The 72,089-nt window shown below is 42.3% G+C and overlaps 2 protein-coding genes across 6 annotated transcripts in view; one reads left to right on the forward strand and one right to left on the reverse strand.

Annotated features, from left to right (window-relative positions):
- Positions 1-13,517: 13,517 nt before the first annotated feature.
- On the reverse strand, positions 13,518-56,427 carry LOC142139676 (V-set domain containing T-cell activation inhibitor 1-like). 3 transcript variants are annotated; one of them, XM_075197492.1, is made up of 7 exons: positions 56,336-56,427; positions 53,779-53,842; positions 46,621-46,666; positions 45,984-46,307; positions 42,575-42,853; positions 40,765-40,841; positions 13,518-13,609 (listed from the first exon to the last, which is right to left on the reverse strand). In XM_075197492.1, the coding sequence occupies exons 2-6, from the start codon at positions 53,788-53,790 to the stop codon at positions 40,807-40,809; spliced, it is 696 nt and encodes a 231-aa protein (XP_075053593.1). In that variant the 5' UTR covers positions 53,791-53,842; positions 56,336-56,427; the 3' UTR covers positions 13,518-13,609; positions 40,765-40,806. The 3 variants fall into 3 exon arrangements, with proteins under 3 accessions (XP_075053593.1, XP_075053594.1, XP_075053591.1); XM_075197493.1 differs by lacking the exon at positions 13,518-13,609 and adding an exon at positions 35,007-37,068; XM_075197490.1 differs by lacking the exon at positions 13,518-13,609 and adding an exon at positions 35,008-37,071 and having other exon boundaries at positions 56,336-56,426.
- A 5,432-nt stretch (positions 56,428-61,859) lies between these two features.
- LOC142139677 (signal-regulatory protein beta-1-like) overlaps positions 61,860-72,089 on the forward strand; it is a 25,764-nt gene continuing 15,534 nt past the window's right edge. For 2 of the 3 annotated variants that reach the window (XM_075197494.1, XM_075197496.1), the window contains exon 1: positions 68,022-69,741. In XM_075197494.1, coding sequence (XP_075053595.1) covers positions 69,702-69,741 — 40 coding nt within the window. In that variant the 5' untranslated portion in view covers positions 68,022-69,701. Of the gene's footprint in view, positions 62,456-68,021; positions 69,742-72,089 lie in introns of those variants that run through there. The other variant, XM_075197495.1, reaches the window with a different exon arrangement.

Below are 72,089 nucleotides of genomic sequence, written 5' to 3' on the forward strand. Positions count from 1 at the left end.
TGGAGGGAAGGTGCAAATACGCACTATGGTCACACTTATGATCAGCATCCATTCAGGATTATCACCGCTGACTAAAATTGTTGGCTGTGTTACATTTCAGTGCACCTGCATCATTCCAGACCACACAAGTTATGGTGGCAGGGATGTCACAGACTGCATTCTTGTTGTGCTGCACTGAGTTTGTTATTTGCAATTCGATGAGGAATCCCTTTTGCTTATAAAGCAACAATTTTGCAACATTACTTATTTTCCACATGTCATAGGTGGATGCCACTCATGTAGCCCTGGTCCCATTGGGAAAAAATGATTGCAATTGTTGGGATTAGAAACATGTTCCTTCCATCAATGTGCAGGCTATATGTGACACATCTCTCCTCATCTGTAGCATCGTTGCCACACTTCCGGGGTGTGCCCATTACTCCTTTGTTATAAAGAAAGCCGTCATATGGCAGAGATTATCACGGAGGCAAGGTGAACACATATGGCTATTAGGTAATAATAGTATTTTACTAGGGATTCATGAACATGACTGGTAATATAAGTATATTGTAAGTTTATTATTTTAATGCAACTAACCTTTTTAGAATCATGTTCTTTTTAAAATATATTGTATATAATTTTGTCTCTCTCACACACACACACACACACACACACACACACACACACACACACACACACACACACACACACACACACACACACACATAAACACACAGTGCATTTTTTGTCATATAACTCACCGGAACTGAGTTCCGGCACCATTTTTCTACGGATTTTCCAAGTTTTAAAGGTAACTTTTGAACATTTGATGTTTGGTCCATGTGGACTTGAATCGCCCTGTCGAGGCAGGTCAGCGGCAAAATCACTATAACGGTGCATGCGGCTGCTTGTGTTTTGAGTCCGATGCATGCTTACTTCATCCGCAATGGTTGTGATGGCACTGCTAGGCTTGTGGCGCTGCTCAGTTTGGGATTGTCGTGTGAACTGTATATACATATATACATATGTACAAGACACACACACATATATATTGTAAAGTGTGTTTTAGAGAGCGACTACCCTTTCCAACTATGGTTTCTCCCATTTAAATCCAGCCACAGACGAACAAGTTGATTACAATTCCTTACATGCCTCCACAAGGACGACAATTGAACAAATATGTGTACTGAAAGGCCATTTTTGTTGCCTTGTTCGTTCTGCAGGAGGCGGATGTTGTGTGCAACATTCTTGGTCTGTGTGCCATATTTCATAATATCGCAGTTAAGTTTGGGGTGCCTTTTGAGGAAGAAGTAGAGATTTTTGGGGAGCAGTAGGAAGATCTAAATCTGGAACCTTCCACCATTGAAGAAAAATAGATCTGTAAGTATTTATTCCACAAAACTCCTGTTGTACGTTCTAATTAGAAATAAATATTCTGAAACACAAATACTTTATGTTGTCCTATATTATGTTTATGAATATCTATGTCTGCATCAGGCAGACATATTAGTGTGGCCTGAGCTCGTAGGAGCAGAGTCAGGTCTGGAAACTTCTTTTCCATCAGGCTTAGACTCATTGAGGCCAAATGTGGGGCCCAATCCTGTGGCCGCGGGGACCATCCAATCCCCTCTTGATGTATTCTGACACTCATAATGGTATAACTACTGGTCCTGTATCTCTTGGAGGTTTGGATGAATTGCTGACAGTAGTTATTTGGTTTCTCTACACCTTGTTGGATTCCATCCAGTAGGTGCATGAATGGTGACAATGTAGGACCAGCAAGCGGACTGGAGGTTGGTGTCCCGGGTGGCTCATACCCCCACTCCCCTGTGATCTCCAGCACTGAGTGGTTGCTCTGAATCTAGGAAAACGAGGGAAAAAGAAATACAATTTTGTTGGGCTAATTATTGTCAGTTACATTGTCAATCCAAATGTAATAAAAGTATTTTTTGATGTTGAAATTTATTTTTTAGAAATGTCAATAAATTGTCACAATTGACACAAAATAATATTGTTTGATCAAAATATTTTTCCCAACTCCTGACATTTCTGATAATTTATTATAACAACTTGATTTATATGTAGCCAGATACTTAATAAAAAGGAACAAGTTAGATGAAGTAATATAAATTAAAAAAACACTAATAAATGATTATAGCTCATGGTAAAAAATAGTAAATAGTAGGAAATAATGCACTAAATTTAGTTTGGACCAAAAAGATAATCAACATATAATTTCGAACATTCAGAAAACAAAAAATAGAAAAACATTACATAACAGTTTAAAAATGTAAAAATGGGGCTGAGGTGAGAGTGAGCAGTAGTACAGAAAGATACACAATCTGCCCACTCTCTCGACTTCCTGGATATCTATACCGGCCAACGTGCTCTGCTGTATACACGCTCGTTAACGCAATATATAATCGGCCTATCATGTTGCAGCAACTTAATGCATAAAAGCATGCGGATATGGTCAAGAGGTTCAGTTGTTGTTCAGACCAAACATTAGAATGGGGAATAAATGACATCTAAGCTTCATTGACCATGGAATCATTATAATCATCAACATTTATTTATATAACGCCGGCAGATTCCGTAGAGCTTTACAATTGGGAACAAACAGTAATATATACATACAGAGAGGTAAGAAGGCCCTGCTCACAAGCTTACAATCTATGGGACAATGGTTTGATACACAAGGGTAAGTGCTACATCATATTGAATATTTGTCCAGATAGAATTAAAAGATTACAAAGTATTTAGTATGCTGTATGCTCAGTCACACAACTATGTTGGTCAGAGGGTTATTGTCTTGTGTTAGCTGTGTAGAGGATGATAATAGGGTAACCTAGGGAGATAAAGAGGGTAGTAGAGGAATATTCTAAGCTTGTCTGAAGAGGTGGGTTTTCCGAGAACACTTGAAGGTTTGAAGACTAGAGGAAAGTCTTATTGTGCGACGGAGGGAATTTCACAAAGTGGGTGCAGCCCGAAAAAATGCCTGTAACCGAGCATGTGAGGATGTGATGACAGTGGAAGAGATACGAAGATCTTGTGCGGAACGGAGGTGTCGAGTAGGGAGATATTTTGAGACAAGTGAGGAGATATATGTCAGTGCAGTTTTGTTGATGGCCTTGTATGTCAGTTGAAGAATGTTATATTGGATTATTTGAGAAACAGGCAACCAATGTAGCGACTGATAGAGTGACTCAGCAGACGAAAAACGATTTTCAAGGAAAATCAATCTACCCACTGCATGTAAAATAGATTGTAGGAGCTCGAGTCTGATTCAGGAAGACCAGTAAGGAGGGAATTACAATAGTCGATGCAGGAGATGATGAGTGAATGAATTGAAGTTTTTGCAGTGTCTTGTGTGAGATATGTGTGAATTTTGGAAATGTTTTTTAGATGTATGTAACATGATGTAAACATAGAGTTGAAGTAAGGAACAAAGGATAGTTGCGAGTCAAGGATTACACCTCGAAACCGAGCTTGTGGGGTGGGAGAAATAGAAATGTCAGGCAGGAAGCTTCTATTGTTGGGTGGGAATATTATTAATTGTTTTTGAAAGATTGAGTTTGAGTTGGCGAGAAGACATCCAAGATGAAATGGCAGAAAGACAGTCAGTAACGCGAAACAACACAGATGGTGAGAGAGCAGAAGAGGATAGATAAATTTGTGTATCATCCGCATAGAGATTATACTGAAATCCAAAGGAGCTTATTAGTTTTCCAAGAGAAGTGGTGTAGATAGAGAATAGCAGAGGACCTAGGACTGAGCCTTGTGGTCTCCAACTGATAAAGGAAGCGGAGCAGAGGTGGATCCAGAAAAAGTAAGAAAGAAATACTGAAAGAACAATTAGATAGGTAGGATGAGAACCAGGCTAGGACAGTGCCTTCAAGACCTAGGGATTGTAGCATCTGTATGGGAAGAGAGTGGTCAACAGTGTCAAATGCAGCAGAGAGATCCAGGAGAATTAGAAGAGAGTAATGGACTTTGTCTTTGCTGTGATCAAATCTTTGACATCCTTGGTCAGCGCAGTCTCTGTGGAGTTTTGAGAGCGAAAACCTGATTGAAGAGGATCCAGTAGGTTGTTTGCTGTAAGAAAGTGTGTGAGGCGAGTGTAGGCAATTCTCTCTAGAAGCTTGGATGGGGCACGGCAGCTGGAAATGGGGCGGTAATTTGAGAGAGAGTTTGGTTCTGAGGTTTGTTTTTTCAGAATAAGTGTAATCACTGCGTGCTTGTATAATGACGGGTAGATACCAGTAGAGAGAGATAGATTACAGATTTTAGTTAGAGTTGGAATGAGTACAGGAGACAGGGTTCTACTTATCTGTATGGGTATAGGATCAAGAAGACAGGAGGTAGAGGAGGAAGATAAGAATAGAGTAGATACTTCATCTTCATTTGTGAGTTCAAATGAAGGGAAGGTGTCAGAGGATGCTGGGAAGGAATTGAGCTGATTGCTTGTCGAGGGAGATGACACCATTTCTAGTTGGATCTTATCAATCTTGTCCTTGAAGTAGGAAGCAAGATCCTGAGCACCGATGTATTTCTTCCCATTTTTGTATGGGGAAAGGGGGATCCCTCCAGTTACCAGGAGGGATATCACCACACTGAGCTATTATGACTGATGGATGCCATCCCATGGATTATTATTAATTTAGGTGGCAGGAGCTTTAACTAATACAACAGAGACAAGGACAAAAAGAGCACAAATTAAGGTGTTAATAACAGATATTACACAAAATAAATTACAATAAAATGCTTTCACCAAAGGAGGATGGACAATATTAGCTCTACTAATGATAAGATATGTAATGCTGTTTATGCCAGTGATATCATACTGGACCCTCCCCCCCCCTCCATATTTTTGTAGCTTTTGTAGCTTTATATTTACTAGGATGGAATCAGCAGGGAATATAAGATGAGAAAGAGAAGAATGGGAGAGGAAATACAGGGGAGACAGATGGAGGGATATATGAGGGTGAAATGCGTGACAGGTAAGTTATAATCCCCTGAGAACGCGACAATACTGACTAATAATTCTCCTGGTAGTGTTTGGGGGGGGTTTAAAAGACTGTGTTGTTCATTTTAGGCTGGTGATTGATGCTGGAAGAGCTGGAATATGTTTAGCTAGCATTAGGGTCACCAGGAGGTGTAAACAATGTGCATTGTTTACTGGTGTCATCCTAAGTATTGCTCTTTATTGTGATGCAAACAATAAAGCACCATTTGATTAGAAGCTCTCTGTGTTTGATGTCTGCGGGGTGTCAGACATAAGCGGTGTCATAAGTGCTACAAGAAGGCTGTTTGTTACAAGTGGTGTTAGAAGTGGGATCGCCAAGTACAGCCAACGCACAGCTGTCCACCCAACCTCTAGATGCAAAAGGTGGTGTGTGGAAAATATTGACTGCCACTGTCACACACCAAACTGTGTATTAAGCTGTCGGTTACAGAGAAGAAATTGCTGAGAAAGCAAACATTTTTTTTTCTATGTAGAGAAATATATGAGTAATGTTACTTGAACTGGGCAGTGTCTGTTGTTTTTCAAAAGAAACCAAAGTTTTTTAAAATTGCTGGGCATTGTAGTGCCACACCTTGTTTGTTCTTTGAACTGTGAGTTGGGTGTGGTCCTCAGAAGTCTGATGTTGACCTGTGTGTGCAGGATAAAGCACCTGTTTGCCCTTCTGATTACCTGTGGAAAATGCTGAGTGAAAAGTTTGATGTTTAAAAACTGCAAATAGAAATCAAGAGTAATTTGCTGCCAGCATAAATTTTCTTACTCCAGTCAAGATGGACAAGAAAAAGAATAAAATGTGTCAGAAAGAGAGTGTACAAACAGGTGGGACCAAAATTGATTCCCAGCGGAGTGAATGTGAAACAGTGCATGGTAATTTGCAGAATGGAAAAGAAGTTGAAGAATTTTGTGCTCTCTGCCCCAGCCTAGTGTTACCTCGGTCAGACTATGTAGGATGGCAGAGTATGATCGCATGGAGAGAACTTTTAGAGAAGAAATCTCCTGGCTAGAGAAAGAGTTGAAGGAGTCAAAGCAGCATTGTGTTGTAAAGATAAAAATCCAAGAGGCTGTTTCTGATTCCCAGAGAAGAGAATTACAAGAGTTGTGTGAAGCAAAAGAAAAGGCAGTTGCAGCTCTTAAAGAGATAGAAGCAGAGAATGAGGAAAGAGGAAAAGCAGTGGAAGCTCTTAGAGACAGTAGCGGAGAAAGACTGTGTGGGAATTAACTCGTGCAGCTTTCCCTTGCAGAGTTCCCGGAATCTCACCTGTCCCTATGCAGGAGCGCTGTGGCAAATAGGCATCTTTGCTTATATATATATATATATATTAAATGCAAGAACAATTTACATATTAAAGCTCTTTTGATCATTTTGTAATATATTTGTACATTAGTGATGTTTCCCCATTAAGATACGGGCATTATAAATCTATGTATCTATTACCTCAGGGTAATGAGCTGATTTAAGGGAGACAACCCTACCTCATTCTTTCTATAGGGAAAATATAGGAAAAGTTATTTTAGTGAAGACTGAGCAAAATGTTGAGGAATTGAATAGTGATAAGAAAAAAAAAATGTTTTAATGCATGCGTCTCATACAAAAACAGCCAATGGTCAAGTTACACAGGTAACCAGTGTGAATAAAGGTGGGAGGATGTTATAATGTGTCAGTTATTACACATCCAGTGCTAATTTCTCACAACCTTTTTGAACCAGAAATATTATTCTGACACCTGTACAGTATAATAATGTTTGACTCCCATATATAGTAATCAGTCTATATTAATGTGGCCCAATAGGGAGTGATTTCCAATAAAACAACTGAAACATCTTTGTGAAATAAGATGCACAATTTGCTGGATTGAGATTATGGTCAGTAACTGAAGTGATCAAAGTGCAGGTTCCTGTCTTCATCTGGGGCCATGATGGCTCATGTCATTGTCCTGCTGGGAACCATCACAGGTACCGTGCAGTGCGACAGACAATGTATCATGTATAATAAAAATGGGAGACTGGACCGAAGTGTAGCACTGTTATAATATCAATATACTGTATAATAAAATATATTATTGCTGATGCATATAAATCAGATACTGTATTTACTGAACCCAGAGTTGACTATGAAGTGTTTAGTATACAGTGTCCTCAGTCTAATATATAGTGTCCTCAGTCTGAGAACACGTCCTAGATGTTTATCTTAGTGAATTAGAAAAGTTTTGTACTAATCTATTTAAATTCTAAAATAATTTACAGTGCACCAAATCAGTCTAAGAAAATCATTATTAGCTACAACCTGCTGTCAAAATATACTGTTTGTATATGTAATTATGTAATTTGCTTTATTACGTACACCAAAGTTGTACTGCAGTAATTTGTATCATACAATATATATATATATATATATATATATATATATACACACACATAGCACCTTTCTCAGTAGCCCTACATACAGTATACACAAACAATAACTCTAACACATTTTATATGGAATTAGTGCATAGTAACAATACAGATATGTTGTGACCTGAGATAATTGTCTAAGGTTAGCATAGTATAATAAACCCAGCAATGAATAGCAATTGAACTACAAAGAAATACATATAAAACATAATAAAATACAATAAAACAGTTTCTTCTCTATTTTTGCAAAAAATATAACACGTTTCACTCTTACTTAGAATATAAAATATATATTAAATAATGGGAAGAAAAGAAAAAAGCAGATGAGACAGACGTAAAGATCAATAACATGTCCTGGTGCTACTGTCAGCTTATCCTATACTCGTTTCCCAATTGATCGATGTTGGTGGTGAGCAGAAAGGGGCCTTGTAGACAGATGGTCAGGGCATCTGAGTGGTGGCTATGGAGAGGAGCATGAGAGTCAGTGGAGCGCGCACAATGTGCCACCTCTGGTTCTGGAAGTCTGCAAGGCTCAAACATATTAGATGTGAAACTTTTCAATGAGAAACTGATCGTATAATGCAGGAACCAACGCGTTTCATTGGATATCTGACTTTATCACGGGTAAGTGCTAGTACAGGAGTCAGGGAACTTTTTTACCTTTTACTCCAAAATATATTTAGATACGCCGGCGTTACTCCTTTGATTTGAAAGGAAAGAAATCATATGTTACTAATTATTGGAATTCAAAATGTTATTGAATCTATTCAAAAATTCTTTGAAAGCTTCAACTTCAAAACTTCAGGTTATGGAGAAATGATGTTGCTTCATTTTTGATACGAGAGCATCAATATTGGGGCATTTTGATGTCAGAGCAATTTGGATACAGTCTTCAGCGTCCAATCGATTTTTCTGCTTTATTTTTTTGTTCATTAGAGTAGAAAATCCTTGTTTGTAAAGGTAGGTTGTTGCAAAAGGCAGCAACTTTTGACAGCCTCCTCATGTGCAATTTTGATGCCTTTGCAGCTGTTGACATCCAAAAATATGACAGATCTGCTTTGTTTTCAAATGCAATACGTGCTTCATTATTGCATCGAAGCTCAAGAAGTGTCTCTGCCAACCCTTGAGGCTCTTCTGGTACAACAGCAATTTCACATTTAAAGGGGTCTACAATCCAACTGACAGCATGTGAATCGTCAGCATTACCCCCAGGAATTTCATTTTTACCCCATTTGGGGTAATTTACCCCTGTTCCCTGACCCCTGTGCTAGTAGTTAGTGACCCTTCATTTATAGAGTCCATCATTAAAAAAATGTAATTTAAAAAAAGGAAAAGCATGTAAAAAATATTTGCATGGTAATTTATAATAAAGGGCTTCCTATAAAAGCAAATGCTTATTTTGTAACAAATAAAAATATTCTATTTTGGCATTTATTTAAAAATTAAATACTCTTGTGTAGAAAATGGTGACAGAACATAACATTGGCTAAGGTTATAAAAGACCACATACATTATTGTATATAAAAACCATCTTCACACAAATATTGCATAAAGCAGTAACCGAGACACAAAGTAGTGACCCCCTAGAACAATCTGTGATCCAGTATTTGTCGTATAGTTATATAGGAATAAAGAGTCCAGTTAGACAAATAACACACAAACATTGTACCGTTTTTATATCCTTATTGAAAACATTGATCTAACTTGTTTGTTGAAAAACTACATGAATTCTTTAATAACACATGTGAGAGTCTATAATAGGAAACCATAATAATAACTCTGCATATGTGTGATACTTATCAAATCACCGCATGTACAGTTGTTTGTGAAGTTGTATATAAAGAACAGAGAGAATGGGCTTTAAATAAAACCATTACATTCACTTAAAACCATATAATATATTATTTACACACAATATTAAAAACCATTAAAGCGTGTCCAGTATCTGTGGGTTTCCAACACTTAAATTAGTATTTAAAGAAAAAATACACCGAAAACTAAATTTGGAATTATGTGAATGAAATGAAAGAACAAGTCCTTCCGGTGTACCCTCAGCCCTCAGATCCGGGGGCCTCCAGATCCCTGTAAAGATTCTTATTCACACTGATAGATGTACACAACACAGATCACACAATATATAATTATATAGCAAGCAAAATATGTGTGATAAAAATAATCATAGATATCTATATGTTTGGAATAATGAAACACAAGTTTAAGTGTATAAGAGAAATGGCTGCTCCTAGGGGCTCTGCAACCCCAGACACAGATACATACACAATAACAATTAATAGGCGCTCAAAAACTCTTAAACATAAATTCAATAACGATAAGAAAAAATTACATAAAATTTTTAAACTCCAAACTAATTTATTCATAAAGTAACAATTTCGGGGAGATTCAACTGCTGCGTTGTGGCACGCGGACATTGCACTGCGCAAACTACAAGTAGGAATCTCCGCTGCGAAGTGTCCCGAAGACGTTCTTGAGAAACCTCATATCTAATTGAATCTCCCCCATGTCTCACAATAATAATAAAATTATAAAATATACATTTATATATATATGTATATTAAGGGTTTTTGAGTGCCTTCATTTTTAGCATGCAGTTTATAATACATACATTATAATGATACAAAACATTTATCAAGCCATCCCCACAGCCACATTACAACCCCCCCGGGACATGTCATAAGCCCCCCCCCCAGAAATGTCATACGCCCCCCAGACACTACGTATCCCCCAGACACGTCATAAGCCCCCCCATACACTCATATCCCCCCCAGACACATAATAACCCCCTCCCCCAAGCCCAGCATACTTACCTTTGTACCCGCACCACCCCCCTCCCGGCGCCCCTGCATACGATATTATTCTCATGGGTGTTCGTGACCAGGATATCAAGAATGTCAAAGGGTTATAGCTCCTCAGACTGACTGAAGAATTAGACTAGTGAAGGACTATGTCTGGATTTCCTGAGGGTCTGGAGGATTATGTGCCTGCAAAAAAGGTGACATTGAAGCAGGACCGGTGCCGTTCCGGCAGCGTCAGGATGGAATAGCATGAAGCATAGAGAGGATTCCCCACGGTTGGCCACTTAGAGGCCGGTATAGTGTTTTCTCTATATGTCCTTTTATGTTCATTTACTGTAGTCTGAGTGTGTTTTAATCCATTACTTTAATGACTGTTTCTGTACTTTGACTTCATAAATGTAATACATGATTTTATCACATACTTACATACATCTGGGTAGGTAATTTTTTTCCCTGAGGGCGGGCAGAGGATGCAAGTTATCCTATTAAACCCTAATCTGGAGAAGAAGTTATTGCAGAGTTCTTCTTGGTACTCTCTGTCAGTTGGGCAGAGTTGACAGCCTGTGTGTGCCCTGATACTGTCTATCAGAAAGTTACTATCTATTGCTCTAATGATTACTCCAAGGAGCTACAATGATAATTGGCTTACAGGATTATAACTGAGGCAGTGAGTGAGATATTGGCGATCTGGGACTATGTCTGCAACAGAAAAATACATCTACTATATTTCTAATATTCAGAGGGATAATAATGAACTCTCCTATGAATTGCAATAGAAAATATTAACTACAAGACAAAAAAAGTACCTGTAATAAAGCAAATGATTGAAGGTGAATAAAGGAAACAGATATCAAATCATTGTCACCCAGGGTAAAAGTAGAAGCTTTATTGACACCAAAGAAACATACAGTGAAGTAAGAGTGAATGAAAAATACTATTAGATCTTACGTCACAAGAAATAATGTATACATCACAGCCAGTCTCTACAAGTGTGGGGCACTGTGTAATATATATTGGAGGCAGTGTGGTCCCATTAATGCTATCTTGTTCCCCTCACCATCATCATAGCCCCATCACACAGCACAGAAGATCCCTGACACACGCGTTTCTCCAACTTTGAAATGTTATTCATGGTATGAAGATGTTTCCAGCTCTGCTCCAGTAGTATATGTGTCAGGTGTATGTCAGTGAAAGATGCGTCTTTACATGCGTGCAGTATATGATAAAGTCACATTACCCGGTTTGTACACAATATAATAATGTAATGAAGTGTGAGATATGTAACAGAGAGTATTGTCCTCACAGTGTTATTATTAAACGTGAAAGTCGTATTTACCGTATAAAATAAAAATACAAGTTAATTAAATTTAAATGAAATGAAACACAAACATGTTATTTCCCCCTGTAAAAAATGAGAATCTTCATTTCTTCCGCAGTAAAAATATATATCAGTTAAGTAATAGTCAACAGCAACGTCATACAATATGGCAGCTGGAGAGGTCAATCTGCAGTCATCCAAGTGCTCTTCATCACCAGCAGGGGTTGGCTGGGCAGGGGGGCATCTGCCCCAGGGCTGGTCCCATAGTGGGGCTACCTTAGGCTGGGTCGCTGGGCTTCCTGCATTTTTTTCCCTTTAAAATGTTCCTAATAGGTTGCTGAGCCGGCTCTCAACCCCTGGACTAGAATTTGCCAGCCCTCCCCTGATCATCAGAGTGTGTACTTGCACTAGGTGTCCAGAACCCACATGAGATAATAGGCGTTTGTGTGTTTACATGGTACAGTTATAAGAACCGTTACTGTACTCGGCTTATATTTGCTGAGTCCCTCCCTCGCTCTGCATCTTTAATACCAGCTGTACCATAGGGCAGGTTGTGTCACGGGAGCTATTTGGTGTGGGGCCCCTGAAGCATTGGGCCCTCTGAGGGGGCACCTGTGACACCCCTTCCCCTGTATACATTCTTTCTGCTAGAATTATCCTAAAAGATCATCGACTCTGACCTTCCACATCCACTTGGTGGTTACATAACACCACAGAATGGACTTACATATATATCTATACCTGCCTATGTGAAGAACAATACCTCATATTAGATATAGACATTTGCATACAGTTTAGACAAAGTGCATATAATGAAATGGACACTGACTGAGACACATTATACGGTCTAGAATTGTGGTAGAAATAGAGGGTTTTATGATTTTTGCATCTTTGCACCAATTTTTAATCGGCATACAGCATATTTTCCTTAGCTCTTAATTAGTCCCATTAAATTTCTAAGACCTTTCAATAATAGATTATAGAGATCAAAGTTCACCTCAATACCAAAGCTGGAATTGTGCAGAGTGTGTCACGACTATGCGTTGCGTACCTGCTATCGTTGGCACTACTCGGAGGAAGGTGCGGAATCTAACCTGCCCCTGGTATTCACCAGGGACCACCGCAAGGACGTATGGACTTCGCTGCAGGAGACACGCAGGTCGCGGTCCTTCCACGAATCGGATAGCGAGGTACGTGAGAAGAGTTGTCAGACAAACCGGGTCGGTAACGTTCTGGGAGCGTGGTACAACAGGGAGATCCAAAAGGGGTAGTCAAACGGTCAGGGTCAAAAGGGTCACAGGCAGGCAAGAAGAGTCAGGAACAAGCTAAGTACTGGAACACAGGAACGCTGGAGGCAGGTAAGACCTGATACTCTGGCACTGCTGTGCAAACAGGCAACCTTGTGCGTCTGGTTGCCTGGCAACCAGACGCACAAGGAGGAAATTCAGGCGGCCGTCCCGAAGAGGCAGCGGGGCGGCGCCTGAGAGTGGACACATTGTGTGTAGATCTCCTGTGTGTGGACAATGTGTCAGCCTCTCATGAGAGCGGAACTAGTATGAGGATGGTCTTCACCTGCTGAGCACACATCACCCAAGCCTCGGATTCCTCAGTAATCTTATTGTCAGTGACCAGAGAAAGACTGGATGCAAGGACTGATGACACAATGTCTAGTGTGTCTAGTGTTGGACCATCTGTGAGACGACCTTGGACATGGAAATGTAAGGAGACCTGCAGAACAACACATTTATTTTGGAATAGCTGGTCAGACGCTGGGAGTGTTCATTAGGGGGCAGAGTTAATATGAATCAATGGTCATTGAAGTTCCCAATTGTTTCTATGCTTGTCTATTAAGGGTAGAACTTCTTATATTCTGCACTGTGTAGTAACTTACTGTACATCTGAATTATATCCTGAATAAACAGACAGAGAAGACCTCAGCAAGCAGCCACTATTCATATTATAGGCTGTAGAATAATCACACGTCATGTTCCTCAGGATCAGAATATCAGTAGGAGAGGTCAATCCTCAGACAGAGCAGATTACTTCAGATGTGTATGATACAATGTTACTATGTTACTTGTCCTGTTAGTAAGTAATAAGAGATAACCTGCTTTAGTATAATCTATTCCAGTAATACATTTCATAGACTATGTGTCACGGGCACTAGGAGTCTTTACCCAGGGATCACCAGGTGATAGGCTTACCAGAGCAGTATAGGTGGTAATATGGTACTCTGGTAGCAGGGTGATCACGGAACAGGAAATAGCAGATGATGAGATGCTCAGGAAAGTCTATGACTAGCAGCACTGGCAATATGGAGGTAGTAATACACGAGGAACTGTATGGACAAAGGACACGTGAAGGTAGTCAGTGGTCTGCGGTAGCAAGTTGTACCACTGCTATAGTGAGGAGGAATGTCCAACAGAAACGAGGAGGTGATGAGAGTCAGCGGTCTGCGGATAGCAAGTTGTACCGCTGTCTGAGTGAAGGAATGGAATCCAAGTGGAGGTATCCGGGGAGTCAGTGGTCTGCGTTAGCAAGTTGTACCACTGCTATGTGAGAGGATACTGGAACAGGTGAAACTGTAAACAGGGGTCAGTGGTCTGCCACTAGCAAGTTGTACCACTGAATATATATGTGAGGAGGTGCACGGGGAGAGACTGCAACACAATATATACACGGGCACCTTGACTTTGAACCACAGTGATATGCACAATATAAATGTATAGATGACTGAACAATACTGCCAATATAGAAAGTCTCTTGAAGTAGTCCAGCATAAGATAACACAGTCAATGATGGCAATAGACTCAGCGGATAGCACACTCCAGAGGAGAACCAACACAGTCCAGCAAGGTATGCAATACACAGCACAGTCAATGAGAAGTATGCATACCGTGGTTCAGGAGGCAGTCAGACAGGAGTGCAGAGATACCTGAACGGCAGGAGGCCGGCAGGATGCGAAGTCCCTGGATGGGTGAAGCGGTGGTCTAGTAGGTGCAGCGCACGGGTAGGTAGACCAGCAGGGAACACAGGAAAGCGTGGAGAGCGGATCAGCAGTAGATGGATGAGTAGTGCTGAGGAGTAGCAGCAGCGGGTCTCTGCGGGAACACGGAGGTAGCCAATAGCAACCAGCAGGTGCAGTAACGATGGGACACGGGAGAGCAGAGTTGAACAGGCACTGTTGATCACGGAGAATAGCGGGTAGCAATAGTGGAGGCAGACTCAAGGAAACACGGGAGCGTTGACAAGGACTGAAGACTGAAGCGCACAGAGGCAGCGGATAGGAATCAGCCAAACAGTCACGATGAAACACAGACGGGTTGCAGGTTGAAGACTGTAGTGCACGGAGGCAGCGGATAGGAATCAGCTAGCAGTCATGATGATGAAACACAGACGAGTTGCAGGTTGAAGACTGTAGTGCACGGAGGCAGCGGATAGGAATCAGCTAAACAGTCACGATGAAACACAGACGGGTTGCAGGTTGAAGACTGTAGTGCACGGAGGCAGCGGATAGGAATCAGCTGGCAGTCACAATCATGAACAGGTGAGTGGATGTGAATGAAAGACTGTAGTGCACGGAGGCAGCGGATAGGCATCAGCTAACAGTCCCAATGATACATGGTAGAGTTGAAGTGGTTAGAAGACTGTAGTGCACGGAGGCAGCGGATAGGAATCAGCTCACAGTCACGATGATACAGTAGATGGTAGAAGTGGTATGGGAACCACAGTAGCAGAAGTGGTTTGGAAACCACAGAGGTAGAAGTGGTTTGGAAACCACAGGAATCAGCAGGGCTGAATAAACAAGGAAACACAGGAACACCTTCAGAGACTCATGGGGAATGAGACTCCAAGATCAGGCAATGTGGTGATGACCACAGGTGCTTAATATAGGGAGGTTGCCTGATCTGCCAATTAAGTTAAAGGAACATACACTGGAGGTATAGAAAGGGCTGCGCATGCGCAGTCCCTCAGGATGGAGGACGGCCACGGTTCCTAAATGTCCGGGAAGAAGCACTCACAGTCCGGTGAGTGACAGTACCCCCCCTTTTAAAGGTGGGCACAGAACGCCTGGAACCGGGCTTGTCCGGATTTTTGGAATAAAACTTCTTCAGAAGGGCAGGAGCATTAAGATCTTCAGCTTTGATCCATGAACGCTCCTCAGGACCAAAGCCCTTCCAATGAACGAGGAAACGGAGGACTCCTCGCGAAATTTTTGCATCCAATACCTCAGTAATCTCGAAATCCTCCTCCTGATGAACTTGAACTGGCTGCGGTGCTGAGGAAGGAGTCGAGAAACGGTTGATGATGAGAGGTTTGAGCAAGGACACATGGAAGGCATTGGAGATCCGAAGATTCTTAGGAAGAAGAAGTTTAACACATACTGGATTGATAACTTGAATGATCCTATATGGACCAATAAAACGAGGGGCGAATTTCATAGATGGAACCTTCAAACGAATATTTTTGGTAGATAACCAGACACGATCTCCAATTTTTAGTGGTGGAATAGCCCGCCTCTTCTTATCTGCGAAAGACTTATATTTGTTAGATGTCTTCTTTAAACAGGTTTTGACCTGAGACCAGATATTTTTGAAGGTCTGACAAGCAGTCTCCACAGCAGGAACTTGGGTGGGCGGGAGGGCAGGAAATTCCGGAAAAGACGGATGGTGACCGTAGACCACAAAGAATGGAGTTTTGGATGATGACTCATGGTACATGTTGTTATGGGCGAATTCAGCCCAAGGGAGCAATTCTACCCAGTTGTCTTGGTTGGCTGAAGAGAACATCCTAATAAAAGTCTCAAGATCTTGATTGACTCGTTCCGTTTGTCCGTTAGATTGCGGATGGTAAGACGATGAGAGTGCTAATCGTATGCCCAAGGTTTTACAAAGGGCCCGCCAGAATCTGGAAACGAATTGTACTCCTCTATCTGACACAATCTCAGACGGACATCCATGGATGCGGAAGATTTCTTTAATGAAATGTTCAGCCAGAGTAGACGAGGAAGGTAAACCGGACAGAGGGACGAAATGAGCCATCTTCGAAAATCTGTCTACCACTACCCAAATAGTATTGTGATTCTTACTTGGTGGCAAATCAGTAACGAAATCCATACTAATATGGGTCCAAGGCTTGGACGGAATGGGTAGTGGTCGCAGCAACCCTGCTGGAGTTCTGCGGGAGGATTTGAACTGAGAACATAAATCACAGGAAGCAATAAACTCTTTGACGTCTCTCCTCATTGAAGGCCACCAGTAACTACGAGAGAGAATCTCAAAGGTCTTATGTTCACCGGCGTGTCCAGAAAAACGAGAGGCATGGAACCACGAAAGGATTTTCCTCCTCAGAGTAGGAGGCACGAGGGTCTTCCCAAATGGTAGCATTTTGGTGGATGAAGCAGCCAGAGAAATACATTTGGGGTCTAGAATAGCATGGTTGGGAACCTCTTCTACATCAGAGGACGTCACAAAAGCTCGAGATAGAGCGTCAGCTTTCTTGTTCTTAGCAGCTGGTTTGAAGGTTATAATTAATTTAAAACGGGAAAAGAAAAGAGACCATCTTGCTTGACGAGGGTTCAAGCATTGAGCAGATTGCAAATATGACAAGTTCTTATGATCCGTGAAGATCGTCACCGGATGGCGAGCTCCTTCCAACAAGTATCTCCATTCCTCTAATGCAGCTTTGATGGCCAGCAACTCCTTGTCCCCGATAGTATAGTTTTTCTCTGCGGGCAGGAGACCCCGAGAGTAGAAGGCACAAGGATGTAATTTTTGTTGCTCCGAGCGTTGGGAGAGAATAGCTCCTAAGCCCACATTAGAGGCATCTACTTCTAGGAAGAAGGGGAGTGTCACATCAGGTTGTCGCAGAATGGGAGCAGACGAGAAGGACTCTTTGAGGATTTGAAAGGCTTGGAGAGCCTCAGATGACCATTGCTTAGTATTAGCCCCTTTCCGAGTTAAGGCCACAATGGGAGATGCAATGGATGAGAAGTCTTGAATGAAGCGTCTATAGTAATTGGCAAAACCTAAAAAACGCTGGATGGCACGAAGAGTAGTTGGCTGAGGCCAATGTAGTACAGCATTTACTTTGTCTGGATCCATCTTCAGGCCAACTCCGGAAACTATATACCCCAAGAATGGAATCTGGGGTAACTCGAATGAACATTTTTCCAATTTACAGAACAATGAGTTTTTCCGTAGTCTGGAGAGGACCTCTGCCACATGTTGGTGATGAGAAGGCAGGTCCTGTGAGAAGATCAATATGTCGTCCAGGTAGACAACGACACATACATATAATAAGTCCCGAAAGATCTCATTGATGAAACCCTGGAAAACCGCGGGGGCATTACACAGCCCGAAGGGCATTACTAAATATTCGTAATGCCCATCTCTGGTGTTAAACGCGGTCTTCCATTCGTCACCGGAACGGATTCTAATTAAATTGTAGGCACCACGAAGATCCAACTTAGTAAATATCCGAGCTCCCTTGATGCGATCAAATAGCTCAGTGATCAGCGGAATGGGATACCGATTCTTGATAGTAATGGCGTTGAGTCCACGAAAATCTATACAAGGGCGTAATGATCCATCCTTCTTTTTGACGAAGAAGAACCCAGCTCCAGCGGGAGAGGTGGAAGGTCGAATGAACCCACGCTGGAGATTCTCCCGTATGTACTCAGATGTGGCTTGAGTTTCAGGTAACGAGAGAGGATAGACCCGACCCCTGGGAGGAGTCTTGCCAGGTAGAAGGTCGATCGGACAATCCCAAGAACGATGAGGAGGAAGACGTTCAGACTGAGCTTTATCAAACACATCGGCAAATGAAGCATACTGAGGAGGGAGTCCCGGGGAGGAAGATGAGATGGAAGATTGCTGTACTTTAAGAGGAATAACTTGAGAGAGACAACGATGGTGACATTCAGGCCCCCAAGACGTAACTTGAGGGGTGCGCCAGTCAATCTGGGGAGAGTGACATTGAAGCCATGGAAGGCCTAAGACAATCGGACTTGTCGTAACAGGAAGAATTAAAAACGAAATTTCTTCATGGTGTAGTACACCAATCTGAAGGGTTACTGGAGACGTACTCTGGGTGATGAGACCATTGATGAGACGTGATCCATCTATAGCCGTCACAGTAATGGGTGTTTTTAAAGTGATCACTGGTAGGGACCATTGATTCACTAGTGATTTAGAAATGAAATTTCCTGCTGCTCCGGAATCAATCAATGCCTGTGACTCAAAGGATTTAGTAGCAAAGGAAATCGTAACATCGAAAGCGCAGACTTTAGATTTCATAGACAATGGAGAGGACTCCAGGGACCCTAACTTCACCTCTCCAGAACTAGTTAGGGCCTGGCATTTCCCGATTTCTTAGGGCAAGAACTGAGCATATGTGTGGAATCAGCACAATAGATACAGAGTCTATTCTTTACTCTTCGTTTCCTCTCTTCTAAAGATAATTTGGAACGTCCTATCTCCATGGGAATCACAGAAGGTGAAACTGGACGAAATTGAGGGTTTAAACGAAGAGGTGCTTTAGCAGAAGTTGTTTTCTCAGATTCTCTTTCACGAAATCTCATGTCTACACGATGGCAAAGAGAGATCAAATCTTCTAGTGACGAAGGAAGCTCTTGGGTAGTCAGTGCATCTTTAATTTTATCGGAGAGCCCCTGCCAGAAGGCGGCAACTAATGCTTCAGTGTTCCACTGAAGTTCAGAGGCTAAGATCCTAAATTGAATGACATACTGTCCTACTGTATGGGAGCCTTGTCGCAAACGAAGAATGCTGGAAGCAGCGGAGGTCACACGACCTGGTTCATCGAACACACTTCGGAACGTGGAAATGAATTTGGCACTATCTTGTAGAATTGGATCGTTTCTTTCCCACAGAGGGGAGGCCCAAGCCAGGGCTTGTCCAGAAAACAATGAGATAAGATAGGCCACTCTGGAACGATGGGTAGAAAAATTTTGAGGTTGGAGTTCAAAATGGACTGAACATTGGTTAAGGAAACCTCTACAAGTTTTGGGGTCCCCGTCATATTTTGACGGAGTAGGCAGGTGAAGCGTAGGAGCTGTAGACACCTGGGATGGCACTGGGGAAACGGAGGAAAGCACAGGAGCTTCAATACTAGCTGTAACAGTCTGTCCAGATGTTCCTTGGGAGGTTAACGATTGGTAACATTGAAGTAACAGCTGTTGGCGAGCATCCTGTTGCTCCACACGACTGACCAGATGCTGCAGCATCTCTTTAGCAGTAGGTTCCGTATCTGGGTCTGTCATGGCCTGATCTTACTGTCACGGGCACTAGGAGTCTTTACCCAGGGATCACCAGGTGATAGGCTTACCAGAGCAGTATAGGTGGTAATATGGTACTCTGGTAGCAGGGTGATCACGGAACAGGAAATAGCAGATGATGAGATGCTCAGGAAAGTCTATGACTAGCAGCACTGGCAATATGGAGGTAGTAATACACGAGGAACTGTATGGACAAAGGACACGTGAAGGTAGTCAGTGGTCTGCGGTAGCAAGTTGTACCACTGCTATAGTGAGGAGGAATGTCCAACAGAAACGAGGAGGTGATGAGAGTCAGCGGTCTGCGGATAGCAAGTTGTACCGCTGTCTGAGTGAAGGAATGGAATCCAAGTGGAGGTATCCGGGGAGTCAGTGGTCTGCGTTAGCAAGTTGTACCACTGCTATGTGAGAGGATACTGGAACAGGTGAAACTGTAAACAGGGGTCAGTGGTCTGCCACTAGCAAGTTGTACCACTGAATATATATGTGAGGAGGTGCACGGGGAGAGACTGCAACACAATATATACACGGGCACCTTGACTTTGAACCACAGTGATATGCACAATATAAATGTATAGATGACTGAACAATACTGCCAATATAGAAAGTCTCTTGAAGTAGTCCAGCATAAGATAACACAGTCAATGATGGCAATAGACTCAGCGGATAGCACACTCCAGAGGAGAACCAACACAGTCCAGCAAGGTATGCAATACACAGCACAGTCAATGAGAAGTATGCATACCGTGGTTCAGGAGGCAGTCAGACAGGAGTGCAGAGATACCTGAACGGCAGGAGGCCGGCAGGATGCGAAGTCCCTGGATGGGTGAAGCGGTGGTCTAGTAGGTGCAGCGCACGGGTAGGTAGACCAGCAGGGAACACAGGAAAGCGTGGAGAGCGGATCAGCAGTAGATGGATGAGTAGTGCTGAGGAGTAGCAGCAGCGGGTCTCTGCGGGAACACGGAGGTAGCCAATAGCAACCAGCAGGTGCAGTAACGATGGGACACGGGAGAGCAGAGTTGAACAGGCACTGTTGATCACGGAGAATAGCGGGTAGCAATAGTGGAGGCAGACTCAAGGAAACACGGGAGCGTTGACAAGGACTGAAGACTGAAGCGCACAGAGGCAGCGGATAGGAATCAGCCAAACAGTCACGATGAAACACAGACGGGTTGCAGGTTGAAGACTGTAGTGCACGGAGGCAGCGGATAGGAATCAGCTAGCAGTCATGATGATGAAACACAGACGAGTTGCAGGTTGAAGACTGTAGTGCACGGAGGCAGCGGATAGGAATCAGCTAAACAGTCACGATGAAACACAGACGGGTTGCAGGTTGAAGACTGTAGTGCACGGAGGCAGCGGATAGGAATCAGCTGGCAGTCACAATCATGAACAGGTGAGTGGATGTGAATGAAAGACTGTAGTGCACGGAGGCAGCGGATAGGCATCAGCTAACAGTCCCAATGATACATGGTAGAGTTGAAGTGGTTAGAAGACTGTAGTGCACGGAGGCAGCGGATAGGAATCAGCTCACAGTCACGATGATACAGTAGATGGTAGAAGTGGTATGGGAACCACAGTAGCAGAAGTGGTTTGGAAACCACAGAGGTAGAAGTGGTTTGGAAACCACAGGAATCAGCAGGGCTGAATAAACAAGGAAACACAGGAACACCTTCAGAGACTCATGGGGAATGAGACTCCAAGATCAGGCAATGTGGTGATGACCACAGGTGCTTAATATAGGGAGGTTGCCTGATCTGCCAATTAAGTTAAAGGAACATACACTGGAGGTATAGAAAGGGCTGCGCATGCGCAGTCCCTCAGGATGGAGGACGGCCACGGTTCCTAAATGTCCGGGAAGAAGCACTCACAGTCCGGTGAGTGACACTATGTTAAAGAGGACTTGTCCCAAATGTTGCAATAATATAATAATAACATGCTACAATTTGTCATTAGAAAATATTAAACATTGCAGTTTTGATTTTTTCCTTAATATAAAACAGATTTGCACAAAGTAAAGTTACACAGCTTACTATAAATATATATATATATATATGTTGTTAAAGGACCTGTGGTAGCGCCTCACATGCGCACGTTATCCTCTTATTCTGTTCTTAGATACACTCGCTATACAACTCGCACTTTTATGGACTTTTCCTTACACAGTGTTGCCTTACTCAGTCTTTTGACCACACTAAATAACACAAGTTTTACAGAACTATTTATCCAATATTCACTGTATCTCAGCAGTACTTCACAGTATATATTCCTTATAAATAACCAATACTCACAACATATGTATGTATTTAAATCAAAGAATTTTACTGTTAACACAGAAAACCCTGTATACACAGTTCACACATATATCATAACGTTGTTCAACATAACATAGTATATTAATATAACATTAACCCTAGGTTCACCACCGTTCTTCCTTACACTATCCTAGCTTTACATATGTATCCTTGATAAGAATCAGCATTTATAATATTGATTTAACTATCACAGATATCAGACAATAGCTACAGTTATATGTATATAAATAGTTAAATCCACATTACAAATACACATAAAGCTCTATGGATATATATATATTAATGATACTTATCAAGTCCTTTTATCCTGGGTCCGATTCTTTATCTGCAGTGTATGGAATGTTCCTGTAGTATAGAATCCTTTCTTGTAGCTTAGTTTAGGTTTTCGGTAGTATAATGTATATATATTTTCTATAGTGTAATGTATCTTTTCTGTAGTGTAGTGTAATCCTATAGAATAGTATAGTGTATATTTTCTGTAGTGTAGTGTAATCCTATAGAACTGTATAGTGTAATATATATATATATATCTTTTCTGTAGTGTAGTGTGTCCCTATTAGTGTAGTGTTCCTACTGTATTTTCTGTAGTGTAGAGCTCGTTGTTCAGGGGCAGCAGGCAGCAAGAGAGAGAGGGGAATCCCGGGTCTGGACTTTTATAGTTCAGACCTGGAAGCTCCCAGCAGAAGCGTGTGTGGTTATTCCCCACACACACACATGGAGCTCTTGTGTCCAGGGGTGATGATGTCATCACCCCTGTCGGTTCTCCCCACTGTGTATGTGTCCAACAGTAAAGAGAAAGTGACCCTCCCAGTGTCCCAACACCCTCCTCTGTCTATGGTCAGTTTCAGATAACAGCTTTGAAACCTGAGTTGTGTGTGGGGTTTTACAAACACATGCAAAATAGCTAATGTTGCCATGTGGCTGGGAGGATGGGAGATACTTTGAACAATGCATGAAATGGCTTGAGAATCATATCATAGGAGAAGATTCTTTAACAGTCCCCCTGTTGTCGGAAACCCGACACTACAAGTTAGAAGTTACCTGTCCCTAGATTTGGTGGTGAACTAAAAAAAAATAAAGAGAGAGACAGAGAGACCCCGATATTTTCAACTCTCTCTTCCTCTTCCTACTAACTATGGAGGAGATAAAAAAAACCTCTTATGTTATTGGCGTACAACAGGAAAAAACCTCCTAGAGGGGGGAACCATAGTGGAAAAAAAACACCCTTTCCCCGAGGGTGTGAAGAGCAGAAGAGGAAAAGAGAAATGGCACAAAGAAATAAGAAAAAAAAAAACATTCATGTAAAGCAGATTCCATGCCCGCAAACTCCATAATGCCTAATGTCCATACCCTCCCTTTCCTTAATAGTTCATCATTTGTTGTCCTTTAGTCTTCATGTGTTACTAATACCAATATAATGAAAACTAATATGGGATGAATGAGAAGATGATACTTTGGCATCATATTCCAATCTCACGGTTTGGTACACTGGACTCTTGGACCTGCCTAACTTGGCACTACTCCCAGCAGGGCACGGAGTCTAACGGACGGATTGTATTCACCAGTGATCACCGCAAGGTGATTTGGGTTTAGCGGCGTCCTTCCGCAGGTCGCGGTCCCTACCAGGAGTGTCAGGCGTGATCCCAGGGGAGTAGGTGTAAGAGGTATGCAGACATACTGGAGATAAGTGGGATGTAATCTCTACAACCAAGTAGCGAGTGAAGACAGATGCAGGATGAACAATTCAAGTAGCGGTTTAATGATGACTAGAGGTTTGAGCAGAACAGTCTGTAGTATATTGACACAAGGGGAATAATTGCAGCATGTACAGTTTCACTAGCAGAGTAACAGGAGTAAATACAGCTGAGCAGTATAATGACATAAACAGAGTAGTGGTGGCATGAATAGTCCAGCAGCAGAATAGTAGCGACAAGTGCAGCTTAGGTATTTGTGACCACAGTATGGCAGCATGCTAAGAGAGGTGTAGTTAACAGTCCAGCCAGCAGGGTAATAATGATAAGTGCAGCCTAAGTGGAATAGCCAGTAATACAGTAACACAATAGTAACAAATGCAGCATGAACAGTCCAGCCAACAGAGGTAGATGAAATCAAGCAGCTTGAGAGATACAACCTGTAGTACAGCCGGACCACAGGGACGGATGCAGAGTAGATGATCCAGACAGCACGAAAATAGAGATTGGTGCGACTTGAGCAGAATAGCCCGTGGAGCAGCTACTCAACAGAGTCTGGTGTAACTTAAGCGGTATAGCACGTGGAGCAGCGACTGTTATGGACTGTAATAATATCAGGCCTAGTGGGCGGTTCCCACGAAGGCCTGGGCACGTGACTTAGCTTAGTCAGGATCATATGATGCTTAGAGAATAAGAACACAAGGGGCATTGGGTCTGCTTAATAAGTACTTCAATGAATATGAGCATTAGTACATATCAACACACAATAAACAATGCAGCAAATAGTAATGAGATGTAGAGATAAGCAGATTGTCATATATAACATTACAAGGAATGGTTAAGCATTAAACACGGCAGTACTGCTAATGACAAGGAATATATATATATATATATATATATATATGGGACATAAATGCAAGTATCAATAAAACACATAGAATATGTATTGCATCCGCTGAGCACAGAAGGAGTCCACGGCTGACTACTAGCAGGGTTCTATGCATGTCAGAATATGTAAGTTAGTCACGGCAGGACGTGGCAATGGTTTTGTATTTGGCAGTAGTCAGTATGCAGCATGGATGGTGATTAACTGAGATAAGATATGACAAGGATAGAGACCAGCAAAGTTCTGTACACAGTACAGATGGTGGGTAACGATGTTCAGGATACCACAGGGGTCCGGTAATTAGTAGAGATTAGCACTACAACATATAGGCAAGGTAAGAGTCTGATCACCGCAGAGTGTAGAAATAGCAACATCAGCAGAACAGTCCAGAAGGTATCAAATAAGTTCTTGTACAGTAGTATAGGTGAGATGGCAGTTCAGTATATCACAATGATGAGAATCTGCACACTTGGCATAATAAACAAAGTCTTGTAAAATGATGTGTAAAGATACTTGCAAACAGGATAGTCCCAAAGATAGTGCTACCAGCACTTGGTTAATGAAGCAGGTTCACCCACAGGGAATCCAACAGAAGAGTTCAGGAATACACAAGGGTCAGAGAATACACAGGAGTCCATGGAGTCTGGCTAGCAAACAAGTTGCACTGACATTGAGCGGGTGTCAGTGCTGAGTTTAAATAGAGCAGGTTTGAATGACCCGCCCTGAAGGTGAGTCATGTGATCCACAGGAGAACAGAGCAGACAGGGAAAGTAGCAAACCTGGACAGGATTGTTACCGTACCCCCTCTTAAAGGACACCTACGATAATTTTTTAGGGAATCTTTTCCGAAACTGTTTGAGTAACCGAGGGGCATGAATGTCTGAAGCTTTAACCCAGGAAGGTTCCTCAGGCCCATAGCCTTTCCAATCGACAAGAAATTGCAGTGAACCTCTGGATCTACAAAAGTCCAATAGTTGTTTGATCTCATACTCAGTTTGATCTTGAGAAGTAGCCGGAGGCGGGGAAGCTGTGACGTTTGAAAATTCATTTTGTACACCGGTTTTAGCAGAGAGACATGAAACACATTGGGATAGTGAGAATGGAAGTTCTAATCTGAATGCTGCTGGATTGATCATCTCGGAGATTCAGTAGGGACTGATAAAGTTGGGTGCTAGTTTCATACTAGGAACTTTTAAATGGAGATTTTTAGTGGATAACCAGACCTTATCCTCTGGAAGAAGTGGAGGAGCAGGACACCTTTTATTATCGTAAAATCTTTTAGCCCGAGCAGCAGAATTTTCCAGATTACTTTTGGTTTGTGTCCAAATGAGAGAAAACTTGTGTAGCAGGGAATCTACAGCAGGAACGAAGGAGATAGGAGTGTGAGAAAAGGTAGGTGGTCTGGGATGACATCCATACATGACGAAAAAGGATGAATTACAAACACCTTCATGGAAATGATGTTATGGGCAAACTCGGCCCACGGAAAGAGTTCCAGCCAATCTGCTTGGTGGGCAGACACATACATTCGTAGACATTTTTCGAGCTCTTGATTTGTGCGTTCGGTCAGGCCATTAGATTGAGGATGGTATGCCGAGAAAAAGTCCAATTTAATGCCTAACTGAGAAAAAAAGGATCTCCAGAACCTTGAAACAAATTGTGAACCACGGTCTGACACGATATGGACTTTACAACCGTGGAGGCGAAATATTTCTTTGATGAAAAGTTCTGCCAACACTGCGGAAAAAGGGAGTCCTTTGAGGGGAATGAAATGAGATGCTCTCGAAAAACGGACTGTCACCACCCAGATAACCATATGAGCTTTGGAGGGAGGCAAATCGGTAATAAAGTCCATAGATACTTGAGACCAGGATACTCCAGGAACAGGTAGAGGAATAAGAGAACCAAAGGGTTTATGTAGAGGAACCTTATGTTGTGCACATTTAGAGCAGGCAGAAACAAATGATTTTACATATTTCAAGAGAGATGGCCACCAATAGTACAGGGTTAGGAGTTCACTAGTCTTCTTGACTCCAGCATGACCCTAAAAGCGAGATAAATGGGCCCAGCGTAACAACTTAAGACGTAGATGTGGTAATATGAAGGTTCTGTCTGGAGGTAAAATAGATTTATGCACAGGAGTAAGGGCCAAAACACAACTAGGGTTAAAGATAGGATGAATGTCCTCCGGAGAATCCTGGTCTTCGGAATGAAAGGACCTAGAAAGAGTGTCTGCTTTTTTATTTTTTGACCCCGGACGGAAGGTAAGACTAATATCAAATCTTGAAAAAAACAAGGCCCATCTGGCTTGACGAGGATTCAGACAACGGGCTGAACGGAGATAGATGAGGTTCTTATGCTCGGTATATATCGTAATAGGAAACAAGGCCCCTTCCAACAGATGTCGCCATTCAGACAGGGCTAATTTAATAGCCAATAATTCTTGATCTCCTATTCCATAGTTCTTTTCTGCTGGGAGGAATTTACGAGAGAAAAAGCTATATGGATGTAGTTTCCCAGAAGTGTCCCGTTGAGACAAAACTGCACCAGTGCCCACAGAAGATGCATCTACCTCCAAGAAGAAGGGATGTTGGCAATCAGGTTGCTGAAGAATAGGAGCACAAGTGAAGGCTGACTTTAGATGTTAAAAGGCTAGATGGCCTCGGGGGACCAAAGCTTGGGATTAGCTGATTTCTTGGTAAGGGCAGTGATGGGGGCAATGATGGTAGAATACCCCTTGATGAATTGTCTGTAGTAGTTGGCGAAGCCAAGGAAGCATTGGATAGCTTTCAGACCGGTGGGCAAGGGCAAATCCACAATTGCTCTTAGTTTAGCCGAGTCCATATGAAGGGCTGTGCCTGAGAGGATGTACCCTAAGAAAGGAACTGAGGTTGCTCGAAAAGCCACTTTTCTAATTTACAGAAGAGGTTGTGTTCTCTCAGACGAGCCAGGACTTGACCTACATGTTTCCTATGTGAAGGGAGGTCTCGAGAAAATATCAGAATGTCGTCCAGGTAGATGATGACGAATTGATAGAGAAGGTCTTGGAAAATATCATTTATGAGGGTTTGGAATACAGCTGGAGCATTAGAAAGCCCAAAGGGCATTACTAAATACTCAAAGTGCCCATCGTGTGTGTTAAAGGCTGTTTTCCATTCGTCATCTGCTTTAATACGAACAAGATTGTAGGCCCCTCGTAAATCTAATATGGAGAACACAGTAGCACCTTTGATGCGGTTGAAAATCTCAGAGATGAGGGGTAATGGATACCTATTCTTAATGGTAATAGCATTAAGGCCTCGAAAGTCAATACATGGCTGGAGGCCGCCATCCTTTTTAACGAAAAAGAATCCAGCTCCAGCTGGAGAGGTGGACTTCCGGATAAAGCATTTTTGCAGGTTTTCTTGAATATATTTAGACATTGCTTGGGTTTCAGGAAGAGAAAGGGGATATACACGACCACGAGGAATAGGTTTGTCAGGAAGAAGCTCGATTCCACAATCCGAAATGCGATGAGGGGGAAGCTTGGTTGCCTCCTTTTCACAGAAGACATCTGCATACTGTTGGTATTGAGGAGGTAAAGATGGTAACGAAGAAGCAGTGGTTAGATGAAGAGGTACTACTTTCTTCAGACAGTGAGACTGACACCGTGATCCCCAGGACAAAACTTGAGCAGTATGCCAGTCCAGACTTGGGGAGTGGAGACGTAGCCATGGCAGACCTAACACAAGGGAGTTGATGGTCTTTGGAAGGACTAGGAAGGAATTTTTTTCCTGATGCAGACTTCCAATCTGAAGGGTGAGAGAAACAGTCCGGAACTGAATGAAGTCTCCTGGAATATTACTGCCATCGATGGCTGTAAGGCGTACAGGACGTTCTGATGGTGTAGTAAGAATATGATATTTCTCCACCACAGTGGCAGCAATAAAATTACCGACTGCACCAGAATCCAGAAATGCATCAAGCGGAATAGAGAAAACAGGAAAACAGCAAACAAGAGGTTCTCTTTGTGACAAGAACTGTTGAGGGAAAAATCAAACAGACCTAACGGGGTTCCCCCTTGCTCTGTTTGGCCTGAGCTTTTCCCAGACGAGTAGGACAACTACTGATGCGATGGGCCTTCCCTCCACAATAGAGGCACAGATTATTTTTAAATCTTCTCTCCCTCTCACTTGGAGAGAGGCGGGACCTACCCACTTGCATGGGTTCTTCTGGGGGCAAAGAGGCCACTGAGTTATGGAAAACAGGGCGATTATTAGGACACCGGATCTGTTCCTTTTCTTGAACCCTCTCCTGGAATCGAAGATCTATTTTGACACATAGCGAGATCAGATCATCCAAGGAAGATGGGAGGTCATGGGAAGCCAGCACGTCTTTTATTTTATCAGATAGGCCTTGCCAGAACGTGGCCACCAGCGCTTCATCTTTCCAGCACCACTCGGAGGCCATGGTCCTAAATATGATGGCATATTGCCCAACAAAATGAGAGCCTTGGCGTAGACAAAGAATTCCTGAAGCTGCACTGGAAAGTCGACCAGGTTCATAAAAAAATTAGTTTGAAGGTTATCAGAAATTCTGTGTAATTTTGCAGCAAGGGGTCATTCTTCTCCTATAGGGGTGAGGCCGAGGCCAGAGCTTGACCAGAAAGGAGGGACAGAATGTAGGCAATTTTAGCCCTATCCGTAGGAAAGTTCCTGGGTAATAATTGGAATTGAATTGCACATTGATTCACGAATCCTCTACATGACTTGGGGTTCCCATCATACATTGGAGGATTCGGAATTCATGGTTGCAAAATAGTTGTGTTTGCAGAAGTCGAAGACCCAGCAGAGGTCTCAGGTTTATAGGAGGATGCCAGAGGGTTCTGAAAAGAATCCAGACGAGAGGATAAACTCTGTAAGAACTGCATGAGGCGATCTTGATTGGTCTCTTGCTTTTCCACTCTCCTTACTAGACGTTGAAATAAGTCCTTGAGAGAGGGATCGCCCATGGTGTTCATTTTCTTTTATGGTCAGTGCAAACTGTTATGGACTGGAATAATATCAGGCCTAGTGGGCGGTTCCCACGAAGGCCTGGGCACGTGACTTAGCTTAATCAGGATCATATGATGCTTAGAGAATAAGAACACAAGGCATTGGGTCTGCTTAATAAGTACTTCAATGAATATGAGCATTAGTACATATCAACACATAACAATGCAGCAAATAGTAATGAGATGTAGAGATAAGCAGATTGTCATATATAACATTACAAGGAATGGTTAAGCATTAAATACGGCAGTACTGCTAATGACAAGGAATATATATATATATATATATATATATATATATATATATGGGACATAAATGCAAGTATCAATAAAACACATAGAATATGTATTGCATCCGCTGAGCACAGAAGGAGTCCACGGCACGGCTGACTACTAGCAGGGTTCTATGCATGTCAGAATATGTAAGTTAGTCACGGCAGGACGTGGCAATGGTTTTGTATTTGGCAGTAGTCAGTATGCAGCATGGATGGTGATTAACTGAGACAAGATATGACAAGGATAGAGATCAGCAAAGTTCTGTACACAGTACAGATGGTGGGTCACGATGTTCAGGATACCACAGGGGTCCGGTAATTAGTAGAGATTGGCACTACAACATATATGCAAGGTAGGGGTCTGATCACCGCAGAGTGTAGAAATAGCAACATCAGCGGAACAGTCCAGAAGGTATCAAATAAGTTCTTGTACAGTAGTATAGGTGAGATAGCAGTTCAGTATATCACAATGATGAGAATCTGCACACTTGGCATAATAAACAAAGTCTTGTAAAGTGATGCGTAAAGATACTTGCAAACAGGAGAGTCCCAAAGATAGTGCTACCAGCACTTGGTTGATGAAGCAGGTTCACCCACAGGGAATCCAACAGGAGAGTTCAGTAATACACAAGGGTCAGAGAATACACAGGAGTCCATGGAGTCTGGCTAGCAAACAAGTTGCACTGACAATGAGCGGGTGTCAGTGCTGAGTTTAAATAGAGCAGGTTTGAATGACCCACCCTGAAGGTGAGTCATGTGATCCACTGGAGAACAGAGCAGACAGGGAAAGTAGCAAACCTGGACAGGATTGTTACAGCGACACAGCGGAGACAGGTGTAGTTTGAGCAAGGTAGCCCGTGGCGCAGTTACACACCAGAGTCAGGTGTAGCTTGAGCAGTACAGCCCTTGGAGCAGCGACACAGCGGAGACAGGTGCAGCTTGAGCGGTATAGCCCGTGGAACAGCAACACAGCGGAGACAGGTGCAGCTTGAGCGGTATAGCCCGTGGAACAGCAACACACAGCAGAGGCACTGACGATCCCAGTAGACACACAGGAGACAGACAAGGTCCTAATCAGGCAGGTAACTTGATCAACAGGCCCAGAGGAAAGGGAGGAAGTGCCTTTTCAAGTTTAGAGCCAGAACTAAGAACCAATAGGAAACTGCAACTGACAGAAAGGTACTAGGTCTGCGCATGCGCAGAACCAATGCCAGGAGCTGCGGTATGCTTAATGAAGGAAAGGTGAGTGTCTTAGTCTTCGTGAATGCCGAATGAGCGCCGTGTGACATCCAGCTTGATTGTAGCTTGATTCCCAGAAAGTTTCTGCAGTATATCTTCTTCCTTCCCGAAGTCGAGTAGCCAATTCTTGAGTTCTGAACCAAAACCAAGCGGAATTTTCTGAAGCCTCGCAGTAGTATCTGGATGGGTACTTAGTTGCTTCTCTGGGGTCACTGGTGTTCTTCCCATCTCCTCCGCTACATCCACACCTACAGTGGGAGAAAGAGTACAATATGCTCCTCGGAGGAGTGTCCCTCTTTGAGCGCTGTTAGTTGCATATACAGTACAGTAATCAGGGTAGGGCCCTAGGATTTTCCTTTCCTTACATTTTGGTTCTCAATGATCAGTTAAAACCCCCTTTTTTTTTTCTATTTGAAAGAGGTATGATTTCTCAATCTACCCATCTCAATGAGCACAGAAGCACTCTATTGAGTTAAGGAGGCCTGCGTGGTTTTCACTTGATCAACGTGGACCCATAGAACTTTACGTCTTCTCTGAGAGTCTTTCTTTGTAGTAGTTGGCCTTTGTAATTTTAGCATTGTATCACCCAGGATTTCAAAGACCTGATATGGTCCCTCCCAGTTTGCACCCCAGGGACCTGCCTTACGGAATTTCTTGATCATTACCAGACTATCTACTGGAGGCATGGGAGTCTCCCCCTGTTACCTCTCCCAATCTGTTCTCATAAGACCCTTGCTGTGGTAGTAGCAGAGTCATTTACAGTTGGAATGGCCTCAACCCGTTTTATATAAAATACATCCACCACTACCAAGGCATACCAACAATTGCGACTGCCAGCTGGTAGTGGTCCTATAAAATCTATCTGTAGGGCAGCCCATGGTCCTTCTGCACCAGGCACATGCTGTAGAACCGGCTTGAGAGCTGGAGCTCTGGGGTTCACTTGTGCACACACAAGATACTGTTGTGTGACAATTTCCACTGTCTTTGACATCCCTGACCAGTATCATTTGTCCTTTAAGAGGGACATGAGTTTATCTCACCCAGGGTGTCCAAGGAGCTGATGGCTGAGTCTTGTCACCTCTACCTGAAGATGTGCAGGAACAATTGGCAGGGGTTCTGAACCCTCATTGTTCGTATGACACAGGATGCCCTCTTTGATTGACCAGGGATCTTGTGGCATGGTAATGTGGGGTATAAGAAGAGGATCCTTTGCTTGTTAATCTTCAAATGACACTGGGCTTTTATCCAGAGTCTTGTTTTGTATCGTCACTGTATAAGATGATACTTCCTTGTAATCTGGGTTTGGAAAAACCCAGATAAAGCATCCAGTTTGGCTGCTTCGTCTGCAGAGTTATTACCCAGGACAAGGGGATCATTCCCTATCTGGTGAGCAGGAACATTAATGATCGCAGACTCTTCGGGATTCCTATAACTCTTTGAGCACTGAAACATGCGCCATGGGTTTATTCTGGCTGTCCACAAATTCGCGCCTGTGCCAGGTATCCACGTGTAATGTCAGGGATCGAACTACATATGAGCTGTCGCTATATATAGTACGTGGTCCTGAAGGTTGGTGTAGTAAGGCTTCCTTTACTGTCTCCAATTCTGCCCTTTGTGTTGACAGGTGACCAGGTAATTTAACAAGACTCTGAAGCCCTGTAGTCTTATCCAAGACTGCCTAACCTGTCACATATTTCCCATCCGTGTGAGACCAAGATCCATCAACAAAGATGACTCTGTCATCCGGATGTGTTGTTTGTCTAAACAAAGTCATTGTTTCATCATATGACATTTGTTCACAGTCATGTTCCGTCCCTGATGTGTTTAGCAGTTGAGACAATACATATTTGGCCTTGTGACTTACTTGGAGATTGTGTCCACTCAAATCCATTATCCATCTCCCAAACCTCTGTTGAGAGACACCAGGCAGCATGTCCCGGAGTAGAAGGTTAATGGAGAGTGTGGGGTCTGTATAGTAAGGGGTCTAGTCCACAATATGTTCTGTCACTTTGACAGCATAATGTATTGCAGCCAGTTGTTTTGCACATTCATCAAAACCTCTTTCCACAGGAGAAAGAAGTCTTGAGAAATAGCCTAGTGGTCTCTTTCCACAGGAGAAAGAAGTCTTGAGAAATAGCCTAGTGGTCTCTTTCCACAGGAGAAAGAAGTCTTGAGAAATAGCCTAGTGGTCTAGTCACAGATCCTACTTCTTGTAGTAAGACTGTTGATATGGACTCTAGGCCTGCGTGAGCCTGAATTGCCAGCTCACCCTCTGGGTGTTGAGTGGCCAAAACTGGGGCAGAAGTGAGATCTCTTTTCAGAGTAGAAAATGCCTTTTCCTGTGCTTCTGCCCATCCTTTCAATGAAGGTTCCTCTCCTCTGAGCAATTCATACAGAGGTTTCGCTTTTGTAGCAAAATCCTCTATGAACTCCCTCATGAAGTTTGTAACCCCAAGAAATTTTCGCAAATCTTGAAGGGTGTTTGGTCTAGGTAATTTGACCATTGCCTCAACTCGGGCAGCAATTATACCTTTTGTCCCATGAGCGATCTTGACTCCCAAAAATATGACCTCTGACCTAGCCAGGTTTGCTTTGTGAACACTCAGTTTGAGCTCTGCACATACAAGGAGGACTAACAATTCCTGTAGGAGTGTCAAATGTTCCTCCATAGTCTCTGTATGGAGTAGTAGATCATCCACATATTGCAGCAGGCATTTTGGGTGTGAAAATACACTCAGTACTTCTGCTAATGCCTGATGGAAGTATTTGGGGCTACTGTGAAATCCTTGGGGTAATACGCAAAACATGTATTGCGTATCTTGCACGGTGAATGCAAATTTGAAACGTCAGCTTTCTGTCAATGGTATCGAAAAGAAACCATTGGCTACATCAATGGTAGAGAATACCTTACTTTTGCCGTTTATTCTTGCCAATATGTCTGGCGCCTCTGCTACCACCTGTGCTGACATGGGGGTATATTTATTCAAAACCCTGAGATCAATTGTGAGTCTCCAGGTGTTAGTCTCTTTCTTCTTGACAGGCCATAAGGGATTATTGCACTTGGAATTACCCTTTATGACCACCCCCCTTGCTTCTAAGTCAGTCACAGCTTCTATCACTGGTTCCATAGCTTCAGGGGGGAAACGATATTGGCGTTGAGGTGGTGGATCTGGTCCATGTATGTCCACCTGAACATCAATCATCTTTCCACAATCATTCTTCCCTTGAGCCCACAGCTCTGGGAATTTGTATACAATAGGTTCAAGGTCTGTGTTATGCGAGACCTCTGGCCATTTGTGTACAACCATGTTAGCTGTTCCAGCAATTTCATGTATGGGTGGTCCTAAGTGATGTTTCTTTATCACACAGACCTTTGAGTTTCGTGGTCCCTTCCATAGTAAACAGTTTGCTAGATCTAAGATCTAGCCATTCTGTGTCATTACATCAGTTCCGATAATGTTATCAGAACCTGAATAATACCACATAGGAATTTTTATGGTGAAATCATTGTTGATTTCCACAGTGACTTCCTCAATTCTTTGGGCTTTCTCCCCCCCCCCCCCCCCCCCGCCCCCCTTGTTGGTGATCAAATCCAGTCACCACACACTGAGGGCTGTCTGGTAGTAAGTCATGTTCTACATTAGTGATTGAAATTTCTGCCCCAGTATCAAGCAGAATTTTCAGTAATTATTTTTTTATTTGGCCATTATGTGGGGTCTCCCTGAGGAATCCAATATGATATTGGATATTGGTGCCATATCCTTAGGGGTCCCTAACCTTCAATCTAGTTGCACCAGATTCCCAGTAGGAACATCTGCTGTGCGAACTGCTACTTGTGCTTTCTGTACGTCACAATTGTTTACCTGTTCTAAAGAGTTCTGTGTCTGTGGAGTCACTGAGTAATGTGACTGTACATGAGACTGTCCTGTTTGGCCAGTATGTGTACTTACAAGCGACACACATTTTTGCATCTGATTCAAGTGCTGCAGTTTTGACTGGGTATGTGTTTGCTCATCTACCTCTCTAACGTGAGGCTTGTTTTTAAAGCCATTGTTATTGCCCAAGTGTTCAGAGTCCCTTATATACTCTTTGCGAACACCTTGTGGACAGTTATGTCTTACATGGCCAAACTTTATTCATGCATAACATTGCACATTCACCCATTTCTCCTGTGGAGGAGCTGTAGGTGTAATATGTGTCTATCTGCGCACATTGCCATATGTTGTGTAACGGTTATCTTGTGATCTGCCATTTACCACAACATATTCACTGATCTTCAGTGACTTCCTATTTTTCATCAAATCATGTCTATGCTCTTCTCTAACCATTGCTGTGTCTGCAAGCGTTGGTTCTTTAGCCGCACTTAAGCGAATTGCTGTGTCAACGTAAGGAAACTTTTCCACAAAGATGCACATCATGCCTTGTGGAACATCTGTACCTTGATCTTTGGTGACTTTTCTATACATTGCTTCAAGCCTACCACATAGAGACAATGGCTTACCGTGAATGGTTGGTTTAAAGTTAGATAGGATCTCTGGGGTAACTTCCTAATGGCCAGTTGCCAATTTCATGAGGACAGAAAGTCTCTCTTCCTCATCGTTAAATTGACCATTTTTGGGAGCAGATTTTCCAGTTTCTGCATACCTCTGATTGAGGTGAGTGGGTAACCACAATTTAAACAAGTCCATGCGATGTTCTGGGGCGACACTAAATTTGTCACAATGTCCCTCAAAAATATTGCAGAAGGTGAAAGGGTCTATAATGGGATCATATTTTGGAATTTCCTTATGGATTTTCAACAGAAATTGAGTCTTCTCCATACTATAAATTCGATGGGGAACATGCAATCCTGTGCCAGTACCGTGACTTGCTTGTGGTGTAGGAGCGGTATGTACAGCTTCCCAACCGCTGCCCAGGCCAAAAACTTGATCATCCAAAAATTGTGCACGACCATTAGAGACATTCCCCATGGGTGTTGGGGAATAAGTTAATGTGCTACAGGGTCAGCCACTGAGGCTATTGGATTTCTCTGACCTATCACAGGAGTAAGTATGGGCATATGTATATTATGTCCTATACTCCCTGTTTCACTGCTTCTCTTATCTGTTATACATTCCTGCTTTCTAGCCATGGATGTATTCTGTGTTGTGGAGAAGGGTGATACTCATTGATTATTTTTTGCATATTGGTTATCATCTGTGCTCTATTCGTTAAATCACTTTGTAATTCAGCAATTAGAACTTCATTAGATGCTACCTTATCCCTGAATACATTGATCTCTGTATACAGTTCTACCAATTCCCTATCTATATTGGCCATATCTTTGTCTTCCAATCATGCTTCAAGTATGGAAACACTTTTAACTTTTTCAATGCAGCACTGGCAATGAGAATTTGCATCAGTGCCCTTTTTGTTTTTAAGTATCATCTCAGCGTGTTCAGATGTCCATATCCTATCTTCATAAGCATGTTCCAATTTAGCTAACATTTGGAGACGTTTAGTTTTTTTGTTAAACACGGTTCTCCTGTTAATACACAGCGTATCATGTGTATAAGCCTGTTCTAAAAGTGTTGCCCATAATGTTTCAGCAGATGTGTAGTTATTAGGAATCACTGGGTTAAACATACTATTTGCTGACAACTTCTCAATGGCAATAAAACTCATACTCGCCTGTCCAAATACAGAAGTCATTTTTGTTCTGTGTTGAGTGTTACTTCTCACTGTAGTAATACCGGTCCCCTTAAGCCTCTGAGACTTAAAAATGCTGCTTCCAGAAAGATCCTCACAAACGCTCACAGTGCAACAAACCGTTCCTTCTTAAAGAAAGAAATAAAACAACTAGTATCCAAGAAACATTACATTTTAAACTAGATTCACTGTAATTAATTATATTTCTTCTAGGCCTCAAGTAAAACAATGTTATCTGTCCAAACCTCTTTCCAGAAAAAGCATACTCTAATAACACATAAGTACATACTTGCCAACTCTCCCGGAATGTCCGGGAGACTCCCGAAATTCGGGTCAGTCTTCCGGGCTCCCGGGAGAGCTGGCAAATCTCCCGCATCCCACTGCAGCCACCGCTAAATGACACGATTCAGCCAGAATCGCGGCATTTTGGCCCCGTCCCCCACGACAAAACGTCATTTTCGTCGCTGGGGGCGCCCCCTCCCGCCCTCCAGTCACGCCCATCTCCCGGAAACAGAATACAGAAAGTAGGTAAGTATGCATAAGTATCACCTCCTTTGTGTACCCGCTCCTCTACCGAATTAGGTTTACAATATAACAATTTCACAACTATATCCTAGTATAAATATTACAATTAAAACAGTTGGGCTTGGCTCGCCAATGTTAAAGGACCTGTGGTAGCGCCTCACATGCGCATGTTATCCTCTTATTCTGTTCTTAGATACATTCGCTATAAAAACCGCACTTTTATGCACCTTTCCTTACACAGTGTTGCCTTACTCAGTCTTTTGACCACACTAAATAACACAAGTTTTACAGAACTATTTATCCAATAACCACTGTATCTCAGCAGTACTTAACAGTATATATTCATCATCATCATCATCACCATTTATTTATATAGCACCACTGATTCCGCAGCGCTGTACAGAGAACTCATTCACATCAGTCCCTTCCCCATTGGAGCTTACAGTCTAAATTCCCTAATATACACAGACAGACTAGGGTCAATATTGATAGCAGCCAATTAACCTACTAGTATGTTTTTTGGAGTGTGGGAGGAAACCAGAGCACCCGGAGGAAACCCACGCAAACACGGGGAGAACATACAAACTCCACACAGACTCCACTCATGACCCCAGCGCTGTGAGGCAGAAGTGCTAACCACTAGGCCACTGTGCTATATTCGTTATAAATAACCAATACTCACAACATATGTATGTATTTAAATCAAACTATTTTACTATTAACACAGAAAACCCTGTATTCACAGTTCACACATATATCATAACGTTGTTCAACATAACATAGTATATCAATATAACATTAACCCCACGTTCACCACCGTTATTCCTGACACTATCCTAGCTTTACATATGTATCTTTGATAAGAATCAGCATTTATAATATTGATTTAACTATCACAGATATCAGGCAATAGCTACAGTTATATGTTTATAAATAGTTAAATGCACATTACAAATACACATATAGCTCTATGGATATATATATATTAATGATACTTATTAAGTCCTTGTATCCTGGGTCCGATTCTTTATCTGCAGTGTAGAGAGCGTTCCTGTAGCATAGAATCCTTTCTTGTAGCTTAGTGTAGGTTTTCTGTAGTATAATGTATATATATTTTCTGTAGTGTAATGTATCTTTTCTGTAGTGTAGTGTAATCCTATAGATCAGTATAGTGTAATATATATATATCTTTTCTGTAGTGTAGTGTGTCCCTATTAGTGTAGTGTTCCTAGTGTATTTTCTGTAGTGTAGAGCTCGTTGTTCAGGGGCATCAGGCAGCAAGAGAAAGGGGAGAGTCCCAGGTCTGGACTTTTATAGTTCAGACCTGGAAACTCCCAGCAGCAGCGTGTGTGGTGATTCACCACACACACACACACACATGGAGCTCTTGTGTCCAGGGGTGATGATGTCATCACCCCTGTCGGTACTCCCCACTGTGTATGTGTCCAACAGTAAAAAGCAAGTGTCCTTACTTTTGTCTATGGTCACTTTCAGATAACAGCTTTGAAACCTGAGTTGTGTGTGGGGTTTTACAAACACATGCAAAATAGCTAATGTTGCCATGTGGCTGGGAGGATGGGAGATACTTTGAACAATGCATGAAATGGCTTGAGAATCATATCATAAGAGAAGATTCTTCAACATATATATATGAATATATATATCACGTTTCTAATGTGTTATTAAATCTACGACAGTAAAAAATAAGCAAAATTTTCACCAGTCAGTGAAAAAAAAATTATAGACAGCAAACAAACTTCAAACACAGATTGTGAGATTGTGTATGTGGTGTGAACCCCTTAGTTACATCAACCAGACACACTTTTATTATACTTTTGTGTTGATATAGCGTGATAAGGTGAAGTTCCTGCCTCTGCATTCAGCAGTCTCCTGGTTACTAATACCTGGCTTTGCAATTGAGCACTATTCACAGAGCTCTACAAAGTATCCTCAGACAAGGACTGCTGTACTTATCATTGCTCACTCTGCGGGGCATATTCAGTAAAGCCTGTGTTATAATTCTGCATTGCCACAAAGGCTGTGTTATATCCCTGCATTATCACAAAGCCTGTTGTATTCCTGCATTGTCACAGATATAGTGTTATATTCATGCATTACCACATAGGCAGTGAAATATATTTCTGCATTACCACAAAGACTGTTATAATCCTGCATTACCTCAGACACTGTGTTTTCATCTGTCTTCTTTTGAATACTGCAATATCCACCTTGCTTGTGCTCAGGCCATCACTATTTGGGGTGAACTGCAATAAATTCCATATTTTTTTCCTACTACATCACCTCATATTCCTGTGAGTTCCTAACGTGCACTCAGTAGAATTGGACTGGGAAGTTGTATCATGCTCAGAAGCATTATGGAAGTAGTAATATTGCATAGGATAAGGAATAATATAAGAAAAATATATTGGGAAGATTTGTAGTGAACAGATTGCTGCACTGTATTGTAATGATCCGAGGTTTATAAATGGAAATTGTTCAAAGAGAACAGGAGAACTTTGCCTGTACCCACTTGCCCACATTAAGTCGCTCCAAGAGGAAGCAAGAGATCGATACGCAAAAATATATATATCAACTTATGTTTGCACATTTTGTTGTGCATGCTCAGTATCACAAGTCTTTCTCAAAAATTGGCAACGTCCTACTCTAATTGGGGGCTCATAGTGACCGGTACCCGTGCAGAGAATCCTGTTTGCTCAGAAGAACAGAGCAGGGGCCTGTGGGAGAAGCAAATCACTGAACCCCCCCCCCCCCCCTCTCCCCCCCCCCAAAAAAAAAATGTTTCTCCAAGGTCCCAGCAACTGAGGGTCTCTGACCCTGATAAACCTCTGAGACCCTCAGTTCTGCTGAAATATTTATGTAGCACCCTGGTAACAGAAATACACATCATTCAGGCAACCGTGTTCAGTCAGTAAAGGTGTAATTAGGATGTTTAAGGGTTATTTGGGCTCTTCAAGATATGGGTCATAGTCATTCTGAGCTAAACCACACGGAGGAACGTCTTTCCAAAGTGAAACGGACAATGAACCCGGGAAACATTATTCAGATGCTACCCATTATGTTAGACTATCCAAGCATCCAAATACATTTCATGATCTGGCCAATAGGTGGCACTATACTGTGGAATCAATGGATTATGCATCATTACCTTGGCCAGGCAAACAACATGGCAGCAATCATTAATATAATAGATGCTAATGTACAGAGAAAAAACAATATTGCTAAAAAGAACATAAGGAATACAGACAATACATGTGCACAATATTTTATTTTCATACCTTTATGATCACCGTCCTATGCAGTGCTCCTCTACCTTGTAGTTACAGCTCATCATAAGTAACTGTTTTTTCTCCATCTACAAGATAAACACAGAAATGACACACGGCTCCCACCACAAGTCCTGATACAGTTATATGTGACCATCCAGCAATGCGGAACCTGAAATCATGTACAAATTAATGTAACGGAGGGAAGATTCTGTCAAACAGATTTATTTATTTACAGGTCATTAATGAATCAGGAATGTGAAAAAACTGCAAATAAATATGACGCACCGACTTTTGCACAACTGCCACTCTTTTGTGGAGAAGAAAACAGATCTTTGAGTCAACAAGAGAGTATCAGTGTGTACAACGTTTGCACGCCTGATGGGAGGAGATGGGAGATCTCAGGCATTTCTCACTAAGGGCAGATTACGGCCATCAGTGCACATAGTTTTGTACTGAAGTGCAGAGAAATGAGATTACATGTCCGGGGACTAAATTACATAAGGAATGTTGTGGCGGTTACAGCTGTACATAAGGGCGCACAGCACTGCTCCTCTCCGCACAACGATTTGAATTCTCCAACAACTCTGAGGTCCCAAAGACAAGGTCTCTGTCTCTGTACTTATAATGGGGCAAACTTTACACGTTCCAGGTACAGTTCTGCAGGAAACAGCTTCTCTAAGTGCACAATGTAAGAAAAACATGCAAACATACAAGGGTGACACGTGTAATAACGACAGTATCATAATGATTACTATAAGACATAACTGAGGATAATCCAAGCAGTAGTTTAGGACAACTCTAAGGTTGAGAGGAATGAAAGTGTCAGTGCTAAAGGGGACGCAGGATGGACTTTGATGTGACATTTCTTACTGTTCCCACCAACGCGTTTTCACATTTCTTATCCAACAGGAAAAACTACAAAACTGCAGATTGCTTTTACAGAGTGTTTACAAGTGAAGTGGGTGTGCGCCCTAGAAATGTACTTGGTGGATAAGTTGGCCCAATTGTACACACGAAGAAGCATTGTCAGTGCACACACATCTGAATGGCCACTTTTTGGAAGAACCTCCATACAAACGCGTTGTGCCACCAATTTTGCACATAATGGTAAAAGTAAAAATGTCACTTTGAAGCCCAGCCAGCTATGTCTTTACCACTGACTTAATTACATTTTCTCCTAAAATACTACTTGTTGGACCCTCATTTGCCTCTTATATAAGACCCCTATTACAGTGGTGAGGGGATATCAGTTACTTTTGTATATTTTAATGTTGTTATTACATAGTTTTTGCAGCTATATAAATGTACTTTCCTGGGTGTTTCCTGGCATCTCCCTGTAAGTACCAGTCACCACCAGTCTCTGGTACCACTGAGGACATGTAACCCCCCAACAAGACATCTGATTCTTATATTTATGCTCCAGATCAGGAATTACTGAGGATAGCCCACAATCAGCCAGGAATTCCCTGATCCACACAACTTCTCTGATCAGGATATACATATCCCAACAACGCAGGTCATGTCATCTTGAAGCCATGTTCTTACGTATCGTGGATGTATATTTGCAAAAACAGATGCAGAACATCATCCAAGAAATGGAAAGTGACCTGTAAAATGTGTGACTATCTTCACTGGTTCCTGAAAATAAAATGCTGAGTAGATTTGTTTGACTTGGACATGATTTGTCCAGTGATAGCTTGTATCAGTCAGCTGGCCGGAGGGTAGGACAATGTGCAGTATGTCAGGACTCCCACCTTGTTTACATACTAGTGATCAATATCTCCATCATTAATACCTTCTGCTTATGTGAGGACGTTACCTGATATCACAGCCCGGGCCGATCTTCTCACTTTCCCCTCTGTGATATGACAGAGATAATGTTCATCTATGTCTGCATCATAATTCAGTACAGACTCCACCACCTGTCTCCCGTCACTGAGGGTGGTGATGCTACTTGTTCCATAGCTGGAAAGATCTTCGTTCTTTCTATTTGTCCATTTCACCAGTGGATCCCGGTACACACCGATCCCGATACACTTCATACGTCGTTTCCCATCAATGTGCAGCAATGTGACTGTTGGGTCACCAGCATCTAAACCTGAAACCAATACACACGTGACCATATGTATAAACTCCTGTAAATAATAACTGTATAATTGGTGAGCTCTGGTGTCACCTCTCAGTATTCATTAAGAACGCAGTTTATAAGTTATAACATACAGTGTAACGTACATTATAAGACTGTCACTTCATATTTCTATTCCCAGCAGCCTCTTCTCAGAGAACCCCTCAGTGACTTATTATATACTTATAATTTATACCCAGAAAGCAGCTCAAAGTGAAAGTAAACAAGTAAAACATTAAAAATGAAGAATACACCTGCAACTAAAATGGTCTGGACATAAAATCTTCCCTGCAGAACTATAAGGTATAAGGGAATACGTTGGGAATTAAAACATTTTGTATTAACATGAGACATAAATAACTAATCAGTAGCCATATAAAAAATACAATCTTGGGGAGACTCCTGATATATAGAATCCAGAAGGTTACAAATACTATGATTCACTTACTTGTATCACGTTTACCAATATAGATGGATTTGTATTATTTTTCCCCTTAGTGTAGTTTATTAGATATATCTGAACATGGTTAATGTAAATGATATTTCATTCCTATATCTGGTTTATTTTGCAGACTGATGTGATTTAAGATGTCCTGTTGTCAGGTATTGTTAAGTTGGTTAGAATGATATATTATGCTTGTGTGGGGACTATCCAGCATTATACATGGAAATGTTGTATGTTAGAGGTAGAGACATAATAGGAGACATGCTTTGAAAAGTCTGAAGATGAAGATGAAGATGAAAGTGTCATCAGTCTAAATACTGGAGCGGATTACACACCAAAGATGAAGCTGAGCTGAAAGAGGTGCGTACACCGGGCATATAACTGGATGGAGAGGTTGCATTCAGCTCTGTTTATCTAATCATTATAGAGTAGATTATTTCATTCATGATTGAAGGTGGCCCTCGACCTCACAAAGGTGACCACTCTCCATTAGTTGGGGCAGAGCATTCTCTTAATCAAAAGGTGGATTAACCCCTGTTACACTGTACAATATAGAGAGCCATGAAGCTGAAGGTTAAAGCAGGACTTTGAAGTTCCTAAGAGGCTCTGTGTGTCTTTGACTCACTGGATCAGTCTATAGGGTCCATTTATGAAGCCCTAATCTCCTGCATTAGGCAAATTACCCATTAAACCGCAGTCCCCATAATATTCAATGGGGACTGTTGTCTGGGCAATTTTATCAAGCTCCAAAAAGCTTAATTATTCAGAGCTTGACCCTGATGGCTGACGCCAGCTGAAGATGGTGTTATCCATTCAATCCTACGGGGAGATGGATCTTCGGTTCCCTCTCCGGCAGTGTTGCTGCCTCTCCCCGGCACTGTTTTCCGTAAATGGCTCCTGCCCGGTAAAGGCTCCGGGTCAGAACCCAGAGTTTTCTGTACTAAAAAGTCATTTCCAGGAGAGTCACATCGCAGCAATGTCCCGACATGACACCAGTAAATGGAGCTGAGAAGCCATCTGTCATCACTGCGATTTTATGTTAGTTTTAGTTTTCTGTAATAACACCTCTGATTAGTGATATCTGGCAAATGTATTTTTCCATCTAAGTTGCCAGAATTAGATGTGAATTTTACAGTGTGAAAAAAGGAAAAAGAATAAATAACAATAAAACGATATATTATTATTATGAGTGCAAAGCCGGGCCTGGTAGTGTGGTCAGGAGATGACGCCAAATAACAGCCAATAACGATCATTTGGAACTATAATTAATAGCAATAATGAGCATATAGATTGTAGTTGGGTTACTGTTGGCAATGTGGCAGCCTGCGAGGAAACGAGGTCCCACTGGACTGAGGACTTTTTATTCATCACCCGTTTCTCACAGCTCAATGTACTTTATTAATCCTTGGCCCAATCCATACACTAGAACATCGGTATATTATGTCTATTGTTATTTCATGTTATTAGGTACATTTTTGCCCTTGCTATTACCTGCAATGTTGTATGTATTGGAAATATATAGAATGTTGCATATTGTGTGAAAATAGCAGGACTGTAGAATCCACATTGTATGACAGGAGAGTTAACTAAGTCATGTTAACTAAGGTAATTACCATTTGTCTCAAATGTCCATTGTTATAAGGTGTGGCTTAGATCTGGGCTGTTAGTAATCAGAACGATGTCTGAGTGACTGCTAAGATAGCTAGCAGGCAGCCCCAGTTAATTATCTAGGTCAACAGGTAATGTGGGAGGCATTAGGTTAATACTTCCAGATTATGTGCAATGCATCTCCACAGTACTATACTGGCTGATGTAACATTGGGAAATGTATTAATATGTATTAATATAAATGGTATTGTATTAAAATGTATCTCAGACATAGGATGTCTAACGCTGCAGATACAATGCGTCAAATGTCTTAATGTTTCACACAAGCATAACGTGTCATGTTATTCCCTGATGTAATATTATAACCCTTTGTTAAGTGTATCCAGCCAACTAGCTAATTCAGTCAAGCCATTCAATTGTATAATCAAGGTAACAGAGATGGTATATTTTACAGATAAATAATTTAAGTGTCCACTGATAGACCCCTCCAGAAAGGGGGAGGATTGGGACATCTTGACCCTATTCCCTGAGCAGACAGCCAGGAATATAAGGAGAGCAGTATTGTATATCCATCTTGGAGGATCCTGGTGTACAAGACATCAGCACAAAGGACTCTGGTTCAGTCATTGCAGTGCTGCTGGAGGAAACCCTACCAGGACAAGGTCTGTGTGAACCAGTAGCCCGGGATGGGGGATACAGGACTGTCTAGCAAATGGTAGTGGTAATACTACGAGAGGCTAAGATTCTGAAGGATACTGAGATTGCTTCTTTGGGGTGCTGACTGCAAGAGGCTGCTGGAGGCTACACGATACCATTTACCCTGTAACTTGTGAACGTATGGTGTTGTCCTTTCACCTTATTTCTATATATTCAGGTCTGCCAGAGAGAGCTGAATCCCACAGAGGGTAACCACCATCCCTGCTAAGGATGGTATCCTCACATAGCCTTTGAGAGATATGGTATGTGATCAAAATATGAGTCCATGAGAAGACACTGGATGCCTCACAATTACTGTATGTATCTGATGATATTGGGTGGAACAGAACTTACGGTCTATGGATAATTTCACCATCGTGTCTCCGTGACCCTTTTCATGGGCAGCTCGGCAGTAATAAGTGCCCTCATCAGAGAAGGTGACATCACTCAGCTTCAGGTCCAGTCTTCTCATTGAAAACTCTTTGGACAATTCTGTGCGACCTCTGTACTGAGAATCCTGCTCCTCGACACTGTCCCGACCTTCAATGTATTTGTGAACCACCAACTTTCTACCATCATCTTCTATCTTCTCCCAGAGCACACTCACACCGTCTTGTACAAAAGGGAATGAACACGGGAGCTGGACAGTGCCATAGAGGTGAGTGGTCACTGCTTCCCCTGTAGGTGAGAGACAAAATCTACATTAAACCAGAATTCAGCTGTCTTCCTATTAGTCCCTATTTCTCAGGACAGTCCTGGTTTGGGATATTTTTCTCAATATGACCGTACCCCATAACTCGTCTCTGAGAGGTGTTTACAACGTGCTTGAAAAAAGAAATATGGAAGGATATAGAAAAGTGACTCTGAAATGATAAAAATATTCTTATAATTGACGCCCTGGTTGGACATAAAAACAAAGACGGGGAAAAGTTTAGTTTCTATTATTCCTTTATAAACTGATAATTTCTTATAAAATGATAAATCTATTTACCCAATGACTGTCCAGTCTGGAGACTTATCCCGAGAACTATCAGCATCTGGAACACAAATGTTACATTATTAGATCATGAAGAAGTATTTTCCAAATAAGCTATTTTATGTAATTGACATTATTTATTTTTACAATACTGGTAATACATTGATTGGTTAAATCTAGTGCTGTTTTTGTAACTCACCGGAACTGAGTTCCAGCACCTTTTATCAACGGATTTTCCAAGTTTTAAAAGTAACTTTTGAACATTTGATGTTAGTTCCACATGAACTTGAATCGACCTGCATTATAACGGTGCATGCGGCTGCTTGTGTGTCGAGTCTGATGCATGTGTACTCCGTGCACGCTGGTTGTGATGGCGCTGCTTGACTTGTGGCGCTGCGCTGGTTGTGATTGGTCGTGTGGTCACGTGCTGAGTGCTTACTGCAGGCGGCGACCGTTATGTTTCATTACACAACTGACGTGTGTGGGTGTCTACAGTGAGTGACTGCGTGATGTGAGTTCCGGCACCTTTTTTCTTACAAAAAAAGCGCTGGTTAAATCCAATAAGGGGAGGGGTTAGGGAAACTCACTGTTTTTCCATTTCTATACTTAATAAATGCAGTAACTAATTTGCATTTGTTTCATGTACTTGTGTTAGTTTATTGTTTATTACAGGTATTGTGGATGAATAGTGGTATTGACACTGCACAGCCATCATCATCATCATCATCACCATTTATTTATATAGCGCCACTGATTCCGCAGTGCTGTACAGAGAACTCATTCACATCAGTCCCTGCCCCATTGGAGCTCACAGTCTAAATTCCCTAATATAGACACACACTCCCACACACACTCCCACACACACACAGAGACTAGGGTCAATTTTGATAGCAGCCAATTAACCTACTAGTATGTTTTTGGAGTGTGGGAGGAAACCGGAGCACCCGGAGGAAACCCACGCAAACATGGGGAGAACATACAAACTCTACACAGATAAGGCCATGGTCGGGATATAAAGTTATAGCATTATTTTTATAAACAATGAAAAGCAGATTGTTATTACATGATATGCAGACCTCAGTTTGTCAGTTCTATGTTCTTCATCCTTTCACAAACACTTGTTTGATTAATCATATATATTTTTGGCACTGCTATGGGCACCAGGTTACCTCTGAGTTACCAAACTTCTAAATACATTTGTTTAAGGGGCACTATGTATTTGTGGGAGAGTTTGGGTCAGACCTGGTGCTCTATGTGAAATATATAGATAATGTATATTATATTTGGGGGTAGTGATAGTCAGTCTATTGAAACGTTTGCCACGCATATTAATAATAACATTTTAAATCTCACTTTCATCAGCACTTATCACAAATCAGAGCTTAGTTATCTGGATACCAGACTTTTGGCAAAAAGTGATACATTTATTACAGAAAAATGTAGAAAAGATATAGGATGCAACAACTATTTACACAATAACACCATAAAGCAAAGCTAAGGGATTTCCCAAGAGGACAATTACACAGGAAATTGTTCAATAAGAGAAACTTTTGAAAAACAGACAGGAGATATTTTAAAAGCCTTTGAAGATAAAGATTGCAAAATAAGCATTTATAGAATCTCAAACCTTAGATAGACTAAATGCATTATCTAAGAAGACTTTGAAACTAAGTGAGGGGTGTCTGTCAGGACAATAATGGTAACCAAGTGAGACCTCTATTGCTGGTAACCCCTGAAACCCCTTCTCCAGTCCTGTATAAAATAACAATACTCTTCACAAGATAATAAGTATAAAATCACATTAGAGAAGAAATACGGCCACGTTCGGTATATCCCATATTATATGTGGTACCAGCTGCAAGGTAATATAAATGCCACATATTTATACAAAACAAAAATACAGTTGTTGTCAGCGCTTATCCTTACACTGCGTATCTGAGTGTATCTAGCAATATAAACACATGAGGTATTAGTCCATAAGGCCTATTTAAGGCTGTTTTGGGTGTGGCTCACAAGCCAGCCCTTGTTAGATGTAAGCCTCTGTCCCTGGGAGACGAGTGCATCTGATTTTACTGCATTTTAATAGTATTTAAAGCATATAGGTCAGTGTAGGACCTGCATATAATGAGGTGCCCTTGACGCAGGCTTAAATGTTTTGATCAAAATACAGCATACTTGCCAGCTCTCCTGGAATGTTCGGGAGACTCCTGAATTCCAGGTAGGTCTCCCGGACTACCGGGAGAGCTGGCAATTCTCCCACATCTGCCCAGTTCCTAGTGAAGTGGACAAATTTTGAACCTCCATGATGCAATTCTCTGATAATCACATCAATTTGGCCCGTCTCCCGTGGTAAAATCGGTGGTAATCGTTTCAACGATTGCCACAATTCCGACAAGGACAATCCATGATTTCATCAGAATCACTGACTGTCAGCACGCTGCTTCCATTGGTGATCTCCAACGTCGGATTGAAGGTAAGTCTATGTCATTTTCATTTGGGTTTTCATTATTTTGGATTTTTTTTGCAGGGATTGTCCGTGTTGAAATTGTGGGAATAGATAAAGCATACTCAACCCGGTAAAATTACACATTTGCGTCATTACATCATGGGGTGGGGCCAAAATGATGTGATTAGCCGGGCCCCACCCACTCACGCCCCCCCCCTGCTCCTCGAGATGCCCAGTAGCCAACCTGGAGAGGTTCCGGCACCTGCACAGAACTAGGTCATGAATGAAGGTGACCTTGTTATAGGGTCGGAGTCATTAAGGAGAGTAAGGCAAAAAGGAGTAAATGTTCTCTGGGACTAACCATGTTACACTGCAAGGGGTGCAAATTAGTTTATTATTTTGCACATAAGATAAATCTGGCTGTTTTGTCAGGTAGCACACAAATACCTAATAGCTAATCTAAGACATGCTCTACCCCAACTATATATCTGTCCCCACATTTTTCCTTTACCTCCCCTCCAATGCAACATAGTTTTGCCCAGGTGCAGAATTACCCCTTTTTTTCTTCTTTCCTTTCCTTAATGATTGAGGCCTAGAATGTCTATATGGTAAGATACACCTGAAGAGACCAGGGAGCTGGCTAACAGGTAATGTGAAGAATGAGGTCAGACGAGTATTTCTGGTTGCTGCGTTTTCCACTTTCCAAAAATGCTTCACCAGCAGCAGCCGCCCAAGTGCGTCTGGCCACATAACATGATACATTCTGCAAGAATGTATGGGGTAAAGTGTTTTTCACAAATTCATCAGGTTCTTACTCGGATGCCCCCAGGACTTATGCTCCTAGTAGTAAAGATTTCTTTTTGGTGCCAGGAGGTGAAGAGACTGATAGTAACTGATGGGTAGAGGTGGAATACATAAGAATAAGAATAAAGCAAATGGTCGGAGCGGGCAGCCAGCAGGGAAAACCGTAGACAGGCCAGTAGGTCAGAGCGGGCAGCGAGCAGCAATGGTCTAGAAACAAGCCAAGGGTCAAGATGGGCAGCAAACAGGGAATATGCAGGAAACAGGCAGAAGGTCAGGTAACAGGTAATCAATCAGCAAAGTTTTCTGCAAAACAGCTGGTAATGAAGTGTAGACACATTGCTGTAAACGGCAGGGAGGCTAAGCCCTCCCTGCTTCTTAAAGTACTGTTGGGCAATCCCTAGGGCTGTTCAGAGATGAGCCCCTCTGCAGCCATATTCTGCAGAAACCCAGCTGACCGCACAAGCAGCCGGAAGAAGCGAGTTCAAAGCTTCAGAGTTAACCGTCATGATTAGCGCAGCGGCTCGTAACAGATTAGAGGGTAGGAGGACGGCAGGAGGAGAGCATTGAGGTGAAGACTGGAGTGTACAGGAGCATCACAAATACTGTCTGTAATATGTTTTGCATCATTTATATCTCAATGCTCCAGGCACATCCAAAGAACATGTTACTGTGGGCTCAGCCTTACGTGGACTCCATGTATCTTCTTCATTAATTACTGAGGAATCGGGCGGCAGAGTTCACCCAGCAGTGATATCCTTATACTGACTTCTAATTGTACTATGACACATGTGTAAGAATTATGTGAAGTGGTAGATAACCGGCAGAATGGTTAAAGATGATAAATATCTGACTCGATATTAGAAAGAAATGAAACTTTAGATTATTATTAGGGTTTATTTATAGAGTTCACAGCGTTCTGCAGCATCATGCATGGTAGATATAGGTCATATAGACAAATAAAAGTTCACAAATATTTGAATATCACAAGTAGAACTGAAAAGTACTTGTAACAAACAAGCAGTAATGCAGCCATGGGCAAAAATATCAGCACCCTCGCAATTTTTTTCTAATAATGCCCCATTTGTTATATAAAATTGTTGAAATTAAAAAATATTTCGGTATCCATATATGTAGATCTTTGGTTAGCAGTACAGTGTAGTAAGTCATAGCTTATTCCACACAGAAATCCTTCAATGGGCTGGGAAAAATTATTGTCAACTTTTAGAAGCAATTATAAATAATTAGATTTCAGGCATATAATTCTCCTTTACTCTGAAACATGTGTTGTAGCTGCTGCTAAATACCACTCATTAAACAAGATTGAATATAGAAAATGAGTCATTCTCCTCTTGTGTCACTGTGTGTACTGCAATGAGCATGGAGAGAAGGAAGAAAGTCAGAGAATTGTCTGAGGTCAGATATAAGACCGTCCAGCCAAGTACGGACAATCTCAAGACTGCAGATCAGTCTCCAGACACCTTGATGTTCACGTTTCCAACGGACATGATGTTATTAAGAAGTTTAAGGCTCATAGATAGTACTGTAGACAACCTCCCTGGATGTGGCCGAAAGAGAAAACTTGACCAGAGATAGCCAGGGGCGGATCCAGAAGTTAATTGTAGCGGGGGCGATTTAGGGGGGGGCGATTTAGCCCCGCCCCCTTTTTGACACCTAAGTCTGCTGACGGCTGCCCACTATGTGCAGATCCGTTCAGCAGAGAGAGTTAGGGAGAGAGTCCTGCCCGGCTGCTCTGATTGTGTCAATCAGAGCAGCCGGGCAGGACTCTCTCCCTAACTCTCTCTGCTGAACGGATCTGCACATAGTGTGCAGCCGCCGGCAGCAAGCCCCTGCTAGGGGGGGCGATCGCCCCCCCCCCTGGATCCGCCACTGGAGATAGCCGCGCAGTTTTGCTCGAATGGTGGAGAAAGCACTTTGATCAACTGCTAAACAGACACAAGCTGACAAGATGACAGTTTAAATTCACACCATCTGTTCTCAACTGAGTGATAGGGGGATCTAAGGTAAGAGGCCCAAGAGGGCCCCACTGGTGAGAGAGACATAAGAGTGGACCAGACTGACAGCAGAGAGGTGCAGGTCCACGGCTATAGGAGCTGTGATTATTGCTATTTGACCAAAGTCATGTTACCAAATATTAAGTATTGGGTGTCAATAATTTTGTTAATGTCATTTCTTTTCATCTTCTGATTTAAATGGCAATACATTATTAAATTCAGACTAAAAACAAAGGTTCTTTAATACTAACAGAGACTAAATTGTGAGTAATTTAGAGTTATTTAGAAAAATTACAAGGGTGCAAACAGATCTCAGTGTGTGTATTTGGAAGAGAATTTAGACTGTACGCTACAAAGAGGAAGCATTGCTGCGAAAGATTATGAATGATTACATATTCTCTGTACAGCGGGATAAGACCACACTAAATAAGTAACTGGTAATAAATAATAATTGTTGTGGTCTTACAGGCTGACTGCTATACATGATAATAATCATATTGATCTTGGATCATTAATTGACCCAATATTCTAGGACCAACTATAATATTGGGTCAGTTGGCCGTTATGGGCTGTGATTTTGTAGTATATGTGGAAACAAGCAGCATGATGAAGCACATGTGTAGCTGAGCACAGAGTGGCTGATTCATGTTCAGACATAAGTCCGTTTGCGTGTCGGAACGGACCTGACGCCATTGAATTGCATACAATTCATGTCTGAGCACAAGTAGTACATACGACCGCCTACGACCTGAGAGGTGGAACGGGGAAGGGGCGGGTTAGCGTAGGTCATGCACAGTGAGGGCGTGCCGAGGGCGTGCTGAGGGTGTGCCGAGGGCGTGCCGACACAGATTCAAGTCTTGTTTTTCCTGTAAGTGCGCTAGGATTCCGCCGTATCATTTGCATCATCTACAGGGTGGGTGTAAGTGCCGACTGATAGAGGTGACTGACAGTCTTTGTATTAAAACTTACATGTATGAGTGCCACTAGCTAGCACAGAACATGTGTGTGCAATCTTCCTTGCATAAAAGGTTGACTGACTATTTAAATGCATTGTATGTACAGTAAGGATTGAAAGTATATTGATTTATGTATTTGATGCAAAATAAAATAAAAAATATATTTTTGAAATGCAGATTTTATTAATGATTATACTGTTAATAGTTGTTCATTTATTTTAGGATTTATAGTGACCATATGCATGTGCGTACACAGCAGTCTGTTCTGTGTGTCTACGTATGACAAGTACTGTGTGTACTTATACCCACATTCTAAAGGAAACGTATCTTGAGATCCGCTAGAATTTGAACGTAGTCTGAACTGCGCACAAGTTCCGTGTTATTTTTAAGATGCAATTTATGTGTTCATCTGAACATGAATAAGCCCAGTATCTCCAACGCGCTGTCAGCCATACCGCCCAGCTGTCCCTGTCTTGGCGGGACAGTCCCGATTTGAGGGCTCTGTTCCGCTATCCCGTACAAGACAGCTCTGTGCCGATCAGTGGGAAGGTTGGAGGAGATCCTGTCCACTGGTGCTCTGCACGGCAATGAAGGGGTTTGGAGGGGAGGACAGTACGGGCCGCCCAGAGAGATCACCGTTGGGAGATATGGTCTTAGCCATTTTCCAAGGAGCAACTACCATAGATGTAGGGGCTACAGCTACTATGGGGCCCACAGCTGATGGGGGTCTGTCTTCCCTGGTAAAGCCCTATGTTCATATGTAAGTTTTTCACCATTGAGCAGTCCATGGGGAACTTTACAAGTTTTTGTTATGGGTACCACAAATATCTAATTATGCCCCTTTTGTTGTCCCCAACACATAGAAATACCAAATATTCTCCATGTAATACTCAAACCATAAACCCCTCTAGGAGGAGCTCTGGACTATCAGCTATTTAAAGACTCTTAATCTCACCATGAGGTCCATGGATCTTTCCTTGCCAGTTAGATGCTTTCTGCTGAAGGACGGAGTCCACTGTCTGTATAAAAACACAAACAATCATCAGAAACTCCACATCGCAGTTACCATTTACTTTTAGTTCAGTGAATTGTAATTTCTGATCAACCAGACCTATGATTAGCGCACACTTATATAGAGATGCTGCTTCCAACCTTGATACCTTCCTTATAACTGAGTCGAGGACAATGACAGGAAGGACGCACTCTGTCACCCTGACTTTCACTCTCAACAGATTAGTTGTGGTTTTACTGATTGTTCTTGGGGTCCCCTCTTACCGTCAGTAATCTGCCATCACTGACCACTGGCGTCTCTCTCTTCCAGTGGTCAGTATAGTTACAGTCATATAAAGATTACATATACTGTTCCCTGCAGTGAAAGGTTTAGAGGAGTCACGTCACTGTTCAACCCCTTGGCTTCTAGCTGTGTGGACTACCGGTGCATATTGTAGGAGGGGGGGGGGAGAGCCAGCAGCCTGCGGAGGAGGAACCAGTTAAAGATGAGCTGTCCCTTCTCTGTTTCTCCTCCGATGGGGCTGAGTCTATACTTTTACATGATTTTTCAGGATAAGCAGTGAAAAGATAACATTTTCACACATGTTAAATTTACTATTTTTGGTGAAAATGGCGAAAACTGGGCTAATGCTGAAGAAATTATTTTACAAATATATGCTTTATTTAAATAAAAAAAGTGTCTTCTTGGTGAATATCCCCCGATGTCTCTGTCCTAAGAAACCCGGCGGAGCTCTCTGACCAGTTCTATCACTTTTCTAGGGAGAGGCCCAAACTGTGACATTTTTCACTTTCATATCTGGAAGCAAAGAACTTGCGCTGTTACCTCTCACTAATCCTGGACAGTATCACAGAGCAGCTAAATAAAGCTTTACTGCCGCTGCCTTTGTGATATGTTTTGGGATAAATCCAGGTGATAAGCAGAGGTAAAAAGACATCACTGCAATAGTGGAATTTTGCTTATATTAAATAGGCCCCTGAGTACCTTAATCCTTAGTCACCATTCAGCATGGACGGAATAAAGCTCTGCTCCATCTGGACACAGAACCAGTGTTCTGTTAGGAGGATATAGTGTAACGCTTGTGTATGGTGATTTCTTTACACAGTTCTCTGAAGATATTTTACCATAGGAATTCCCAGAGCTGCTAACACTGAAAATCTGAATTCCAGCTCTCACTTTACACGTCCTGGTTTGTACAATAATTTAGCCTGGTGGTTCCCAAAGTGTGCGCCGCGGCTCCCAGACGTGCCGCGACGCTATCACTGGGGTGCCGCGGGCCAGCCATAGAAAAAAGAGAGAACACAAAAACTTACCAATCCGCGCGGCGCATCCTCCTCTCTCACGCAGCTGTCATTGAATCACAAGCTGCGTGAGAGAGGAGGATGCTGGGTCCCGGCGCTGCTTTGATTGGTAAGTTTTTGTGTTCTCTCTTTTTTCTATGGCTGGCGCGGGGCAGAGTGAGAAGGATCATGACAGCATGGCAGAGGAGAGGGACAGCGTGAGAGAGGGCAGAGGAGAGGGACAGCGTGAGAGAGGGCAGAGGAGGGGGGAAGAGCGTGAGAGAGGGCAGAGGAGGGGAACACTGTGACAGAGGGCAGAGGAGGGGACAGCGTGACAGAGGGTAGAGGAGGGGGACAACATGACAGAGGGCAGAGGAGGGAGACAGCGTGACAGAGGGCAGAGGACGGGGACACAGCGTGAGAGAAGGCAGAAGAGGGGGACAGCGTGACAGAGGGCAGAGGAGGGGGACAGCATGAGAGAGGGCAGAGGAGGGGGACAGCATGAGAGTGGGCAGAGGAGGGGGACAGCGGGAGAGGGGCAGAGGAGGGGGACAGCGTGAGAGAGGGCAGAGTGCCTGGGGCAGAAGGGGCAAAGTGCCTGGGGGCAGAAGGGGCAGAGTGCCTGGGGGCAGAAGGTCTGGATGCAGAGGGGGCATTTTTGCATACAACTAAATAAGTATTTCTTTCCTGACCTAAATACTTATTACAATTTTTTGACCCAACTACTTCTAAAACAGGACTGCTCAGTAATTATTTTGGAGGGGTGCCTTGAAAAAATTTGGAGACTCTAAGGGTGCCGCAAACTGCTAAAGTTTGGGAACCACTGATTTAGCCTGATACATTTCAGAGGTCGCATTAAAGTTAAAACAATATATTTATTCCAAAGAGATATTATTATCATTATCGTTTATTTGTTAAGCGCCACAAGATTTCTGTAGCGCTGTACACAGTACAAACAGTAGACTATACAGGGTGAAACAGTACAGAACAATAAACACGAAGTAACAATACTTCATAAACTCCGGACACCTATCTTTATAACATGTCAGCACACATTCTAGGAACGTGTTACAAGTTATAACAAACTAATCAATAAGGCAAGAAAAATTAGAAGACCTCTTGCCTATAGCAGGAGTCTGTATCATTTCTAAACACTCACTCCAGGGATACAGTGTAACAATCATATAAAACATCCAGTGCTGATAATGATAGAGAGAACTTACCAGGCATCCAGCTTCTATTCAGCTTCTCTAACCTTTGTCGGCTTTACCATCCCAGAAACAAGTGATGCAGCTCTCTATGTATTCTAATTGGTCACTGTCACAGCATACAATCTCTTTTAGTACATTAGAAACTCCACCCACTCTGAGCTTAAGTGAGGATTGCGCAAATACCTCGGAAAACCCAGATTCAAAGTGAAGCTATTTCTCTTGTTGTCACAGTTAAAACCTTTGACCTCCACTGTCCCTTATCTGTTCTCTCCACACTCCTGAGCACAATTTATTATTTCAAAGACACATTATAGGGCTGGCAGTGTAATTAAAAGTCTCCAGTGACATTGTCTTGCCTCAGAGCCTCCTCTGTATTATTCTTCTGAAGCGCAGTGAATCTCTCGGGTACAAGCTCTCTTACATCCGGGATCTCATCTGGTGGGTCACGGTTTAACTTAAGTACGGTCTCCTCAACTGCATCTATATACTGGTTTAAATCTCTGTTCAATGCAGCGTATTCCAACATGACGGATTCCATGCTGCCCACATGTTCCGTGTTACAGTCTGTCTGAAGCAGATCTAATGCCTCTCCAGTTGCAATATCTGTGTCTACATAAGTTTGGCAGTTCTTCAGGGATGAGAGGGAGATATCCACAGAGGATAATGAGATTAAAGATGCAGCACGAACAGAAATGGTTTAATAATGTAGGGCCTGATTCATTAGTGATCGGATATTATCTTTCCTCATCTTAAGTTGCGATGAGTACTTTAAGAAGAAACGGGGAAGATAAGAAATTCGCAATTTAATAAGGAATGGAAGGTTGAAAAACACACCCACCTTCAGTCCTTTACGCAACAGAATATAAGATGCAATGAATCGTCTTCACTTCTTCTTATTTTAAGAAAAGATAATGTATTACGAAATGGCAAATGTGGGAGGTGCTAAGAGTTTGTTTACAAAAGTAAAAACACACTCGGGAGTGTATTATGCAGCACAGTTGTAACCTAATTATTAGTTGTTACACTTACATGTTTATAGAACCTTGGAGAAATCATTTTGACTGGTTTTAGATTAATTATATTGACACACCTTTTTAATCCCCTACCTGAAAGATCGTGTAAAGAGTTTGATTACAACTAAGAAGGTGGATGCAGATTAATCTCATATTAATTCGCAAGCATTAAAATAAACAGTAATGTATGCGAAAAATGTATATCATTTTCGTTCCAAATTGCTTAGCCTACTTTTCCATGATCGATACATAGTAAAGTACATACAGATAAAGGGTAATGAGTCGACCTCATGACTCAATTGTTGGAAGGTGGATTGGTTAACCACTAAGGCAACACTCCATTGGAAATATCAATACACTCTAGAGCAGTGGTTCCCAAACTTTTGCAGTTCGCGGCACCCTTAGAGTCTCCAAATTTTTTCAAGGCACCCCTCCAAAATAATTATTGAGCAGTCCTGTTTTAGAAGTAGTTGGGTCAAAAAATTGTAATAAGTATTTAGGTCAGGACAGAAATACTTATTTAGTTGTATGCAAAAATGCCCCCTCTGCATCCAGACACTCTGCCCTCAGGCACTCTGCCCCCTCTGCATCCAGACACACTGCCCCCCTCTGCATCCAGACACACTGCCCCCTCTGCATCCAGACACACTGCCCCCTCTGCATCCAGACACACTGCCCTCTTTCACACTGCCCCCTCTGCCACGCTGTCCCCCTCCTCTGCCCTCTCTCACGATGCCCCCCTTCCTCTGCCCTTTCTCACGATGTCCCCCCTCCTATGCCCTCTCTCACGATGTCCACCCTCCTCTGCCCTCACTCACGATGTCCACCCTCCTCTGCCCTCTCTCACGCTGTCCCCCTCCTCTGCCCTCTGTCAACCTCCTCTGCCCTCTGTCACGCTGTCCCCCTCCTCTGCCCTCTCTCACGCTGTCCTCCTCCTCTGCCCTCTCTCACGCTGTCCTCCTCCTCTGCCCTCTCTCACGCTGTCCCCTCCTACGCTGTGTCCCCCTCCACTGCCCCTCTCATGCTGTGTCCCCCTCCACTGTCCCTCTCACGCTGTGCCCCTCCTCTGCCCCGCTGTCGCACTCCTCTGCCCAGCTGTCGCACTCCTCTGCCCCGCTGTTACACTCCTCTGCCCGCTGTTACACTCCTCTGCCCTGTTGTGCCCCGCTGTCACCCTCTTCTGTCCCCTGTTACACTCCTCTGTCCTGTTGTGCCCTGCTGTCACCCTCCTCTGCCCCTGTTACACTCCTCTGTCCCCTGTTACACTCCTCTGTCCTGTTGTGCCCCGCTGTCACCCTCCTCTGCCCCTGTTACACTCCTCTGTCCCCTGTTACACTCCTCTGTCCTGCTCTGCCCTCTGTCAACCTCCTCTGCCCTCTGTCACGCTGTCCCCCTCCTCTGCCCTCTCTCACGCTGTCCTCCTCCTCTGCCCTCTCTCACGCTGTCCTCCTCCTCTGCCCTCTCTCACGCTGTCCCCTCCTACGCTGTGTCCCCCTCCACTGCCCCTCTCATGCTGTGTCCCCCTCCACTGTCCCTCTCACGCTGTGCCCCTCCTCTGCCCCGCTGTCGCACTCCTCTGCCCAGCTGTCGCACTCCTCTGCCCCGCTGTTACACTCCTCTGCCCGCTTTTACACTCCTCTGCCCTGTTGTGCCCCGCTGTCACCCTCTTCTGTCCCCTGTTACACTCCTCTGTCCTGTTGTGCCCCGCTGTCACCCTCCTCTGCCCCTGTTACACTCCTCTGTCCCCTGTTACACTCCTCTGTCCTGTTGTGCCCCGCTGTCACCCTCCTCTGCCCCTGTTACACTCCTCTGTCCCCTGTTACACTCCTCTGTCCTGTTGTGCCCCGCTGTCACCCTCTTCTGTCCCTTGTTACACTCCTCTGTCCTGTTGTGCCCCGCTGTCACCCTCTTCTGTCCCTTGTTACACTCCTCTGTCCAGTTGTGCCCCGCTGTCACCCTCTTCTGTCCCTTGTTACACTCCTCTGTCCTGTTGTGCCCCGCTGTCCCCCTATTCTGTCCCCTGTCACCCTCCTCTGTCCTGTTGTGTCCCGCTGTCACCCTCTCTGCCCCGCTGTCACTCTCCTCTGTTCGTTGTGCCCCGCTGTCTCCCTGCCAGCCATAGAATAAAAAGAAAGAACACAGAAACTTACCAATCTGTCGGGCACCGGGACCCAGCAGCCTCCTCTCTCCCGCAGCAGCTTGTTACTGACGTCGATATTCAGTGACAGCTGCGGGAGAGAGGAGTCTGCTGGGTCCCGGCAGTTTAATACCATTTTACATTGCTGCTATCGGCACCACTATGTCTGAGGTTTTATATTGAATGTTTAACGTCAGAATATAACATTTCTCTAATCTTGCTTGAACGCAATTTAACTTGCGAAATTCACATTCATCAATGATCACTTACATAGGGAGTCTACCAGCAAGTATAAATATCTCCTCCTGTCTTTCAGGCTTAGCAGAAGTTTTGGTCACTAAGCGATGAAAAGGTCTAAATAACATGAGATTACTCGTCTTCAGACAGTTTCAAAACCCAAACATGACATACTTTCTCAGAAGTCCATACATTTCCATACAAAACACATACCAATATAAAAAGATAAGTACATTTGCAATGCTATACAGAGGTGCACTGTACTCCTAATTAAAATAAATATCTACAATAAGTTATTTATAAGTGATCCAGCCACAGTAGGTATTTATCAATTTAGAGTGCCGAGACAGCGCTCATCAGTGTCAGACCTGGTGAATTCACTGATCAGTGAGATGCTCTTCAGAGGACTAGTCAATGTGAATCTGTGCTTCCGTTAACTGATGCTGCTCCAGTATAAAGGTCACCCTAACAATAGTCAGCTGCCGGTTACGGGACTTATTGCTGAGGAGGAGTGGAGAATGCAGCCTGCTGGTGGAGGTTTTAGGGAGATTCAGAGCTCCCTCTTCACAGATTTTGCTCTCCAGCGGGGCAAAACAACATCCACAGAGGGCATTATCTTTTCAGGACCGCTTGACTGCTGTCGGTGATAAATAGTGATAAATAGACCCCAAAAGGTTAACTCCATGTATGCAGCAGACTGTACCGCACAGTTACAGCTATATTTTATGACGTCATGTTTGATGTGTGAATAACACTTGTGATATAACCAGGGACACAATCTTCTGATGGAAAATTTTGCAAAAGGATAAATGCAGGAATAATATCGTATGAATGTGTGTTATATATATGTAAACTGCGTAACTTTATTTTATGTTAAGTATATTGTTTTCTTATGCACAATTGTTCTATGTTATTATTATATTATTGATGCATGTGGGACAAGTCCTCTTTAGGAATAGTCTATGCAATGTATTACTGGTATAGATTATACTAAAGCAGGTTATCTCTTATTACTTCCTAACAGGACAAGTAACATAGTAACATTGTATCATACACATCTGAAGTAATCTGCTCTGTCTGAGGATTGACCTCTCCTACGTCTGATATTCTGATCCTGAGGAACATGACGTGTGATTATTCTACAGCTTATAATATGAATAGTGGCTGCTTGCTGAGGTCTTCTCTGTCCCTGTATCCAGGTAGTAAGTTACTACCCAGTACAGAAAATAAGAAGTTCTACCTTTAATAGATGATCATTCAAGTAAATGACAAATTTATTCACCACCGTTTCATTTCAACACAGTCTCCTAAAGACAAATATACAAATAGTAAAGAAGCTTTGAGCGCTCCTAGTGTGGCTGCTTATGATGTTTCTCTGGATTGACACCCAAAAATTAAAAAAAAAAATAGCACAAATAAGAAAATGACAAAACACCACTAGGCTCCATGCACTAATATACCAATACAATGGTATGAATATGAAAGAAATCATGGACATATGTAGTAGCCCCAATCCTTACAGTCTCACACATTGATTTTCAATGAAGAATCAACTTTCTCCTTCATCAAAGGATTCCTTTTATAGATGGCACCATGTCTCTTTCAGTTCATCGGATTTCCCAATAAAGGTGCTCAAACAGAACTATAACATGGTAAGAAGAAGAAGAAGGAATATTCTATAGTGTATTACCTTCAACCACATTTATTAATGAAAATAAAATAAAACACATATTTATATATAATAAAAGATATGACTCCTCCAATACTAAGTAATGTTCATCTGCCAGAGATAGTTGATTGTCGGAGCTTTCAAAGAAGAACGTTTCCTCCGGATTTCCTTAGGTTATGCTGTAGGCTCCTGGGGTAGAGGGCAGTCAGTACTTTCGGAAGGAGATTCAGCACCAACGCGTTTCGACCCTCTTGGGGTCTTCCTCATGACATGCCCAGAAGGGTCAAAATGCATTGCCCCCCGAGAGGGGGGGGTCGTTTGTGCAAAGTTCCGGGGCCCAGGCCTCCGCTGGAGCCAAGTATTTTTGTTTTTAATTACTTTTTTTGGCCCAGTGGGTGGATGCGCGACTGTGGGAGGTTAAGGGGGAGGAGGGGTGTGAAGAAGCTGACTGCTGCTCCCAGCCCACGGACAGTGTGTGACACACCCACTGTGACATCACACACTATGACATCACACACTGTGACATCACACACACTATGACATCACACACTGTGACATCACACACTATGACATCACACACTGTGACATCACACACTATGACATCACACACACTATGACATCACACACACTGTGACATCACACACTGTGACATCACACACACTATGACATCACACACTGTGACATCACACACACTATGACATCACACACTGCGCCACAACCAAGGAGCTCTTAATTTCACCAAACTGAGAGCTTCCCTCCTCAATCTCCAGGATGTCAGCAGCACAATCACAGCAGTGTGCTGGGGGTGTCATAAAGTGTCTGGGGGGGCGTGATAAATGTAATAATTTATTATAATGTATGTATTATATACAACATGATGTGGCTGGGAGGTGACATGATAAATCTAATGTTATATTATAATGTATGTGTTGTATACTGCATGATCTGTGTTATGTACTGTGATCACTTATTGCTCAGTTTTCCATGTTTCATGCACATTTTCCAAACTGTTCCCAACATTCCAGGATCCAGACAAGAATCCAGTACCAGGCTGTGGAAGCTGCAATAACAGATAGGTGAGAGTAACACTGTTATAATACATAACATACGATGTCTAAAGAGGCGCAGCTACACCCATGTTGAACATGCCACAATACTATGTAACAAGTAACATCATCATCGTCTTGTTCCCACTTTATACAAAGTGATTAAATGGGATTTAAGAGATGGAATAAAAGAGAATGTGGTGTTATGTGGCCCTCTAGTGGTTGTGTATGGTTAGAGGTGACCTCTCAGGATAAATCTAGCAGGAAGATCTTAAACACTTTCTCCTACAAGGTAAGGTTCTAATTATATTTTTACTCACTTGTACTTTACTGTTCGTGTCTTTGTTTCATATTAAATTTCTGCTTCCATGTTATCTCAGTCGTTGTCAGTTGATTGATTAATGGAAGAAGCTGATTTAACATCTGTTTCCTTTTCTCACCTTCAGTCATTTGCTTTATTGCAGATACTTTGTGTTTTGTACTTAATATTTTGTAATGCAATTCAAAGAGTGTTCATCATTAACACTCTGAATACAGGGAATATAGTATAGTGTATATGTGTAAATAGGAGATGTAGTTTTAGAAATGTTTGCCAGTGATAGAGCTTTCTGTTGCTTTGCTCAATTAATCACCACAATATCCATTCTGTTATCATCATCTCATGATGGCCGTAACAGGACAAAAGCATGTAAAAAAGATTTATTCTGAGGATAAATAATTTTTTAAATGCAATAATATATTTTTTTACATTTTAAATGAATTCAGTATTTTTTTAAGCTGTGTATTTTATATTTAACAGTGTTACATATATTCCATTATGGTTAATCCTTTATCAGGCCTCAAAGCATGTGCTAAAGTAGTTTAGGGTTCATAAGAGAATTAAAAGTGTTTTGATCTGGGGGCGTGGCTTGACGGCCCTGCTTGCAAAACGGATGTTACATCAGCTCCGCCCTTACAGCTCCAAAATCGTACCGCTCAGAACAGCAAATTTGTCACCCGCTGCCAGACGACATCATCTACAATACGGGGAGCCAACATTTGAAATCTCGTGGCCCTTCATGTTTTCAACCCTTGTAACATTTGGTTTTACGAGTAAGTTTCTTACAGCTATTAAAGTGCTGTACACTAACCCCACCTCCAGGACCGGCCAGGTCTCTAATCCTCTCTATCTTCACCCCACAGGGCTGCCCTCTATCACCATTGCTGTTTGCACTCTGTATTGAACCGTTAGCAGCAGCAATTAGGAACAACATCAACATTTCGGGTATCCAACTAGGATCTATTCAATATAAATAACACTGTTTGCGGACGATGTGCTTTTGACTCCGTCCAACCCCTGGATATCTCTTTGTCCGATATAAGATCAACGGGCCTGATTCATTCAGGAACTTAGGCAAGAAACTGAGTAATTTTCCTTACTTAAGTCAGTATTTCACTTACGTGCTGAATAATAAACTAATTACACTCTCTGCATTGTAACATGGCTTTGTCCAGAAAACTTAAGTAAGAAAACTTACTTAATTTCTTGCCTAAGTTCCTTAATGAATCAGGCCCAATGACATCAAATCGGAGGCCATGGCGTTCTTTGTTTCAACCAAACGCAGAGTTTGTCTGGAGGACTCATTGAAATTTCAATGGCGCCCCCAGGTAATACGATACTTTGGTGTGGTGATAACAAGGCATTACTGAGATCTGTATCGATTTAACTACTCACCCTTGATTAACCGTATTGGTCGAGATCTAAAAAAATGGCAATTCCTATTGGCATTTAAAGATGAAGTAAAGATGCAGTAAAGATGAACATTCTACCATGGCTGCATTATTTGTTTCAGACTCTACCAGTCCGGGTTCCTCCCTCAGCTCTGGCGGCTGACAGCATGTAGTAAATTTATATGGGAAGCAAGAGACCCAGACTCAAACGTGCCACCCTAACAAGCCAGCTGACGAAGGAGGACTTGGTCTACCTCTTCTTTCTAATTATTTCTATGCCACCCAGTTACACCACATGATTTCTTGGCATACTAGGCCAGACTTAAAATAAATGGGTGGATATCGAGAGCGCCATGACCCCGGGGGTCCCGTTGCATTACCTTCCATGGTTGTCTGGGAGTCACAGTCCTGCCTCAGAATATGAATGCCCCACGATCAGATTCACTCAACAGATATGGGACTCTGTGAATAAGCTCTTCAAATGGCCCCATACCCCTCTCCACTAACTCCACTTTGGAATCATCGCCAGTTCCCTCCAGGCAATGGAGAATCCATAATTGAGCTTTGGAAGTCCAGAAAAATAGATAGATTCCTTCACATAATGGGCAAATTTGACCCCCGCACATTTGCGTAGCTATCAGAAAGACAGGGTCTCCCAACATCTTTACACTTCTCATACCTACAAATTCATAGTTTTATTTACTCACAAACACATACTAAAAAACTCAGAAAATTATTGCCCTTTGAGCACAACTGTATTTATGAAGCAGGGTGCAGAGGAAACATATCAATGTTATATCGCTTCCTTCTCAAATTAGATCTACCTCCCTTAGACAGACATGAGGAGGCATGGGAGAGAGACCTAGGGCTAGTTTTGGATGACGAGGGATGGTCGGCAATTTGAAAATGAGTAGCTAAGGTATCTATTTATCTCTCTGTCAGAGTAACTAGATAGATAGATAGATAGGTATGTAGGTAGTTAGGTAAGTTAGATAGCCACTGAGTGTTTAGATAGATCGTTAGTTTAGTTCTTAGATAGATTAGGTAGATTAGTTTAGGTAGATCAGATAGGCAGATAGATTAGATAGGTATTAGATAGGGTCAGTTAAGTCTGTTCTCTGTCAGAATCTGCCCTCAATTCATGCTGTCATTTCTATATTATGCCTCACCTGGCCGGCCTGTTTCTCCTACCTCACTCACCTGGCTCCTCATTATCACCTGCAGTCCATTGGGTCTGCTCTCCTTAAACAGCCGGCTAATCCTCTGCAGGATTGCCGGTAATACGTTTACCTTAGTGTTCTGCTCCCTTATGTTTTCCCTGTTACCTGCTCCTGTTGTTTCCTGCCGGCTTAGTGTATCCCCGTGTACCAGACAGTTTCCGTTCCTGACTACTCTTCATTGGATTTTCCTGTGTATCGACTCGGCTCTGCTTTGACTCTTCTCCTGTGTTGATATCCCGTGTACCAGACCTGATTCTGTTCCTGACGATTCTACTATCTACTCACCAGTTCCAGTCAGTTATCTCCTGGTCCCCGGTAAAGTCGTGCTCCCAGGCATGGCTCCGGCGTGATCTGTAACTCCTCTGCTAATCCTACCTTATACGGAGACGCAGCCACTGCAGCATCTCTGTGCTCAGATTTCTACAATCTTCCTCTGGCTCAGGACTCAATCTTGCCACAGGTACTTTTGACTGTTTACACATATCACTGTGTGCCTATAATTGTAGTTACCCCTGGCAACTGCCTAGCAACTGTTTCTCTCAAATCTCCGTACTCTCACCGGTACTATGGGTTGCAGTTACCCCTGGCAACCGCCTAAGAACTATTTCCCTAAAATCCCCGGACTCTCACCGATACTGTGGGTTGTAGTTACCCTTGGCTACTGCCTACGTTCAGTGCCATCATCTTTACCTATCACTGCAAGTTCCGTTCCTCTCTGGACAAGCACTGGTACAGAGATTGTTGTGTATCAGGGGACTTCTCTATCAGCTGTTACTTTATTTAATCCAGTGGCCACAAGTGATATATCAGTCCTGACACCATCCACTCGGTGTCCCTCCTGGCTCCCTTCTGCACTTCCTACACTTCTTCCTCGTTAACTCTATTCCTGGGTTCTTCCCAGCCAGTGCACATCTCACGACCCTCTGTTTGTCTGCAGCTTAGCCTGTCCCACTAGGGGCAACAGTGAACACCAGACGTTCGGAGCAGACTCCGGGTTTTGCTGTACTGGCTAAGGGGTTCCTAAGACTCGAGATGGTACATGGTCCCAATCAAGATCCACCACATTTTCCCAACTACATCAGACAGGTGTTAGCAAGGCTGCGGGGGACAAGGTACTGACCTCCACATCTGGTGGGAATGTTTCATTATTCAACCACTTTGGGACATTGCATTGACCCTTCTCCATCAACTCACAGATGTTCACTTTCCCAGGGACCCCGCAATATTTTTGCTCAACAAACCTGTTCCCTCCATAAGCAAGTTAACGGATTGTTTGGCACTTCAAATTAGTCAAGCCTGCAAATTATTAATAGCCCGAGCCTGGAAAAAATCACTTCCTCCTACTAAACAGGTTATGGCACATCTCATCCATTGAGTATATTACGGCACTCCATAACGACTCACTCCCTAAATTTCACGAGACATGGACCCCATCATATAGTTTACATGGCTCCCCAGTCCCGGGTAATAAATAAATGAGAAATAATGGCTGCTCCCCACCCCACCCTTCCTCCCCTCTCCCCCACCAACACTTCTTCCTCTCCTTCTCTTCCAAAAACCTTGGCCCAAACCTTTGCTTTTCTTATTTCCAATACAATATCATTAAAAAAACAAACAATTTGTTACGTTTCAATCATTTTACAAGTTATATTGGGGAATTTATATTTCTGTAAATATGTTTTTCTTTTTCTTGTTTGCTGAATATGTTCTGCAATGTTTTTGGTTTTCTTTGTACAAAGTGTAAAAATAAAAAGATTAAAAAAAAGTGTTTTGTTCTGTTTTCATCTTTTGCCTTTTTATATTTAGCAGTGTTATCAGCAGCGATGCCCACACCAGGAGACAACACCGGTTACATGTCCAACGGTCACTCGCCTGCGCACGTATCTGGCTGCAGTGCAGAGGTAGCGCTGCTGGGTTTCTGTGCTCATTAGTTCATAGTTTAGTCATCAAAACATTAACTGAAAGATTATTATGACCATTATAACATTATTTATATAGCACCAGGATACCCTGCAGATCCTTATAACTGTGAGCAAAAACTCAGCACTAACAAAGAGGTCAGAGAGTGCTGCTCACAAGCTTAAAATATAGACTTTGTAAACTCTTCAGGTTGCAGCAAATCAGAGTTCAGTTCTGTCCCAAGAAGGACACCTGTTAACTGTCCCTCATTACTGTGACAATAATATACTTTGGAATATAAACATTTTAATACAGAAAAAATTAAATAATACAATGAACTTTATTCATAGACCATGATTAGTCTATACGCATTCAGAGAGCTTTACGCACACTCCAGGTATTCAGAGGTAAGACGCTCTGATTGGCTATTTGTAGACAGGCCACTTTCAATGTATTTGCGTCCCGGCTCTGCTAGTAGTAGGTTCTCAGCGTATGTCAGAAAATTTTTAATCATATTTCTATTTTGTTATCCTAATAATGACCCCTATCGTCTCTCCTTTAGAATTTCCCCACCACCCAAAACTCCCACCTCTCCTAAGGCCACCCTCACTAAGTGCAACCATGGTGCCCTCGACCCTACCATCTTCTCCTCCTCTCTGGACTCACTTCTTTCCTCCATCACCACTATCTCCTGCCCTGACATGGCTGTCTTTCTTCACCCTTACATCCCGGACTTCACTGTGCCGGCCGTCACTATCAGCCTATGAGGCTCCAAACCACAACCATTCTACTGTCTAGGAAGATGTATTGTGCTCACACGCTGACTTCCTTCACTTCAAATTCATTCTCTCCTCCTATGATTCTGTGCTCTCTCACCTTCTAAAGAACCCTAATACAAAGATTTAATTTTCTCCCAATCCTCCAACCCCTGTCGCATTTTCACCATCTTCCTCCTCTGTTCCCCCCTCCAACTCATGTCATCCCTCACTTTAAATTGACTCTGCTACCTACTTTTCTTCCAAAATAGAATATATTCACCTTGACATCTACTCCCTTCAGGTTCTTTTCCCAATTCCCAACCCCTTTCTCTTCCTTGTTCTCCTTACCCCCATCACTCTGGATGAGGTCCATTCTCTTTTCTTCTCTTTCCCTCCCTCCAGTTGGGCCCTTCACCCTATCCCCTCTCACCTCCTCCAATTTCTCTCTCCTGTTGCCCGCTTCCACATCACTCAACTTCTCAAACTCTCCCTCCCCACTGGTAAATCCCCTTCCTCATTTAAACATGACTGATCTCTCCCATACTTAAAAAATCCTTCCTCAACTCTGTCTCTGTGTTTCTAACTACCGCTTCATCTCTCCTTCCCTTTCGCCTCCAAGCTTCTTGAGCATGTTGTTACAATCATCTCACCACCATCCTGCCTCCTACTCACTCCCAGACCTGCTTCAGTCTGGCTTTGAACCCTCCACTCCACGGAAACTTCCCTCACCAAGGTCACTAATGACCTCCCAACTGCCAAATCTAAGGGTCATTTCTCTCGACTCATCCTTCTAGACTCTATCCCTTGTACTTCAAGTCCACTGGCTGGGTGTCATGCTCGACTTCTACCTCTCCTTCACCCCCACATTCAGTCCCTCTCCCAATCCTGCCCCCATCATAATATCTCCAGGATCAGGCCCTTTCTCACCCTGGATGCAAATAACACTCTCATCCACTTACTTTCATTAATTACTTTGTTCTAACAACCTATGTATTGTGCTGCAGAACCCTTATGCCACCTTATAGATAAGATAATATTACTAATAATAAAATGATGTATTTAGGAGTACAATAAAGATGCAGAGGTTTGGGTGTATTTTTATCTCTACTAAAGGTGTACAATACTGTGTGTGTCTATATTTACTATTAGGTTTGAGGCACTACATGTCGTTGGAGATTAAGTTATTAAATAATAATAATAAATAATAGTCTTCTTAGGGGTATAATATCTAGGTGACACCAGTATTGAGGTGTCACCTAGAACATCATTTCACTTTCTTAGTGTTTTATCTCACAATTCTTTATATTATTCCCGTCACATTTCTCTTTCTATTAATTTTAATATTTCACTTGCATTATTCTCCAAATATAGGCTTTGGACAACCAATTAGCAAATACAAGTTTATTTTAATTGATTAACTAACAATATACACTACCATGTATTAGTGGACTGGAATGCCTTTAGTGTTTTAATTCAAACTTTGGTCTTTAAGATATAAAAGTCTTCTGTTATTGTGTAATGACTGTCACAGCTTGTTGTGTAATGACTGTCACAGCTTGTTGTGTATTGCATACAGCAGTTCTGACCCCTCCACCTGTGGTTTTGTGGCGGTGATGATTGGTGATTGTGAACATGAATCTTCATCCTCTGTAGTCTCCGGCCCTCAGTCACATTTACACATCCGGAGTCATGAAGCTGGTGTTACTGCTGCTCCTATACGTGGCCACGGGTAGGTTACTAGATTTCCTTCTCCATATGCGTAATCATTTCATCCAGGGCTGTAACAAGGAATTATGGTGCCAAAAATTGTTGTTTACACAAAACACTTTTATGGGGAATGGAAAGCAAGAGAGGGAAATAAATCTGGGTACAGCAATGGGCACCAGCTCTGTAAGTGCTTCACCCACCACCAATATTTTCACTGCCACTAATTATGTCTATGCATCGCATTTTTCAGTCATATGGGGGTTATAACTTAAACACCCCCAATGATTTGGCTTCTAATGAGTACAGCAAACTGTGGCATTGTGTACCACAAGGAAACATAGCCAGGAGATGGAAAGTGAGAAACAGACTTTGAAGTACAAGTAAAATGTGTTGCTGTTTGTTGATCTATCTACATTAAAAGTACAAGGGTGGCATCCATATGGTGATGTAATGTGACATGTCTTGTGTCTGCACCAGACCGACTAATGAGCACTCACTAAATAATCATCATCATCATCATTTATTTATATAGCGCCAGCAAATTCCGTAGTGCTTTACAATTGGAAACAAACATTAATAAAACAATACTGGGTGATACATACAGACAGAGAGGTAAGAGAACCCTGCTCACAAGCTTACAATCTAATAAATAATGGTGTGTCTGAGAACCTCCTCTTAGTATACAATAGTGTATTGTTGTTAAAAATGATTTAATAACACAAGATGTAGGGGAATATTTAGCAATGTGATATTGTAATGGAAAATAATAACAAACATCAAAATAAGTGGAGGAGATCTACTGTGGCTCCCAGATAATTATTTATTCTACACGTGTTTATCATACGGGCACCAACCTTCCCTTCCTATCGTCATAGATATATTACATCTGGGGAAACAGCCAGAGTGAGTGTATGTAACTGACAACAGAGGCGGACGCTGGATTAGAGTTCACTGAAAATATTTATGGGGACTTTGTGTTGTGGTTGAATCAACATGGACTATATTGGTCACTATTGTGTGCACCCGAACCTTTGTTTAGTCTCTCTCTCAGGAGGAGTCATTTATAGTTGAAGAGGGACAATTAAGCAATGACTGAATCAAGCTGGACTGCAGGCTAACGGCTGCTTATTAGAAACAAACAAAACGAAACAAAAACTAAACAAACTTGTCTGTCCCTAAAATTGGAGATCCATAAAGTATTACAAAATGAGTTTATATTTAATAAACATTTCTATTGTACATCTATATGTATGTAAGGTGAAATTATATGCTGTAAAATTAATTCATTTTATAAGTCACTCAAGCCCTTTATATTTATGCGAAACAAAAATACATTTAAATAAAACTTATCATTAAATCCAGGTATTAAAATTCCTTGTTATGGTATAATATATCTGAATGCGAATCACACCTAGAATATCTCCTAAATATATATATATATATATATATATATATATATATATATATATATATGATATTCTAGGAGTGATTCACAATCAGGTGTATAACAAGAAGATTTACAAAGAGAGTACCAAATATCTTTCAGAGGAATCTTCTCCTCTTTGATGTTATATTGCACACAGACAATTCTGTTTCTATATATCACCATTTTATTTTAATACTTCACTGGTGATCACGGAACACTATATTGTATATTGGAAACACATTTTACCAATTTGAGAAACAAAATTTTTAATAACAAAAAATTTATTTACTTGAAAAGTGATTTGGAGTCTTAAAACTGACAGTTTAAAATAACGTGCCCCCAACCCTAGAACCCTTATTTTCTTGCCTTTTTGATGAATTATCCACTTACCACAGCTAAAATTAAGGGGTTAAAATTTGCACCCCAGAAATTGTTAAATAATTTTGATTGTTTTATTTATCTCAATAAATTCGCAGGAAACTCAATTCAACGATTCTTCAGATGCCAACAACCCAATTTGTTGATAAAACACCGTACGCCTCTTGTCTCACCGACCCAATCCCCCCACCCCTGGTACCACCATCAATGCTACTATCACTAATCTTATCAAACACAACTTCAAGCAGCTTCACCTCCCACTTTTACCCCATCTAAGACAAAAGTCTGTTTATATATACTGTATGTATTTTATCAACTAATATCACAAGGATTAAACTCTATCTGCTTCCCTAAACATTCTCATAGGGTCAATCATAATACTAATGAAAGGAAGAGCTCAAAGACAATCCTGATTTAGTCCTAAAGGAACCAAACAAGTGTGAGGGGGGCAGTTATTCTCTCCTCTGATCAATACTACAATGAGATTCTTCCTCATACCATGTTTTATCCATAACTACCGAATCCTGAAATATTATATATATTATATTATTATATATTACATCGCA

This window comes from Mixophyes fleayi, chromosome 2 (assembly GCF_038048845.1).
Source record: "Mixophyes fleayi isolate aMixFle1 chromosome 2, aMixFle1.hap1, whole genome shotgun sequence".
Lineage (NCBI taxonomy): Eukaryota > Metazoa > Chordata > Amphibia > Anura > Limnodynastidae > Mixophyes > Mixophyes fleayi.

Excerpts from the sequence above, each read along its gene's own strand:
- LOC142139676 (XM_075197492.1), bottom strand. Across the intron at positions 46,308-46,620 it reads CCAGACTGGACAGTCATTGG|GGGAAGCAGTGACCACTCAC; the intron begins GTAAATAGATTT and ends TCTCACCTACAG. Across the intron at positions 42,854-45,983 it reads GGTGAAATTATCCATAGACC|GTTTAGATGCTGGTGACCCA; the intron begins GTAAGTTCTGTT and ends TATTGGTTTCAG.